The 72,089-nt window shown below is 37.5% G+C and overlaps 3 protein-coding genes across 9 annotated transcripts; 1 reads left to right on the forward strand and 2 right to left on the reverse strand.

Moving 5' to 3' along the window:
• Positions 1–1,933: 1,933 nt before the first annotated feature.
• LOC131021266 (pentatricopeptide repeat-containing protein At1g74750-like) lies at positions 1,934–6,159 on the reverse strand. Of its 2 annotated transcripts, none has more exons than XM_057950378.1 (2): positions 5,929–6,159; positions 1,934–4,798 (listed from the first exon to the last, which is right to left on the reverse strand). In XM_057950378.1, the coding sequence occupies exon 2, from the start codon at positions 4,793–4,795 to the stop codon at positions 2,219–2,221; it is 2,577 nt and encodes an 858-aa protein (XP_057806361.1). In that variant the 5' UTR covers positions 4,796–4,798; positions 5,929–6,159; the 3' UTR covers positions 1,934–2,218. The 2 variants fall into 2 exon arrangements, with proteins under 2 accessions (XP_057806361.1, XP_057806360.1); XM_057950377.1 differs by lacking the exon at positions 5,929–6,159 and adding an exon at positions 5,794–5,852.
• Positions 6,160–31,885: 25,726 nt separating this feature from the next.
• LOC131021267 (uncharacterized) lies at positions 31,886–40,938 on the forward strand. 6 transcript variants are annotated; one of them, XR_009100908.1, is made up of 3 exons: positions 31,886–34,419; positions 35,058–38,115; positions 39,941–40,938. XR_009100908.1 is itself a non-coding variant. In XM_057950380.1 (3 exons), exon 3 carries the CDS (start codon positions 36,120–36,122, stop codon positions 37,221–37,223), a length of 1,104 nt encoding a protein of 367 aa, XP_057806363.1. In that variant the 5' UTR covers positions 31,886–32,529; positions 34,355–34,419; positions 35,058–36,119; the 3' UTR covers positions 37,224–40,938. The 6 variants fall into 6 exon arrangements, 4 of the variants coding, with proteins under 4 accessions (XP_057806363.1, XP_057806365.1, XP_057806362.1 ...); XR_009100907.1 differs by having other exon boundaries at positions 35,058–38,057; XM_057950380.1 differs by having other exon boundaries at positions 31,886–32,529; positions 34,355–34,419; positions 35,058–40,938.
• Positions 40,939–48,999: 8,061 nt separating this feature from the next.
• Positions 49,000–60,353, reverse strand: LOC131021268 (endoribonuclease Dicer homolog 1-like). The gene is made up of 20 exons (XM_057950384.1): positions 58,775–60,353; positions 58,571–58,684; positions 57,685–57,895; positions 56,961–57,355; positions 56,093–56,321; positions 55,138–55,310; positions 54,935–55,057; positions 54,696–54,856; positions 54,371–54,604; positions 54,104–54,254; positions 53,838–54,020; positions 53,232–53,390; positions 53,062–53,157; positions 52,335–52,969; positions 51,594–51,694; positions 51,305–51,504; positions 50,315–51,229; positions 50,050–50,214; positions 49,534–49,910; positions 49,000–49,444 (listed from the first exon to the last, which is right to left on the reverse strand). Exons 1-20 carry the CDS (start codon positions 59,765–59,767, stop codon positions 49,267–49,269), a joined length of 5,793 nt encoding a protein of 1,930 aa, XP_057806367.1. The 5' UTR covers positions 59,768–60,353; the 3' UTR covers positions 49,000–49,266.
• Between the last annotated feature and the right edge of the window lie 11,736 nt (positions 60,354–72,089).

The raw sequence follows: 72,089 nt of genomic DNA on the forward strand, positions 1-72,089 counted from the left end.
ATTTCAATATTAATATTAAATTATATATATGGACATACTGATTATTAAATTCAAAATAATTAAAGTACATATATTTATATATAATATCCCTACTTTTGTATATAGTGACTCGCTTCACCATTTTGTATATATAATATATAAGCCTATATATGATAAATTACTAAAATATTCCTAAAATTACATAGAGTTAACTAACCAAAATAGAAAAAAAAAAATAGTAATAATTATTATGTAATTAAAATTTTAACATATGTTAAAAAAAATAATGAAATTAAAAGTCAAATATAGATGATTATGCATAAGTTACCACATAAAATTTAAAAATTAAGTCGAATTTGCAAATACTTTATATGCATAAGTTACCACATAAAATTTAAAAAACTTAAGTTGAATTTGCAAAATATGCGTAAGTTCGTGATTTATTTCACAATTAACTATTCTAATACCATTGATTTCTTCAGAATTACTTTTGTTAAATAAAATAATTTTATTTTCTAATGCATGTCTTTTAGTAGTATATCATAACAATTATCTTTACGGGTATAAAAATAAGTTTCTATATCTTTTGATTATTAATATTTCAAAATTATCTTGATTTATCTAACTAATTTTTTTAATCTATATAAGTTTATATTTTGTTATTTGCTATTATTTTATATCTATAAATATTAAATTTAAAATTCAATAGTATTATATTAATAATTATAAAGTGTTTCATATATATTGTGTGATGTATCGTGATAATCCCTATGCATTTTTATTTTTTTATAAAACTAAATGACATTTTGTATAAAAATAAATGATACATTACAAATTATATTTTTAATACATGCAAATGACACATCTAATTATAAAAAAGGATAATTTTCTTAGATGCAAATGATTCTTCGCATGTGATATTCTTTTGTAAAAGCAAATAATATTTTATATAAAAAATGATAATACATTAGAAATGATAATTTTAATGCATACATATAACACTTTTAAAAACAAAAAATGATACTGTGTCCGATTGGGGGGGGGGGGGAGTGGGAGGGTCGGGCCCAGTGCGGGCGCGAGTTTGCCAAAATTAAATATAAAGCTCCAAAAAATATATATATGATATTTTTAAATTTTTCACATTTTCATTATTATTTAATAAAAGTATTATATTTGAAAATCTTTGTATTTATTAATAAAATATTTAAGTTTACAACACATAATATTCTTCACGCATTGTACATGAGGTGTTTAACGGACGTTTGGGGGAGGGGTTTAATTGCAACGAAATTGGACATAGGGGGGCTTGATTGATGCATTGTCGAGTATAGAGGGCTAAACATCGTAGAGGTCTCATGTAAGATGTTTAATTGCTACTTTTCCCCAAAAATTACAACACTTTCCATTTTAAGACATGGTCCCACATCTTTTCTTTATCTTTTATCCTTACAAATATCATTTATTTACAAAAATATCATCCTTACTTTAATCTCAACCTTTTATTTCTTATAATGGTAGGATCCTTTTTTTATTTAAAATTGTGCCCATCAAAAGTGTCGTACTTACGGAGAGAGTATATTATATGTGTAACTCATCTGAGTCTAAAATTATAATCACCGCGAAATGCGCGGGTGATACACTAGTATATATAGATTACGTTTGGCAAATATCGCTAGAAGTTTGATGCGTATCATCAGAGTTGCATTCTGGTATTTCATTTTTTCTAATTTTGTTCGGGAACCCACGTAATTTCATGTATCCACGTCAGCATGATACATTGAAGCTCTCACGATCACATCAAACTATAGGTGCAAGAAATCTTTGGGAACAAAATAAAAAGCAATATTTGTCAATTATGTTTGCTGCTCCTCTGTCTCTCTCATGAGCATGATATTTGTTTCTGTGTGTGAGAGAGAGGGAAAACAGCTATGTGAACAGCCAGAAAGATGGCAACTGAGGATCAATCTAGATAAGATTTGAAGCTGAGGAAGAAAAGTTACAAGAAGTTGCAGCAATCAATCAAGACCTGAAAGAAAGCTAACCAAAAAGCAACACAGAAACAAGGATGAACAACAACGTAAATACAATATCAACACAAAGTTGGCAAAGATTCAGGTGTAACTAGGCCAAATAAAAACCATTCATTTCACCTACACATAGCAACGATCACTACACGCTAATGCCCGAGGACAACCTCGTCTCTCTCCGAACACCAAAAAATGCCGCAAGCCCTGCTGCGCTACAACAGATGCATTCGTTCGACATAAGACTGCAGCAGCCACCGGTTGAGAGGCTCTCCACACCCAACAAAGCACCCGGAGTTCCCATTTTCAGTAAAGAATGGAAACCTGAACATGTTGAGCAGTTCTTGAACCGCCTGCCTCACCATCGAGGTCCCGGTGACCCTGCTCCGTCTCCCCCAACCGGTCACAATATCAATCCGGCTGGGGCAGACCCCAGAGGCAAGCATCTCCTTGCGAAACCAAGCTAGGGTTCTCGATAGTGCAGTCACAGCAGTTCCATCAGACATCACATGGAGGTTTATGAGCCAATAACAAGAACTCTTCTGCCTTAGCGCATCTGGATAGACATTCTTCTGCGCTGCAACCTCCCACACGGAGCCAGCTTCCTCCTTTAGCCCCGTCTTGTGAAAGAAATCTATCACAGCATCCACAAGGCCCCGTTTACTCTCCCTGTCTTCACTATGCATCATGTCGAGGAAGTTGCTGACATGGTCACGGACATTCTGCCCATCCGGCCCCGGAGCAGGCAAGGAAAGCAAGAATGTGTGTGCCGGGTGGCCGGACGCGGTCATGAGGTCACAGCAGAACGCCATGTCGTATGGAGTTTGGGCATCCGTGCAACAACTGAGGAGCAGAGTGTAGGTCTGCAGAGAAGGATTCAGACCCAAACTCACCATGCTCTGGAGCAAGTCGTATGCATCGCGGAGGCGGTGTACCCTGAGGAAAGCACTGAGAAGAGAATTGCAAGTTGGAACATTAGGGCATAAGCCTGCAGTAAGCATGGCTCTGTACCACTCCCAAGCCTTCTCGACGTTGCCAGATTTTCCCCACAAGTCGACAAGAAGGCCGTAGACGGGCTCATCAGGGATCCAGTTCTTTCTTTTCATCTCTGCAAAAACTGCCTCAGCTTCATCCAGATGGCCACAATGGCCAAGAACCTCCATAATGATACTGTAAGTCACTTTGTCGGGCTCAAAGCCAGCACTCTGCATGTCGCGATAAAGCTGTAACGAACTCTGGTAATTCCTAGCTTTCGCGTGTAAAGCAATCATGATATTATAGGTCACCAGGTTAGGCACACAGCCCTGATTAACCATCTCACAGAATAGTTTGTGGGCGGCAGTCAAATGGCCAGCTTTCCCTAGGCAATTAATGATTACGCTGTAAGTAAATGTATCGGGAGAGAGTCCAGCTTCTTGCATCCGCTGGTACAAATTAATTGCAACATCGAGATAACCGGATTTTGCATGGATGTCGATGAGCGTACAATAAGTTACACGATCAGGTTCACAGCCCACCTTCTGCATCTGATTGAAAACACCCATGGCTTCATTCAAGTAATTAGCTCTGCCATAACTGTGAATGAGACGATTATATGTAACAATATTTGGCTTGCATCCGTCGCTGATCATCTGGCCAAGCAATTTGTTGATGGCACCAAACTCTCTGGCACGGCCAAGGATACCGACCATAGTGGTATATGTGTGCCCGTCGTGCTTGAATCCAGGTCTCTGTTTTAGCCAGTAGAAAAACCCAAGAGCCACTCTATAATCTTGAAGCTGCTTAAGTATTTGATTCGCCTGGTAAGGATCCACTGTACAGTTGAGCTTTTCGAGAGCGTCTTCTGTAGCAGGGCTCCATTTCGACTGGTGCAAAATGCGGCACACACTTTCAACAACAGAAAACTGCCTAGCGCCTGGTGCTGCTCCCATCATAACTTTTGTCTGTCTCATTGCCCTAGTGAACCCGTCCAAGTTGTTATCACCAAACTTCCCCTCTGACTGTTGAGTGTTTGGCGTGAATTGGCTTGAATAAGATCTTGATTTTTGAGGAATTGGCCTTTTCCTATCACGGGGGTCTGAGGAGAGTCCATGACTCGCTACAAAATTTCTGGATGCATTATTTGACTCATTGGCTACCCCCTCCTCTACTCCTGCTTTATCAGCTCGGCCTTTAGCACCATCAGGGACGCTTGTAAATTTCGAACCATACACTCGTGCAGCAGAGGGCTTTACGGATACTCTCTCTTTTCTGGAAGTTTTGATATTAGGAGGTCTGATACTAGAAACTTGCTTGGTGCGTTCAAACACAGAGTTAGAAGGTGGGGTGACTGTTGCACTCCCATCTGTCATCGGGATTCTATAGTTTACTATGTCGGATAGAAGACCTACGGCTGCCATACCTGCCTTAACAAACTGTTCAGCTATAGGAGGTGATGAATGGAGCATGTCATTTGCATCAATGTCGTCTGCATAACTAACAGAGATTTCTCTTTCAGATGCGTGGGACGCAGCAACTCCTTTCGACAGAGAGCCATTGTCCTTTTTTTTAGCATTCACTTCTTTTACTGAATCGACTGAAGTCAGTGAACCTACTGCTACTGAAGCTTTTGACAACAATGAGGATGGTGCTTGCAAGTGTTGCACATTTGCTCTCAGAGGCCTTCTAGAAATACAAGTCTCATCATCCGAGCAAGTGCATGAACTCCCATCTGCCGCACTACATCTTTGTCCACCTAGGAAAAGGGATCTGGCAGTCTGGGAAAAGTTACCGAGATGCTTTGCTCGGATCATTTTCTGCGGAATAAGGGCAAAATACACCATTAATCTCAAATCAAATACTCATAGGAAGAAACAAATATAAGTGAAAATGCATCAAAATCCTCCAGAAAATGTTTATCAAAAGCACTAAAATGAGAAGAGAAGCCCTGTAGATGACACAACAGAACCTCTACTACCAAGAGGAGGGTTAGGCAGAAAGTTAAATCTTGAAAGGAACTGAAATCACGTTAACCAACTCTTTGGTCAAAAATTAAACTAATTCAGAAGTTGTTAAACTTGCATTGCCTTCGTAGACAAGAAGCCAAGGAAAAGGATTGGCAGCTTTTACATGCTGTAAGATGATTCACTGTACTAATATGCATCCCATAATCAGATTACTTTGATATTAAAAAGTTTACAAATCAAGCAACTATAGAGAGAGCAAGTTGTGAAAACAACACACTTATTCTTGTAATCTCTTGCCTTTCATCTTAATCCAATCTCAAAACCACAATTAGACAGCCAAAGAAGATAAGAGCAGTATGGACAACTGAGACAGTAAATATTCCATGCTAAAATTTGAAGTTAATTATGAAATTTCCAGTTTGATTTAAACTGGTGTAAAAAACTCACTGAAAATAAATTGAATCATTCCCACCCAAGAAACAACAACCAAATAGGCCAAAGTGAAAGCTTTGGAAACTGGCACTTCACAAAATACAAACAATGCAAAAGAGCTAAATTTGAAGACGATTTAGCTACAGTAACCAGAAAAAAATGTTTGAACAAACCATCTTTCACACAAACCAATTCCAAAACCTCAAAAAAAAGACGCATTAGTAATCACACAAGTTACAATCTCTACCAAATCTACTCAAATAAAGAGTACACCTCATCCTAAATCACTAAAATCTAACAAAAATGGAAACTTCCAAAATCACAATGAGAAAAACATAATCACTGAATAACACAGGAGAACCCAAACCAACATAAACCCGCATTACACGACATCCAAAAGAACTAAGGAATACCTCACACCATGAGCAACCCACCATTAAAACCAAGAAACACCCACTTACAAACTCAGAGATGCAAAGTTTAACATTACAAAATACAAATAAAGCAAGAAAGTCAATGAATGAGAAAAAATAAAAATAAAAACTCACCTAACAACAGTGTTCTTTAGAGCCCAGAAGAATCAACCCACCACTCAACACTAATAGAGGAGGAGGGGAATAAATCAAGAATCAAACATTTTAATCAAGAAAAAGAATTAAAGAAAAGAAAGTATGAAACAGAAGAAGGGTTAAATAAGGCGGCTGCTTGAGTTTTTTCTCATGGCTTTTGTGACCTATTGAGTTTCCAAGCAACTTGGGAGCCTCTGTGACTGTCACCTTTTTATTTTGTTTTCATTTATTTATTCACCCCTTTTTACGAAGTAAAAAAAATAAGTATATAAAAAAAGAGAATTGAAAGGATACTCTTCATTTATTTGTCTATTTGATTTGGCAGATATTTTTAATGAGTTTGGAAAGAGTTCTATGATTTTCTATGGTGCCACGTCATCGCCTTCACGGTTTGTTCGCAGCAGGAGCGTTCTAGGCTATCAATTTTTTGCCCTTTAGTAATTCGGTTTCTATTTTATTTATTTTATTTTATTTTGGCTTAATTTTAGGATTTTGACTTTTGTAATCTATGGGGATTTTATAATGTGCGGTCGTTTGACTATGCTGTGCGCGTGAGATGCGGTTGACTGTGTATATGCTCGAATACATATTTTACCGAGATTCTAGATTTTTTTATCACTAATCCTAACAAAAATAAATTAATTAGAAGAAACAAATATTTTACAAAAATAGATTAACATTTGGTAATCCAAAAAGATAATTCAAAATTTTGATGCATATACACAATTCTAGTTACATTAGTAAAGATGCTACAATTAAATCGTAAATATGTGATTTGTTTATTTAGGAAAATAGATTTCTTGCAGGGCAATCCACCTCTTGAAATCCGAGAAATAAAAGATTCACGGATAGTTTTGATTCTTATAATTAATTGACCACTACGAGAATAAAAGTAAATAAATATACATACGTGAGGTATCGAAAATTCGAGTTTTTTTGAGAAATTTGCTAACTATTATCAAATCAAAATAATAGATGCAAGTGTTCATGCTAGCCACCATCTTGACATCACATCTTACATAATTACTTGTTATACTCTATTTCATTGATGTGGTTGCAAATAAGGGTCATAAAATAGTACTCCTTTGATATTCGATTAACTTGTAAATTGATCGGATATTGTTTGGTGTTTAAGTATTTATTAGTTGTATTTATCATTTAGTGGAAGGAGGTTTAATATTGAATTATCGAGTACTGTTAATCGAAAAGTATACTCATAATATTCGATTAATTATATAATATAGTATTAAGTTTTTATATATTAAGGGTTAATTGCCCCTAAATACATAAACTTTCACCAAATTCTATAATTGCACACCACCTTTAAAATCAGCCTGACAATACATAACCTTTGTATATTTTCTGATTTTTTCCATGACACCTAAAATCCAGTTTGAAAATGACGTGGACACCGGAACGCCCACGTGGACTCGCTGGTCGACCATTCAAAACGATCGTTTTTTCTAAAATTTCACCTTATTTTTCTGGTTTTTCTCTTTATCGTCGAATTTTGCCCTCTTCCTCATTTATTTGTTTGATTTTGCCTTCTTCTTCATCATTGAAACAACGAGTATTTGTTCTGCATAAATTGGAAGGAGGGAGCTACCATTTTAGGGGTTCACTTGGTTGAGCTAATTAGAAAGTAGAAGATGCGTACCGCTCTCTCATGTCTCTTCCCTCAACTTCAGATTAATATGGGGCTATGGTATAAATTCCAGTTATTGAAAAGAAGGAGACAAAATTGAAGTTCATTCAACAGCCTTGTGTACTACAGTCGACGAATTTTCCGGAGAGGATTCATTCATTTATTGCTCCTTCTGAATCATGGATTTCTTTTCATATTCTTTCCATTTGTTAATCGCGACGGTGCAAACAATTCCGGCGCCGACAAAGTAGAGAAGTCGAACGAGCTTGGGTGCCACTTCCTCGCCAGGCGGTAGTGGTATTGTACTCAACTGCTTTACTGATTGATTCAAGGAAGAAGATGGTGGAGGCCTTTGTTAGTCGGGATTTGAGAAGAAAAGGGAAAAGTTAGGGATTACAGCTGAAAAGGGAGAAATTTTGGAAAATTAAATTTGAGAAATTAAAGAAAACGACGCCGTTGTCCTTTAATAAAGGATGACGTCGAATTGAACCGAACTCAGGCGAGTATACATGTAATTCCGGCGTTCACGTCATTTTCAAATTTGGGGATTTTAGGTGTCATGGAAAAAATCAAAAAATATACAAAGATTATGTATTGTCAAGCTTATTTTAAAGGTGTTGTGCAATTCCAGAATTTGGTGAAAGTTTATGTATTTAGGGGCAATTACCCATATATTTAATTATCTATTTTAAAAAATTATGAGTTTAATTATATAGCATATATTGTTATGTTGATATATTATAAGTATAAGTGGTCATAGCCTAGTGGATCATAGTCTAAAATTTCAACCCAAAAAATAATGGGTTCTCGATTCTTTATTTTTATTTTATATTTTTTGCAGTATTTTGACTATTTGTGTAACTGCTAGAGTTCAAGTACTAGAAATTGGCTATATTCGATATGAATACTGGTATTTCGAGTTCGATTATCCTATACTTAATCCGTTCATCACCCTAATTACAAAATGTCGTCTAAATTTGTGTTTCAATTCAATAATTACTTTTGTTGTTGTCATTTGCCATTTTTCTGTTGCCATTTGCCAACAACTATTTGCTTTCCCAGGATGTATGCAATTTATATTCAACGTGTGCAATAAACGAAAAATTATTTAAACTAGATAAATTGTATCATACGAGTCTATGCTACAAATCCAAATTTAAACTTGTCCCCTTAGGTCACAAGTTCGCCCATTATCCGATTTCTCTTTCATGGAGATGTCTCATGCAAAATTGTGGTAAAATGTATGTTTATTTTTTATTTTTTTGATAAATTTATAATATTAAATAAAGAAATTAAAATGTATGTGTATTCTTGTTGTATGTATCAGTATCACATGAGTAAAACACACACACACACACACACACACACACACATATATATATATATATATATATATATATATATATATATTAATAGGCTTGGAAATTATGAATTGATCACTTAAGGCATGATCAAAGCTCATACAAATGCTATTAAACCTGATTTACAACCACAAATAAGTTGTTAAGGCTATGATTGGAACTAATGTTCAAAAGTATGCACACCACGGTTCATATAGACAGAAAATGGTATGGCATCACAAAGACCAACCACAGATTCAACTTGACTTCACAAGAAGCAGAGCCGCACAAGACTTGTAAGAGTAAAAAATTCATAACCAAAATTATGTTTATGTGTGCAGTGTGTATGCATTAATTTATTTTCCTCAGATGGGAGTGTGTGTTTTGATGGAAAAATAGGAATATTCCCTTTCACTGAACTGGTTCCAGCCAAGAGGTCAATTAAAATCAGACAACCAGAAACACTTGAGTAAAAATCAATGTCTATCATTAAAGAAGTGATTAAAGACCGCCTCAACACTAAAGTATGGATGGATTATGGATAGTCAATTATGTATGCAATGTAAAGCTAAGATGATAGACTTTCATATGTTGAATGTTATTGAAGAGTTTTAGGCATTCTAAATTTAATGTGTACTTCACTTAATGCATTTCTTTGTGTAAATTCAACACATATTATACCGGCAATTAAGGCTAAATGGCCTCCATTTGCTAGTAAAATTATATTGATTCACCAAGATAATGCAAAGCCTCATATAAAGAACAATGACCCATACTTTAGGGCTGCTGCAACATGAGATGGATTTAACATCAAGCTGATGTATCAACCACCAAACAGCCTAGACACCAACATCAATGACTTGGGTTAGTTTAGAGCCATTCAAAGTTTACAAATTCTATCAGTTAGTATAAATGTGGATATTTTAGATACTGCAATTCAGAATTCATTTAATGAACTCTCACCAACTACCCTAAATAATACTTTTTTAAGTTTACAAGGCTGCATGATGGAGATAACGAAGGTGAGATGACAGAATTACTACAAGCTCCTTCATATGGAAAAATAAATTTAAAATAAACAAGTTATAGCCGTTTAAAAGTTCAACACATTTATTTTAATGGGTTAAATAGCAAAAACAACCTCAAGGTTAACCCGCATTTTGCAATAACATCCCCAACGAATCATAAGTGTGGCATGGAACACCTTAATGTTACATTTTTTTAAAAATTTCGTCCAGTTTTGTAACGTCCGTTAATCGTTCCGTTAACCTTTTTTTTTTAAATTTTAAATTAAAATGGGCCCCACCTCCTCATTAACCTAATAGCACACATACTAAAACACACTCACTCACACACACTCAGCCACACACACTAACACGCAAACGCACTGCCTCTCTCTCTCAGCACTTTGTCGCCGTCGTCGATGGGGCGCCGACTCTCTCTCTTCTCTCCCTTAGTTCTCTTCTCTGATCTCTCTCTCATCTGTCCCGATATCTCTCTCCCTTTTAACCTATTTCTCTCTCTCGCTCGAAAAACAGGGCGGCACAGTGTAACACCCCGTACTTTTCCTTATGTTGGGAGATAGTGTTTTAACACTATTGAGAATACTGAGATGTCGAGATGCGAGATGATTTTCTTTCATGACCAGATAAGACAGGTTTTCTATTAAATAGAGTTATGAGTAGACAAACCAAGGATGGAGTTAGAGTGATGAGATTTGAGGAACGAGTCGAGTTAAAGATGCTGATTGAATTGAGTTGAGATTTTACTTTACTTCTGACTACCGGGAATAGAAATTACCGGATACCGAGTTATCAGAGATTGACTGTCCTATTAAGAAAATAGGAATAATGAGTTTGACATAGAGTCGAGGAAGAGAGGGAGAGAACCCTTGAGTCATCGATGGATGGTAAAATGAGTAAAATAAAGATGTTGATAGAATTGAGAATGATGTGAGAGTTGAGATGGAGATGAAAACTGATTTAGAGTTGAGATGAAAGATGAGAGATAGAGTCGAGGTAGTGATTGAGAATCACTATAAAGAGGATTAAGCTAGAGTGACAATTAGATTAATGACGAGTGTTGATCTGTTGTTAATGTGACAACTGTGTGAGCTTTTAATTGACGTTATGTGATTTATTTGATACATGTGCACTGTATTTGAGTAATTGTGGTAGTACATGATTTAAATTACTACCGCACACATTCCTACACTCACCACCAATTTTTATAATCTCTTTTCCCACATGGGGATAATTGGCGGATGAGACTTGCTGCTAAGGGGGAGACAAGATACTATTTGAGCATTTAATGCTTCTTATCTAAAAGGGGTAAGATCCTTGATTAAAACCAAAGAGTTTCTCTTTCTTTCCGTCATCACTTTCATTTCGGGCCTTCACTTTCTTCTCTCCCCCTCACGCCATTCTTTCTCTCCTCCATTGGAGACCAAGCTCAAGCTTTTAAAGATGTATCGATGGTGAAATCCTCCACTAAATCTAGTCCTTAAACACTTTCTACTCTTGATTCAAGAAGATTAGTGGAGTTTGATGCTTGAAGAATAGAGAGAATATTTCATTTTTCTTGAAACCGCTTGAGTAAGTGTTTAAATCTTTTGGATCTAGACTTTATTATGTGATATATGTGTATAGAAGGATGATTGAAGCATGAGAAACTCCCCCTCCACCTTTTTCGTCATTTTCGAAAATTAGGGTTCATGCCCTTTAAAAATCTTTCTGATTCTTTTCTAAAATTGGGGTGAGAAATATGTTATATGTGATGATTTGTACGTTATACGTGATGATTTGAAGTGATTAAGATGCGCTTTACAAAACTGAGTCTTGAGATATGAGTTTTTGAAAAACTTAGTTTGATTTATGAATTTGGGAAAAATCTGTAAGTTATGTCTTGAATGATGTTTGATGTTGAGTAAGAACGTATGAAAAGAGTTACGTGTTTTTGATGATTTTAGAGTTGAAGAGTTCGTGAGTGAGTTATGATGATGCATGATAAGTATTTTCGATGTTTGAGAGTGTCTGATGATTTTTGAGAATGAAAAAGTTGATGAGTTTTCGAGTTGCTCTTGACTGCGTCGTTCTGTCTTGAGTCTTGCTCTACTCAACCGAGAAGTCATTCCCCGGGTATGCCAGAGAAATCGTTTCCCCGCGGGCATGCCAGAGAGTTCTTTTCCCCGCTGCCCTACCAGCGAGTTCATTTCTCTGCTGACGATCGATTCCTCTGAGTTCGATTCCTCTGAGTTTGATTCCTCTGAGTTCGATTCCTCTGAGATCGATTCCTCTGAGTTCGATTTCTCTGACGATCGATTCCTCTGACGATCGATTCCTCTGATGTCTGATTCCTCTGATGTCGATTCCTCTGACGATCGATTCCTCTGATGTCTGATTCCTCTGACGTCGAATCCTCTGACGATCGAGTCCTCTGATGTTTGATTCCTCTGACGTTCGCCATTCCTCTGGCGACAGAGAGTTCGTCATTCCTCTGGCATTTCTCTGCTTCTATGCCAAAGAGTTCATGATTTCGCTGCCTTGGCAAGTTGATTCCTCTGCCCTGGCTAGTTTTTTTTTCGCAGTTCTGCCGAGCTGCTCCGCTCCGCTCTGCCGAGTTTTTTCCACCCTGACCACCGAGCATTTCTCTGCTCTGGTCTCCGAGTCAAACTTATGTTTGCTTGTTTGTGATATGTTTATGTGAAGTTGTATGCTTATGTGATTGTGCATGCCTATGTGCTTGCTTGCTATGAGTATGGTCCGAGTTGAGAGTTAAATCGAGAGTAAGACGTGTGAATCCTTAGAAGTTGAGTATACCTAGGGATTTAGTTTTACTGGGTAAATAGACGTTGAGTGAGAAGTTATTGTTGAGACGAGTTTGGATTTCAGTATTGAGTACTAACTAAGGTTTGTTTTATCACATGAACCTTCGTGATGATGTTGATGATTTATGAAGATCCGAGCGAGACGAAGAAGTAAGTCACCTATTCCTATCCGAGCTTAAGCGAAGGACTACAGGTGGGCAATATTTTGAGTATACGTTTATCGTATGAGCTTTCTAAAATGATTGATGATGATATTTATGAGTTTATCAAATGATTTGAGATAAATGATGTTTAAGAACTGTTTGACTTGCCAATTTTTGATGTTGAGCTTGTATGTTACCCTCTACTGATGAGATGAATTCGGTCCTGCCACAAGCGGGATTTTGTGCACAGAGGTGACTGTGAGCCGTCTTCGGGTCGGCCAGTCACGGTACTTGAGAGGGAGGCCTACTTCTCAGTATCGATAATGATGAGTTGTAGATGTGGTACATGCATGATGAATATTTTGATAGCGCTATCGTTTCTTTATGATGTTATGATTATGAAAACTGCATGCACAAATTCATTTATGATAACTTATTTCTGTGTATTGCTGATGATGTGGCAAGTTTCAAACATATAGCTCTAAGAGCGCCTTTGATGTTTTTCCGGCGTTTGCCCACTGAGTATTATTACTCACGCCCTGCATATATTTCTAAATGTGCAGGCTAAGCTTGGGAGCGAGATTGGACTGGTGCTGGTGGGAATTGTTTCATCGATGAAGTTCTTTGCAGCTTTCCTTTGATGTTAGAGTCAAAAGGATGAGATACTTTGCTTTCCTTCTGACATCGATAAAACCTCAGTGAAAAGATACTATGTTTTCTTTTGAATCAAGCAATATGCTCACGGTTATGTGTCTCCATACATATAATCGGTTCGCCTTTTGTTGCGATACTCTGCATGTTATGCTTCCTGATGAAAAATGAGCTATACCCGTTTTGTTTTTGTTCGGGAAATTCCTGATAATTAAAAAGTTATAACGACGTTGACGATTTTACCCTTGGGTTTATTTACGATGATTTTCTTAACACCTTTGATGCGAGCTTCCGCTTGATGTTTGGCCTATACATCTTATCTTCTATTCTTTTAAAAATAGTCGTATCGATACTCGTACCCCGCTATCACTATAGTTGGGAATCGGGCTGCGACACACAGCCACCACCGTGCCGTCTGCCACTCTTTCCCTGGTGGAACTGTTGGAGGCACCGCCACCGCCGCCTCGCCAGGTACGCCCTAACCACCTTCCTTCTCTTTTCTTTATTCATCCTCTTTCTTTTTCTTATTTTAAAATCTGAAAATCTTCGTTTTTCCTTTATTGAATTAGCTGAACAGAGAGAATGGCGGCTTCACCGCCGCCACGCCAATCGACTACGACGAGGATGAGCCACCACGGCTCCACTGTCAACTGCCGTCTATCTGCTCCAGGTAATGATAAGCCCATGTTTGTGCTCGTTTTTCGTGTCTGTTTTAGGTCTAGATAGAGTCTTTTTCCTTTATTTTGCTAGAGTTTGTCGCCTGGGAGGGCGTAGTTCCAGGGCAAGCCCGTTCCTTGGGCAGAAGGTGCTTTTAAGGCATAATGCTGCAGCATTCCGCGAAAGAAGCATGAGTTTGAAGCAGAGGAGTTTGGGACACTCAAAAGCTTGTTTTGAAGATCAAAAGTCCGAGAAGCAGGATGTTGGGCAAACCGACCCTTTGCCCATAAGTACCGCGCGGGATTCAGTTGCATCAGAAGAAGGTTCTGGGCATAATGCGACTTCGATTCTGGGAAGAAGTATGAGCACAGCTACAGAGCCATATGGAGATTGAAGCAGCATGTTACAAAAGCTTAGATGAAGTTTGGAGTTGCTCAAGGCAAACCGACCCTTTGCCCATAAGCACTGCATGGGACCCAGTTGCACCAGAAGAAGATCGTGGGCAGAAGGTACAGACGGGGCAGAGAAGAAGAGTGCAGGAGATGGAGTACATAAATTCGTGATGTGGGCAAAGGCACAATCTGATAAGAAGATGTAGATAAGGAAAGAAATCCAAAAACCTTATCCCTTGAGGTTTGGATAAGAACAAATCAGCCTCCAGATCAGGATGCAATCTCTGGCAGAAGAAGCCCTAATTCCAGCCCACTCCTTTTGGGCCCAGCCTGCGCAGCCCTAACTAATGCCTATAAATACCACATGGCTGTAAACCATTCAAGGGGAGGCAGAGGGGAGAATAGAGAAGGGAGGACGAATTTTGAGAGACCATTGCTGTAGTTTTACTTTCCATAGTTAGGTAGGAGTAGTCGCCCCTTATGGGCATAGCAGTTTAATTTTCTGTTCATGTTTTCTGCGGCACTTTTGGTCGTAAGTACCCTTTTGCCTTAAGTAAGTTTCTATTTCAGTTTTTACTTTATGTTTTCCTTTATGTCTTTTGCCTTTGTTATTTATTTTATGTTTGGCTAAGTTTTATATTCTGATTTGGGCAAGATGATCTAAGCATGAACACTTAACTCGAGAGGTCTAATTTGGGCATAACAACTGTATGAGCATATTCCCGATACACTAGGTTTGATTCCAAAAAGGTTGTAACAACTTGGTTAATTAATTGATCACTAGTTAACTAGGGAGTTCTGGCCACAGGTAATACTTTGGGCACAAGGCGAAACGCCATCGACCTCCAAAATAGTACAACGAGTGTTGGAGCCGTGACTGCTGTGAAATATCGGCGTAAGAGTCAAGTGGGTCTATCTAAATCCTAAAGCATTCTAGGCAAAGCCCAACTAGCGATAGGCCATCGCAGAGAGCGTGGATGTTGTCCGGGGTAGTTGATTTCCATTAGTTGAACCTTCTAAGGGATCATAAATTGAAAGGATAGATTGGGCAGGGGGTTTTTGCGTGCGTGACGAGTGACAATAGGGGCGCAACAATTCTTATGCCTATAACCACTGGTATGCGAGTATAGTGATTAATCTTTGCACCAATGATCGAGTGTCCAGTTCATGTTTAGTGATTCAAACCCAAGTCAGAATTGTTTTGTTATTTGATTTATCTACCTTTGTTATTTCAGTTTTAGTTGGAAACCCCGTTCTGCCCATAAGCATGTTGTGGTCAGAACACTGCAAAATACAATTCTCTTTTAGTGACACCCTTGCAGGAGGAGTTACTGCTCAGTTCCCTGTGGATTCGACTCTGGACTTACCACTAGCTAGTCTAGTTGTGGGCACAGGATATTTTATTTGCACAAAGCTCAAACGACAGCTTCGTCAGGTAACCCTAGTTCTTTTTTCCCTTTTTAATTCCGTAAATTATACACACACACACACACACACACACACATATATATATATATATATATATATACAATCATAACTCTCTCCTCCCTCTTTCTTTGATTCTCTGGTAGATCGGAGACAACGGCAAGTTCACTGTCGCCGCTCCGTTGCCGGCGACGAGCCATTGTGGCTGCCGCCATCTTGACCTCATTACTCACACACGAAACAGAACATAGGTCTCAACCCTGACCTAGTCAACAACATAGAAAGTGGGGGCCATTTTTATTTTAAAAAAAATTGGACGGACGTCACAAAACTGGTCGAATTTTTTTAAAAAAATTAACATTAAGGTGTTTCATGCCACTTACGATTCGTTGGGGATGTTATTGCAAAATTCAGTTCAACCTTGAGGTTGTATTTGCTATTTAAGCCTATTTTAATAAATTATATACTCACTTTGTCTCTTAAAAACATGAACTTTTTGCCATTTTGAGCAGTCTAACAAAAACATGTGCTTTCTATTTTTGGACATTACTCCACCATAATCTCTTTACTTTTTATCCCTACTTTTTATAAAGTGAGATTCATTTTCCACTCACAATACACTCTTATCTAATACTCCCTCCGTCCCACTATAAATGGATCAAAACTTTTCAGCACAGAAATTAAGAAGGTGTAAATTGGTTAAAAGTGGTAGGGGCTACACTTTTTAAGGGTTAAAATTTGTCATTTATGAAAACAAGTCACTTATGGTGGGACGGCCCAGAATGGAATACATACCACTTTTAGTGGGACGAATGGAGTAGTATTTCTTAAAACTCATGCCACCTGCCATTGTCGCATGCTTTTAAGAGATGGAGGGAATATTTTTTATCTTTTAAACAATTAAATCGAACAATACTTTGTTTACAAATATTAAACAACTTTAAAAAAAAGTCATACATATGTAGTGTGTGTGTGTCACGACCGCATTTTGCTAAGGATAGCAAATCCGGGAAATCATGACTATGGGAGGGGATTTAGGAGCGGGATTAGAAAGGGGGCGTGTTTAACTTCTTGATGACTCGACTTTATATAAAGGAATATAATTTAACTTGACTAATGTCAAAGAAGACCACGAGGGGCCTTGCAATATTATCCAAAGGGTACTCAACGAGTTTGAGTATATTGTTAATAATACATATCGGTTTGACATAATAACATAATATCCTTAAGCATAATCAGTGATCGCAGCGGAAAAATAGTAATTCGAGTATATGTATGAAGACATATACTCTACTCTGAGGTTTTCATTCTAGATTGACAAAAGCTCCGCTTGCACACTGCATCTCCGATCACGGCTCAACTTGCACATTTATAAATACATACAGGGCTAAGTACGGGAGTACTTAGTGGGCACTTGCCGAAATTTACATACATGCATATTATTTTATCGTCAAGCCTTTCATCAGAAGTAAGATACGAGGGTTTTCCTTTAAAGACTCGTATTTACTACAAATATCATTTCTTTCATAAATAACCCGCGCAGGAATTTTATATCATTAATAACCATATCAGTAACTCGTGCCGAGAGGGAGGTCTCCCTCTACGGACACTGTGATCGGCCAACCCGCTAGATGACTCACGATCACGAAGGTGTACACTAATTCCGAAGGGATTTGCAGTCCCATCCAGAATCCGAATTCGATTAACATCAGATAGGCAATTAATAATAAAATATAAAGCATTTAGGCATTGACAATATCATTTAAATTCATAAGCATAATGTCTTAGCAATTTTATAATATGGTTTTAATTTATACGTAAGAAAGCCCACCTGGTAGTAAAGGCTCGCGGCTAAGCTTTAACTCTTGCGTTTGACCTTGATTTGAGAAAAATAACGTAAGGTTTTAATTCGAGAAAAGTCCCCAAGTAATGAGGATGCGTGAAGTAATCATGCATGACTCATATTCCTTTCATTAAATTATGCTTAGATAATAATTAGGGAAACTTCTACTATTAGTCCAGGCTATCGGATTTAAACCATCTAGGTTTCGTCTCAAAAGGTCAAGTAATTAACTGTAATAATCCGTTCTCATTAGGGTGTTCTAATCTGCCAATTAAAAATAAATCCCACTTCTTGTAGTCGATAGAAAAGAAAATAACTATTTCGGCTCATTCGCTCTATGCTCTTCTCTGCTCTCTCGTGCTCTGCTTTCTCGCGCTCTGCTCTACTACGCTCTCTCTGCTCTGCTATATTCTGCTCTGCTCCTTCGCTCTCTGCTATGTTCTGTTCTGCTATGCTTCTTCGCTCTTTGCTCTGCTCTGCCATGTTCTCTGTTCTGCTCTGCTATATTCTGCTCTGCTCTGGGATGCTCTCCGCTCTGCTCTGCTATGTTCTGCTCTGCTCTGGGATGCTCTCCGCTCTGCTCTGGTATGTTCTGCTCTGCTCTGCCATGCTATCTGCTCTGCTCTGGTATGTTCTGCTCTGCTCTGCCCTACTCTGCTATGTTTTGCTCTGCTCTGCCATGCTCTCCGCTCTGCTCTGCTCTAGAAAGACGAAAAGGACTCCAGTTTCCAAAATCAGAACTCTCCACCCCCGTTTCCGCCGGCGTTGGCTACTGCCGCATTCTGTAAGTATGGCGATTTATAGTTGCTGTTCGGCCACGCCGTCGCCTGGTTTTGATAGGATAGGGCAGCGTCGCTCGTCGCCTAAAAGCTAAGTTCTTATCTCGCCTTGATTCTCACGCAGCGATATGGTAAAAAGCCTATGGACCTCTTCGCGTAAAAACACAGAACTTAATACTCTACCTATGTGAGCATGCTGTGGTTATTCACGTTCGTCTATTAGTGTTATGAGTTGGAGATTCTCGTAGTCTATGAAAGGTTATATGCTTGTTCGCTATTTTATTAACACGCCGCAAGTGTACGGGTGCAATTGTGTACAGTAGCAAGCAAGGTCGTATTCCACAGAGACTGAATTAACCAATTCCTATCCTAAATTATTCTACTCTATCTGGACAAACGAAATTAAGAGTTTTGTTTTTAAACTAAATAAATAAATAAACACTGGAAAGAAAATAAATCAAGCTGTGAAACAAAGAAACAGAGAATAGAAGAATTCCCAAGGCAAAGGTTTCAACAGATTCTCCTAACTAACATGTTCAATTCAATTAATAAGATGATTCCTAAGGCAATCTCAAGACTAGTCTATACCCACTCCCGTGGCATACAAACCGTTGATTACATGCAAGGCTACCGTCCCCGGATCGCACTTCTAACATGCAACTCCTAAAAGCTCATAGGATTAACGCCCTCACAAATATCAATTCCCTTTAGAATTAAATATATGTGTTCTGTGTTCTTAGTTCAGGTAATAATTATCATCTCCCGATCTCAAATTAAAACCTATGATTATGCTAAATTGGTGGCCAATCAATAAAGCAAACAATTAAAACAAGAACATAGAAATGAATAACAATCCAATTAATTGAATCAAACAGTCAGAAATTCAAACCATGTTTACTCCCTAAACCCTGGGAAAAAAAGGGATTCTAGCCACACATAGACATATGAACTAGAATACAATTCTCAATAAAACAAATAAACATCCACAAGAAAAACCGTAGTAGAATTGAGAATCTTCAGTTCTTGCTCTCGCTCCGTTCTCCGTCTCTCTCAGCTCTCAGGAAAAGTAAAATATGATAAAAGATGATAAAAGGTTGCAGAGAATAAGTTCTTGGGGAGTATTTATATGCCCTAGGTCTTGTAGCTCTCAAAAATACCCAAAATCGCTAAAAAAACGAATTTTGGGCGGAAATACGAAATCCTCACAACTAAGCATAAAAAATTACACACCAAGAAGTAAAAATGCATGTTTATCAACCCCCCAAACTTGAACTATTGTCCGTCCTCGGACAAAACAAAGATGAACCAAGAATGAATCAACAAGAGCGTAGAGAAAAGTGGATAACATTGTGGCTTCAGATTTGTCAACAAAATTACCAACATGTATTTGTATCTTCTATCATCAAGATATCACACTCATGACAAACTTCAAATTATGGTCTCAATGACTTGCAATCCTCACCAAAAAGATAAAGAATTTAAGAACTCTCAACTCTCAAGTGTCAATCAACATGGACGTGTATAAGCTCAGTTCAAGCAAAACAAGTACTCAACCATAAGCTTGTCAATCGTCTCACCTCTCCATCACTTAATGTGTGCTCCTATAACCAAGATCAAAAAGGTCTTTATTGAAGGTTGTAACGTAGGCTCTTTGGTAGGGTAGAATATATTTGGCTAAGTGACTAATAAATACTCTCAATGTAGCATAATCACCAACCTTATAGCATTCTTACTCAATTCTATCCTCCACCTTCCGCAAAACCAAATTTTTCAATACGAAAATCATCACAACTCAACAATTATTTCTCATAACATTATGTCTCTCTAATGCATCCTATGTACCCATTTTTTCCAATTCTTTTCATCTTTTTTTTTCTTTGTTTTTTTTTTTCTTTTCTCCACCATTCCTTTTCTTTTTCTTTTTTTTTTCTTTCAACAACTCTTGTAGGGTACTAGGATTTTCAATTTAAAACCACAAAACATAACTCATGATCATTTATCTCCACAACCCAATTATCTCCTATCAAATAATCTCAAATATAAGCTCAAATAGACCATCAAACACACAAAATCCTCACAACTAAGCATAAAAAATTACACACCAAGAAGTAAAAATGCATGTTTATCAACCCCCCAAACTTGAACTATTGTCCGTCCTCGGACAAAACAAAGATGAACCAAGAATGAATCAACAAGAGCGTAGAGAAAAGTGGATAACATTGTGGCTTCAGATTTGTCAACAAAATTACCAACATGTATTTGTATCTTCTATCATCAAGATATCACACTCATGACAAACTTCAAATTATGGTCTCAATGACTTGCAATCCTCACCAAAAAGATAAAGAATTTAAGAACTCTCAACTCTCAAGTGTCAATCAACATGGACGTGTATAAGCTCAGTTCAAGCAAAACAAGTACTCAACCATAAGCTTGTCAATCGTCTCACCTCTCCATCACTTAATGTGTGCTCCTATAACCAAGATCAAAAAGGTCTTTATTGAAGGTTGTAACGTAGGCTCTTTGGTAGGGTAGAATATATTTGGCTAAGTGACTAATAAATACTCTCAATGTAGCATAATCACCAACCTTATAGCATTCTTACTCAATTCTATCCTCCACCTTCCGCAAAACCAAATTTTTCAATACGAAAATCATCACAACTCAACAATTATTTCTCATAACATTATGTCTCTCTAATGCATCCTATGTACCCATGTTTTCCAATTCTTTTCATCTTTTTTTTTCTTTGTTTTTTTTTTTCTTTTCTCCACCATTCCTTTTTTTTTTTCTTTTTTTTTTCTTTCAACAACTCTTGTAGGGTACTAGGATTTTCAATTTAAAACCACAAAACATAACTCATGATCATTTATCTCCACAACCCAATTATCTCCTATCAAATAATCTCCAAGCTCCCACACATAGCTAAATCAAAGAATATGGAAAAATAAGGCTCAAAGGGGGCGAACTAGGATCATATAAAGATATAGGACAAATAAGGGATAAATAGGCTAGCAAAGATGGCCTTCTATCATCTCAAAGTTATTAAGCACACTACGTGACCTCGAGGGAGAAACCAAGACAAGTTCTAGTGAGACACATGCAAGCTCGAGCAATCACTCAAGAATAAGAAATAAGACTGTAAAAATAATGACACTCAAGGCTCAAATCTCACAGCTTATTTCATTGATTGCAAACACATAGAGACCATGCTTATCATTCATCAATCATGCTCAATCACAACAATATCAACACAAACGCATGCAATTTCACAAGTTTAAAGCAGAAATCATCATGAGCCAGTTATCTAACAAGACTCTACACAACTCGCATCATCATCATGGTACATCACGAAGAAACCACCAAAGCAAGACTAAGGGAACTCAACGACAAAACAAACAAGAACAACCAAAAAGAAAAGTGCACCCACAAAGACACATCCCCCCCAAACTTATTCACCACTAAGGAGAATAAGTTTGAAAAGGATTTGTGGGGCACAAAAACAACTAACAAACGAAAAGAAACGAACTAACCAAGATTGGGTTGCCTCCCAATAAGCGCTATTTTTAACGTCGTTAGCTCGACAGAACATCAAACTCATCAAGGAGGCTGGTACAAACAGTTCTGCGAACAGCTGCTCCCTGCTCCACTCTTGCTAGCCAAAATGCCTCCTTTCAACTTCCGATCACCTGGGTCCTGCCAAGAAAAAGGATCCGTATCAAAAATATTAAAAATATCAACACTTACCTTGCCCGGATCTTTAGCTTTCTTGGGCACTTCATCTTCTTGGATGTGGCATGGTTCATAGACATGAAACGTTTGGCTTTCCTCATGAACTCTCAACGTGAGCTCTCCTTTCTCCACATCAATCAAAGCTCTTCCCGTTGCAAGGAACGGGCGCCCCAAAATCAGCGGAATTTTATTGTCGTCCTCAATGTCTAGAACCACAAAATCTGCAGGGAAAATAAAATCCCCCACCTTCACAAGCACATTCTCCACAATTCCACGCGGATAGGTAACCGATCTGTCCGCTATCTGCAGCCTCATAGATGTCGGCTTCAACTCTTCAATCGCCAGCTGCTTGAAAACAGATAACGGCATGAGATTGATGCTTGCCCCCAAGTCGCAGAGTGACCTTCTGAATTGCTGGCCTCTAATAATGCAGGAAAGTGTGAAGCTACCCGGATCTTTGACCTTCGCCGGCAGCTTCCTCTGCAAGATTGCGCTGCATTCTTCATTGAGATTCACCGTCTCAAACTCTCCCAGCCTCCTCTTCCTCGAGATAATGTCCTTCAGGAATCTAGCATACTGCGGCATCTCCTGCAGTGCTTCCACCAATGGAATATTAATTTGTACTTTCCTGAAGATCTCTAAGAATTTGGAGAACTGCTCTTGTCCCTTCTCTTTCTTCTGGCGCTGAGGGAGAGGTATAGTCACAGTTGCTGGCGAAGTAGCTGTCTGCTTTTCATCATTCTTTCTGCCAGAAACCTCAACAGTGACCTCCTCAGCTCTTTCCTCAATCAGCCGTGTGCTCTCCTCTTTTGCCGTCATAGCCCCTTCCTGTGTAATCCCGCTCGGCAGATCAACCATCTTGAAATGACGCTGGGGAAACGGCATCCACCCAGGAGGACGCAGATGAGGTGGAAGTCGTCGGCCTTCCTCCCAGACTCTCCACGATAGCTCTGGTCTCTCCATCTCACGAGATCCATGGCTGCAATCTGAGGTGACTTCATTCTTCAACCCAATGGCCATGCACTGCTCCTTTGGGATCGCCTTGACATTGTTTATGAGCTTTCCCGACTGTTGGAACTTGTTGACGGCAGTGGCTATTTGACCCAATTGGGTCTCGAAGATCTTCATTTGAGTCCCCACAGCAACGGCATTGGACTCAAGCTTTTCCATCCTCTCGTCGGACTTGGAGATAAACTTCATCAGCAGCTCTTCCAAATTAGGCTTCTTTTCATCATTGATGACTCCATTGGTGACAGAGAATCCTGGTGGAGCCTGAAGCACGTTATTCGGATTCCCATAAGCCAAATTGGGATGTGGACGCCCTCCATGATGAAACTGTTGTCCACTAATGTATCCACCCTGTTGTCCATGCTGATAGTTCCCATAGTTTCTGCCATTGATGTAGTTGGCGTCTTCTACGCCTGTTGGGATCTCCACAGCCGGCTCAGGATTGCCAACAGTCATGGCATTGATCTTCGAGTTCATCTCTGCCAGCTGAGTCAAGATCAACGCCATAGGGTCCGAACTGGAGGTAGCAGCAACTTTCTTCAAGTGAACTCTCTCGGATGGCCATTGATAGCTCGTGGTGGCCATGCTTTCAATGATCTCCATAGCTTCAGAACTCCCCTTCTTGAGCAATGAGCCCCCTGCAGCTGTATCCATGAACATCCTGGTGCGCTCCCCACAAGCGTTATAGAACATGACCACCAGAGTCCCCTCATCGAAGCCATGGGACGGGCACTTCCTCAACTTCTCCTGGTATCTCTCCCATGTCTCTGCTAGTGTCTCTCCATCGAACTGTTGGAATTGGAGAATCTCCATCTTTAACTTCAATGTGAGCCCGGGAGGATGGAACTTCCACAGAAAACGATCCGCCAAATCCCCCCATACAGGATTAGCTCCCAGCTGCAAAGTTTGATACCATGACTTTGCCTTATCCCGGAGTGAGAATGGGAAAAGGCGAAGTCGTATGATGTCATCTGGGACTCCGTTTATCTTGACAGTGCTGCACAACTCCAAGAATTGCGCCAGATGCGCATTTGGGTCCTCCACGGCTTTACCTCCATATTGGTTTTGCTGCACCATGGTAATCAGCCCAGTCCTTAGCTCGAAGTTATTCGCGTTGACTCTGGGCGGCTCTTGGTACTGGTACAGTGGAGTAAATGCCTCAGCAATAGGCGGCTGTTTCTGCTCATTAACAGTTTTCTGAGCATCCAACACCGCCTGCAACTGCTCTCTCAACGCACGGACTTCTTCCGCAGTGGCCATCGTCTTGAGTGTGGCTTTAGATTTCTGGCGGAGTGAAGCTTCAAGTTCCGGATCAAAATCTACTAGAGGTAAATTTTTAGATCTTGTGTTCATGCACCACCTAAACACTTCACCAGAATCAATTTAGAACCGCAGGAAAAGAAAAAGAACAGAAATAAAAATCCAGAGTAGTATCAAACAATTAACAGAATAGTACTGATAAAAATCAGTCCCCGGCAACGGCGCCAAAAACTTGTTCGCTATTTTATTAACACGCCGCAAGTGTACGGGTGCAATTGTGTACAGTAGCAAGCAAGGTCGTATTCCACAGAGACTGAATTAACCAATTCCTATCCTAAATTATTCTACTCTATCTGGACAAACGAAATTAAGAGTTTTGTTTTTAAACTAAATAAATAAATAAACACTGGAAAGAAAATAAATCAAGCTGTGAAACAAAGAAACAGAGAATAGAAGAATTCCCAAGGCAAAGGTTTCAACAGATTCTCCTAACTAACATGTTCAATTCAATTAATAAGATGATTCCTAAGGCAATCTCAAGACTAGTCTATACCCACTCCCGTGGCATACAAACCGTTGATTACATGCAAGGCTACCGTCCCCGGATCGCACTTCTAACATGCAACTCCTAAAAGCTCATAGGATTAACGCCCTCACAAATATCAATTCCCTTTAGAATTAAATATATGTGTTCTGTGTTCTTAGTTCAGGTAATAATTATCATCTCCCGATCTCAAATTAAAACCTATGATTATGCTAAATTGGTGGCCAATCAATAAAGCAAACAATTAAAACAAGAACATAGAAATGAATAACAATCCAATTAATTGAATCAAACAGTCAGAAATTCAAACCATGTTTACTCCCTAAACCCTGGGAAAAAAGGGGATTCTAGTCACACATAGACATATGAACTAGAATACAATTCTCAATAAAACAAATAAACATCCACAAGAAAAACCGTAGTAGAATTGAGAATCTTCAGTTCTTGCTCTCGCTCCGTTCTCCGTCTCTCTCAGCTCTCAGGAAAAGTAAAATATGATAAAAGATGATAAAAGGTTGCAGAGAATAAGTTCTTGGGGAATATTTATATGCCCTAGGTCTTGTAGCTCTCAAAAATACCCAAAATCGCTAAAAAAACGAATTTTGGGCGGAAATACGGCCACGTCGCGCGGCCGCATGGCTGGCCCGCGTGACGAAACAGAACTCCTGACAGCTTTGCGCAGTAATTTTGTTTTGGCTCGTTCTCCCTCGTCCGAACTCCGATTTATGATCCGTTTGCGCTCACGAACTCCTATCGAGACGAACTACAACTTGTATTTCAGCCAAGTCTTCCAAATTCTGCTTCATTATTTCTGAAAATTCGTTCAAACACAAGCAAGTAACAAGTTCTTGACTATAAACGAATATAAGCTCAAATAGACCATCAAACACACAAAATCCTCACAACTAAGCATAAAAAATTACACACCAAGAAGTAAAAATGCATGTTTATCAATGCTGCTGGCTTTACATGGACGTGACTGACTATGCATTTATTCTCTCGTATAAAACATATGAACATGATTTATGTGAGTGTGATTCACGTCAATAGAAGTAGCAACTGAGGTCGAAGGCTAATGAACGAAATGCAGGTGCAGTTTCTTCTGCTCCTTGGTGGGTTTTTCACTTCAAGGGTGGGAGAGAATGAAGCTCTTGCTTGCTGCAATAAGACTATCAAGGGAGGGTTTGTTGGCTGCAAGGTTAGAGTGTGTCAGGCTTAGCATGGTTGTAGTGTGGCTGATTGACAGCCTAATTGTACTTAGGTATGGCTGGAGCTGCTGGAGTCGTGAAAAGGGTGCAGCAGGTGGGAGAAGGTGGGCGCCTGTTGCAGCTGCTCTATTCTCCCCTCTCTCTTCATTTCCCTTGTGCAGGTGGTAGGTAGTAGAGGTGTAAGGTTGATTGTAAGGGATAAAAAGGTGTGATGTGATTTAAATAAAATCCTTCAGTGTTGGTCGTCCTGTATTTGAAATACTGATTTCGTGTTTTGCTAATATTCATTCGCAGTCGAAAATGATTGTTCTAATAATTAAATTAAATCCATAGATTTAATTTACTTAATAAGTCGGAAAATAATACACGACTTACGTAACTATGTAAATAAATAGATTAGAAATCCATCTCGATCACATAAATAACATGACTTCGCTAAGTCAGTTATAACTTTAAATAATAAATATTCATCGACTAAAAGATTCACGTCGCGGTCTTAAATCACGCGAAATTAAATGCATAAGCTCATATAATAACCTTGCCTCCAATAATATATAATTCAGAGTCATAACTGAATTCATATAGCAATAAAAAGTGTTTCATTCACTAAAAAGAGATTAATAATCACTCATTACTGGATTTAAACTATAATAAAGGAGTGAGTCACTACAGTGTGTGTGTGTGTGTGTGTGTGTGTGTGTGTGTGTGTGTGTGTAGGTAAGGATTTTCGTGAGAATAGAAAATCATGAACAAATACATAAAATACATGAACAATAGAGAGTAAGATCGTGAACAGTCAAATATAGAGTGAAAATTTAAAATGCCCTATTCCTTAAGTTATATGTAAAAAATGCCCTCTTTTATAAACATAAGCATTTTATGTCCTATTTTTTAAATACCCTTTGATTTGATGGATTTGCTTGGTTTTTTGTGCAAGTCTTACACATTTGACTGATTTGTTGACCGATTTAACAGCTATCAGTCATAAAAGTCAACGATTTGACAGCTATCAGTTAAGAGTACATATGACCAGTGAATGGCTAGATCATGTGTCCGTCCGGGCGGACACATAATTTCACCGGGCGGGCACATGATTTTACCGACCGGACACATGATTTGGGTGATAAAATCATGTGTCCGCCAGGTGAAATCATGTATCCGCCCGGGCGGACACATGATCTAGCCACTCACCGGTCATATGTACTCTTGACTGATAGCTGTCAAATCAGTCAACAAATCGGTCAAATGTGTAAGACTTGCACAAAAACCAAGCAAACCCATCAACATCAAAGGATAAAATAGGTACTTCACATAATTAGGGCATAAAATATTTAAGTTTATAAAGTAGGGCATTTTTCATATACAACATAAGGAATATGGCATTTTTGCCTATTAACACGTCAGATATAACATGCACACATGATCCGACCATCTCTTATTCATATATTTTATGTATTTGTCAGTGGTTCTCCGTTCTACAAAAAGATGTAATTTTCAATTGATACTAACCACACACACGCACGCGCGTGCTCACACACACACACACACACACATATAAGGGTTGGTTATAGTGAAAACCGCAATTTAAAATGAGAACTGAGAACACTGCATTGTGGTGTAAAGTTACTGCATTCGCTATACAATTAACTGCATTGGGAAAAACAAATCGCTCCCTCTAGGATTCGAACCCAGGTCGTGTGGTGAAACAAAAACCTTTACCATATTTTACAGCGAGTTAATAGAGAAATGAGAACCTGAATAGTCAAAACCCATAAGCATAAGATGATTCAGGAACCCAAGAACTCTGAAGAACACGCAGAACACTTATACTTTATATTTCTCCAAAAAATTTCTCCCTATTACAATGTACTACAAGGGGTATTTATAGAGTTTTCAAGGAAGAAGGGTACAATGGTCTTTTTGATATCTCACGTACTTCTCATGTAGAAAAGTTGATGGTCGGCGTTATCTCTTGCAATTCGTCCTTTCGCTAACGGATTTACAGCTTTTTCAACTACCAGCAGGTCCTTATTGACCTGTGCAGGCTTTCATTGAATAACGTCTGCGCAGGCAGAAGCCTCTTGATACCAACTAAATCTGCGCGGGAATGAGCCTCTTGGCACCAGCCAAGTCTGCGCAGGACGAAGCGTCTTGGCACCAACCAAGTCTGCGCTGGAAGATGCCTCATGATACCGGCTAAATCTGTGCGGGAATGAGCTTCTTGGTACCAGCTAAGTCTGCGCAGGCCTTCTTGGTTCTATGCAATAAAGAAATGTTAAAAAATAGATAAATGGAGATGTAAGATAATAACCTGCACTGATAAGTATTTACTCCTCATCATCGTGCATTCATCCATCAAAATGATGCATCCACCGTTGATCTTCATGATCCAAAGATTGAGAATGGTTCTCCGTTCTCATTTTAAATCTATGTTCTCATTTGAACCTCTTTCTATATATATATATATGGTTGCATTCTACAGAAGCAGAAGTATTAAATGCAAAATAGAAACATTGAACATGACAATTAATGTTGTTGAACGTACAAAATGATTTGTTGAACTTTTGGGGGCTGGGAGATTCGATGGTTGCTCATATTCAACACAAATTCGCGTTGAACATTGAACGAACGAACGTTGTCCGTTAGATTAGATAAGATCAACGACTGAGATGTCGTCTCCTTTCTCTATTTATATTTGCGTTTCTATAGAACTTTGCCATATATATATATATATATATATATACACACATTCCAATGAGATCCTCTATATGTGATGAGATCTTACATTGATTTGTAAGTGTTGATTTAATGTATCATATGCCTGATATTTATATGGAGGGTCTGGAGGGGGAAAATTTTTACTTAGGTTCGAATCTTGGAGGGAACGAAAATTTTACTAATTTTTTTAATATCGTTATTCAACACTATATTCTATCATATTCAACACTACTAGCATTTGCATCCCGTGCAATGCACGAGAAAGATTTTTATAGTTTTAAATTTATATTAAACTGATATCAACTCAATATCATATTTATAAATATAATAAAAATTAATTTTAATTAATTAGATATATTTTATTTGAATATTGAAAAATGAAAAAATAAAAAAGAATTCATAATATTAAAAATTGATATAATGTAAAGGCAAAAAAAATAAGTTAAAAATAAAAAATAATTAAAAAATAGGTTTATTCTAAAAAAGATGAGAGATGAGAGATTTTTTTTAATTTTAATCTTTTAATAAATATAACTTTTATATTTCAAATAAAATATTTACATAAAATATATCAAATTAAAGCTCTTATCGTGATATTTAATTTGATATACATATTAAAAATATTATAATTAAGCGAATTCCATAATTTTAAAAAGAAATAAAAAGTTAAAGAAAAAGAAAATAAACCTTTTTATAGAGTATAGAATTGTAAATAAATTAACCTTTCGTGAGTTAGTGGGCTTAAATACTTTAATTAGATATGCGAGAATGCGAGTGAGAGATAGTAGGGTCATGAATGGATCATTTAATTCATAACCTTCATATTAAAAATATTTTCAAATTGCCATTGAAAATCAATTTGAAATTGATAACTCCCTTTTTTAATATAGTACGATATATTTCCTTATTCATTAGGCTCACAATCTCACGAAAAATAGCAATCTCCCTAGAACCTATCCCTATATATATATAAGAGATCATATAGAACCCTTCCCTTAGGTAGTATATATAGATCTCAATCTCATCCATCTATTTCTTTGATTAAGTGGCTGAGATTCACCCCGTCTTTTTAATCCTTTTCAGTTAAGAATCTTATGGTAAGTGTATAATGGTCAGCGGATTTTGTTTCCTGAGTTCACGTGTGATGAGGAGTAGAATAAGTAAATAGACGAGATCTGTACACGCGTGTATAGATTAAGAGAGCAACAAGTTGAGCGCGTGGGAGACCGTCCGCAGAGTAGCCGGTTTGCAGCTCTGAATAGAAGAGGTACACAGAAGACATCAACAGCTCTGGAGTATAGACTGAGTAAAGCGTTCCAGAAGTGATAAGAGACAGAGACCGAAGAAGAATTCCGCTCGGATATAGGAACATCTCTACTCATGTATCCTGTTGTCATCCTGATATACGGAATAACGGACTCTGACACATCGGCCTCAACTCTGCTGATATAGGAACATCTCTACTCATGTATCCTGCTGTCATCCTGATATACGGAATAACGGACTCTGACACATCGGCCTCAACTCTGCTTTCAAGTTACACGTATATTGTGTGATCCGAAGAGGAAATTACCATTGTACCCCGACACTCATGTATCTAGGGCTGGTAAACCGGTTCGGTTAAAACCACCGGACCGTAAACCGGTTCGGTTTTTGGTTACTCCATAGGGCCTAATTCGGTTCCGGCAAACCGGACCGATTATTCGGTTAACCGGACAAACCGATTAATTCAGTGATTTCGATTTCGGCCAGGATTAACCGGTTAATCGGTTAACCGAATTAATCCCAAAAAATTCGAAATTAATGAATTTGTAGGAAGTGGGGTTCGAACCTCAGCCTTTCAAAGAAAGGATAAGGTCCTATCCACTCCACCAACTAATGTTTTATGCTTATTACGAACACAAAAACATTTTATGAAGACTTATAAGGTTATATTAAAAAAAAAGAACAATTCTAATTCTAATAAATAAATTCCCAACCTAAGCCAACAATTTAACCACAAATCAATGCTATAAAATACTGAACTGGAGTGGACACAAAATGCAGTGAAACAGAGGTGGCAAAAAGTCATATTTATAGTTTTATATTTTCTTTCGTTTGAAGGATGGTAATCCAATCTCACTTATGAGAATTAAAGGAATAAAGTGGTGACTATATTCTGTTACACAATAAAGCTAAACTCTACAATGAGCCAATGAGAGGCATTTTCTGTTACAAATATAATTTTGCACATGCAAGCATAAATCCATGCAATGCTTTTGGACACACTAGCATACGAAATTGAATAGATTTACATAATGGTCAAAATTTGCAGGAGCAACATTTATTCTACCTTTTGAAGGCACTCTCGAAACTGCCAAACTGGTATCTGTCTATGGCAAATTGGACAGACGGGATGGTGAAGTAAGCGATGGCAGTCGGGATGGCGGGCGGAAGTAGGCGATGGCAAATGCAGCGGCGGATGGGAGAAAGGGGCTGGGAGAGCGGTTGCGTCCTGCCGCCTACTTGCTGACCAGGGGGGGAGCGGTGCCGGTGCCGGTGGGAAGACACGCCGGTGCTGGTGGGAAGATGCGCCGGACGTCGGAAGAGGAAGGGAGGCGCCGCAAAGTGTGAAGTGCAGAACAGCAGAAGAGGGCTGGGAGAGCGGGTGCGTTGTAGTAGCCCGCTCTTTTATTTATGATAAAAACTAGTAAATGCAATTTTTATAAATGAATCCAGTTTATGGTCCTGATTTTTTTTTTATCAGAGACGGAGTTGTTATTTTAGCTTTATACTTTTATAACGTATAAGAAAAACGCGACGAGGATTATTGAGCCATTCAATAATTTATTATCCAGTTTGATAACTGACTTAGCAAAGTCAAGTTATTAATTTATATGCGATAGAAATAGTATTTCTATTATTTACTTGAAGTCGTGATTAATTTTCGACTTATAAAACGAATTATAAAATATGTAATTCGTAGAGAGTTATAACGAAGCGTCGTTATTTAGTAGAACCCAATATTAGTTTTACAAATACTTGTAACTTCAATACTTTACAAATCATTATTTTTCCACTCCCTAATGTTTCCTACACTATATACGCATCCACTCCACCAAATTACATCATACCTACCTCCCCACCACTACTTTACTTTTCCCCCACCACATTAGTGCACCACCATCTCCACTACCTATGCTCCCCACCAACTTCAAAAAAACTTCACCCATTCCTTCCATTTCGCACCAGCAATCATAAAGAAAAGGAAGACTTGGCTTAACTATTTTGCCAAGATTTCAAGCTGCTCCAGTCCAGTAGTACCCCAACACTCCGGCAGTGTTTTGCAAGGCGATTTCAGCAATCCAAACGGTTCCCAAAAATTCTCAAATTAATTGTGTATCATCTTTCATATGTTTTCTATACTTTGGTAAAATTTCAGAAGGTTTGAAGCTCTTATGATTTATTTATGAATTTGTAAACATCACTGCCCATCTGGAATACATTTTTGGTAAACAATCTTTGGGAGGCCATAAGTAAAGTTTCAATCGGTGAAAACCTTTGAAACTTGAATATGTCACTCTAGACTCCCGTATCTTTCTTTTGAAATCGGCCTCACCATTTTTGAGTAAGGGAAACAACCGGTATAAATTCTTGAAATCTAGTTCTTATTCCTTGTACCATCCAGTAGATTTTACAAACCTACGACTTTGAGGTGGCAAATACCGACTTAAATCTTTGATTCTCAAGCCTATCTTTCTACTGAATATTCACTGACATGTTGGGAACTTACTTGTTCAGTTTTAGAATTTTTGGTGAAGCCTAAAGTGGTTTTTCCGATTTATGTTCTGAATCTGCCAAACTTGAACTCTTTTTGTGCATTGAACTTTAGATAGTCATATCTTCTAAACCATGAATGTTCTTAGAGTAAATCCAACTGGAGAGTGTTATGATCTCTCCCTAGTTTCCAGATTGACCCTTGGGGTTCCCAGTGGAGTTTTGTAAAGGGAGATATGAATTTTTAAAGAAAGCCCACTGACTTGGTTGTAATCTGGAAATCTGAAATTTTCAGATTTTTGCTTGTTAAATACCCATCTTTGAGAGGGCATATCTTGCTCGTTTGAATTGTTTTTCATTCGATTCAAATTGAAGAATGATCCTTGAAATGTCTAGTTTCCAGAATGTCTTTTGGAGCCTCATTTGGAGATCCGAGGCAGATTTGGTGTCTGTTGCAAAATAACCCCTTAAGAGCTCAAGTTGTTGAATTATTTTCTATGTATCAAAGTTTATTTTAAAGGATGTTTCATGAAAGATTTAGTATATGTGCGTAACAAGTTTGGGACTATTTATTTTAAATGAGGTCCGTTCTTTATTTAAATTATGATGGACTTTTAATGAATATTTTTGGGATTAAATTCTTATTTCTGGATTTATATAAATTATTATTTTTAAGGACTTATAAATATGAATTTCGTAGGCCTACTGACCTACTGTGATCGACGGTTTGTCGATGTCTAATAGCTTTGAAAAGTTTATAGCAAGTCCCGACATGAGTCTTGAGTACCCTGGTAAAATTTCAAGCCATTCCAACTTCGTTTGATACTTCTTTAAAATGCAAAACCTAAACTGCACATTACTACCGAGAATTTCAGAGAACAGATGAAAGAGTCATTTATTTCAGTAGCTTCCTGTGTGATCTAGCTTTCCAAATTTTTATGGTATTCACCTTATTGTGTTAGCTAGATATCCACCAAAGTTGAGCCCAGTTTGACAACGTTTACTATTTTTAAAAAATCCAAGTTTTCGATTGTTCAAAACTGCCGAACATGGTAGATCGTGGTAAAAACGTCATATCTCTCAAACCACTTGGAGTTTTCGACTCTACTTTTTTTATATGAAACTAGATTCGAAGATCTTTCTTTCAGTATGAGTCTCGAGTCCAGGAGATGTCGGAGTCAGAACAGATTAAATTTTGAAGTTGAGTCAGTGTAAAAACAGAGCATGTTTTAATGATGTTTTTGGACTTCGGACTTTAAAGCGAACTATTATCATTTATTTCTTTAAAGCCACTGGTTTATTTAATTAATTGGCTACTCTCTTTTGAGCCTATTAATTATTTGAGGTTACGCTAGTAATGATGTAACGAATTATGGATGCTAGAACCCTAAAACACTAAAAGATACCATAGGCACGTAGAATTAGACTTTGTCTTATGACAATTACTTCACGAACTTATCGACTCTTCATCAATGAAGGTCCGGGCGACAGAAAGTGAAGCCGAAGAAGAAACGACTCCACGCCAGCTTTAAGAACAATTGAGGTGGGCAATTTCTTACGCGTAAATAAAATGCTATGCAAGTGTTATGCTTTAAAATGCAAATTGGATCTTCAAGTATGGTATGCTTTATTACGCTTAAATGAGTTAAGCTTTATTATGATGCACGTTAAATGATTACGCTTATTTACGCTTGAATGCTTTACGCTGATAAGTTTATGCTTATGTTTGATGCTTGCGTCTGTTGGGGGAGGCCTCCCTCAACAGTACGATGCCGTGTCCGCTGAGGAGGGCCTTCCTCACGGCGCGATGCCCGTGTCCGCTGAGAGAGGCCTCTCTCGCGGCGCGATGCCAATATGCCAGTGTTACAGCGTCTATTGGGGGAGGCCTCCCTCAATAGTACGATGCCGTGACCGCTGAGGGAGGCTCCCCCTCACGGCGTGATGCCCGTGTTCGTTGGGGAAGGCCTTCTCCACGACACGATGTTTGTTAATGAAGATTGATGATGAAGAATGCCCTTATGCTATTTAAGAATTTGGAAATGTTTAATGAGAAAAGGATATGAAAGAAACTCATGCCTCTTATGCGATATTGTGAAATTGTTAATAATGTTATGTTATATGCTTGGCAACTGCCCACTAAGTACTCTTGTACTTAGCCTTTCGATGTTTATGTTTGTGCAGGTTGAGCTGTGATGGGCGATGAAGTGTTGTTGCTGAGTAGAGCTTTTGTCGAACTTAAAGTAGGCTCAGAAAGGATACATGTCTTCATACATGTATCTCAGTTATGCTTTCCGCTGTAAACACTGATTTTTTTTTAGTTACACCTTCCGTTGCAAACTCTGATAATGTTTTAGCCAAGCCCCTAACGATGCCTTTTTCCTTTTAAGGAATATAACGCGTATACAAGTTCTTTGAGTACCCTTTTTATGCGACCTATGCCTTTTTCCTTTTTAAGGAATATTTCACGCGTATTCAAGTCCTTTGAGTATTCTTTTATGCGCCCCTTTCTCAACCCGCTTCTTAATTTCCCTTCCCCAGTCATGGTTTTCCCGGATTAATTATCCTTAATTAAGGCCGGTCGTGACAGAGTGGTATCAGAGCAGTTCGTTTGCTCTGAGCCTAAGAGTTTATTTAAGCCAAACTTAGAATGGATCACTAAAGTGTCTAGAGTTCAATCGACAAAGCTCAGCACTTCATCGTATCACACTCAACGAAGCAGAATGGTATGCTCTTCCAAGTTTTGAGTTAATGTTTACAAAAAGTGAAAATTATCGTAATAGCAAAGTGAGTAACTGTTAATAACTATATTATGTTGTTATTGAATGAAATGATTTACGCAAGCGCGATTAAGTATGCCTATGGAATGAATCCCTATGAACATAGAGCTATTAAGATATGAGATCACACTACGACAGAACATAGAAGCAAACATAGAAAAAAATTAGATTGTATCTTTTGGTGGCTATAGTGAAGGAAGCAAGATAAGTGATACGTATAGAAAAAAATTTTCTTAAGCTGATGATATTATAGCCACTATAAATCTCCATGACTTATGCTTAAGTATCCAGTTTAGATGATGTGATAATATATGCTTAAGGATTGTTATGACTCATAGATTTGAGATGCTAAGGACCCTTAAAGCTTACTACATCAATGATCAATGATGTCATTGGAGTCATGACTTGTTTACAAGTTATATTAAGTTGACATTTACAAGAATTCTTTTGAGGCTTGTATTAGATTATGCTAGAGTGTACTAATTGGCACATCTTTGCTATCAGAATGCCGCCTAAGAGAGGACGCCCTGCGAAAAACAATAACAATCGCAGAAACCGTAACGCTGTACCCGAAGAACCACAAGATGCTCGAGGACATAACCCATCCCCTCCGCCTCCGACTAGGAGAGTCGAAGAACTCTTTTTAAGGCAAAATCCACCTACATTTGACGGAACGAGTGAACCGGCTGAAGCTGAGATTTGGGTGCGTGCAATAGAACGCATTTTCAACTTTCTACGTTGTACTGATGAGGAGCGCCTATCTTGCGTCTCTTTCCAACTAACAGGGTCGGCTGACTTCTGGTGGGAAGCACGACGAAAAATTCTGACACCTGAACAATGGGCAAGTTATACTTGGGAAGATTTTAAGACAGGATTATATGATAAATATATTCCGAAAAGCTATAGGAAGAAAAAAGAAGCTGAGTTCTACGAGTTAAAGCAAGGAAAGAAATCTGTGGTTGAATACGACAAGGAATTCTGCAACCTGTCTAGGTTTGCTCCGCAACAAGTGGACACAGATGAGAAGATGGCAGAGAAATTTTGTGCCGGTCTGCGACACGAAATTAGGATGACTCTAGCGAGCCACGGAGGACTCTCATATACGGAGTCTCTGAACAGGGCACTTGACATTGAAGCTGCAATGCCGTCAGACAAGTCAGCCCCACCATTGATCTCAACGCCAAACGACTTACTAGGAGCCTCACATACTCTCAAAAGGAAGCGCAAGTGGGACAGCAACGAAGACAATATCAATCAGACTAGTAAGAAAGTGTGGCAAGAAAAGGAACGGGCTGAACAGTTTATTCAACCAAGGTACGAGGCACAGACTAACCTCGAGCCAACTAGAGGTAACCAAGGTCAGAAAGGAATTTCACCTTGCCCAAATTGCGGTAAGATGCATAGGAGTGTTTGTCGAGCTGGGACTAACGGTTGTTACAATTGTGGCCAAAAAGGTCACTACTCCACGCAATGCCCCAACAGACAACGAGGTTCAGCAATTGGGAACATCCATACCCCCTTGCCAGCAATACGTGGACACTTGCGAAATCAGTTTCAATCACATCAGTGAAAATCTTATGGAGGCACCGCAGATATAAAAAAAAAATTACGTGGGAGTTTGAAGACAAAATGAAAGAGAAGTACCCGGATTGTTTTAACAGAGATATGCAAATTTCGGGACGAAATTTTTGTTAAGAGGGGTAGTATGTAGTAGCCCGCTCTTTTATTTATGATAAAAACTAGTAAATGCAATTTTTATAAATGAATCCAGTTTATGGTCCTGATTTTTTTTTTATCAGAGACGGAGTTATTATTTTAGCTTTATACTTTTATAACGTATAAGAAAAACGCGACGAGGATTATTGAGCCATTCAATAATTTATTATCCAGTTTGATAACTGACTTAGCAAAGTCAAGTTATTAATTTATATGCGATAGAAATAGTATTTCTATTATTTACTTGAAGTCGTGATTAATTTTCGACTTATAAAACGAATTATAAAATATGTAATTCGTAGAGAGTTATAACGAAGCGTCGTTATTTAGTAGAACCCAATATTAGTTTTACAAATACTTGTAACTTCAATACTTTACAAATCATTATTTTTCCACTCCCTAATGTTTCCTACACTATATACGCATCCACTCCACCAAATTACATCATACCTACCTCCCCACCACTACTTTACTTTTCCCCCACCACATTAGTGCACCACCATCTCCACTACCTATGCTCCCCACCAACTTCAAAAAAACTTCACCCATTCCTTCCATTTCGCACCAGCAATCATAAAGAAAAGGAAGACTTGGCTTAACTATTTTGCCAAGATTTCAAGCTGCTCCAGTCCAGTAGTACCCCAACACTCCGGCAGTGTTTTGCAAGGCGATTTCAGCAATCCAAACGGTTCCCAAAAATTCTCAAATTAATTGTGTATCATCTTTCATATGTTTTCTATACTTTGGTAAAATTTCAGAAGGTTTGAAGCTCTTATGATTTATTTATGAATTTGTAAACATCACTGCCCATCTGGAATACATTTTTGGTAAACAATCTTTGGGAGGCCATAAGTAAAGTTTCAATCGGTGAAAACCTTTGAAACTTGAATATGTCACTCTAGACTCCCGTATCTTTCTTTTGAAATCGGCCTCACCATTTTTGAGTAAGGGAAACAACCGGTATAAATTCTTGAAATCTAGTTCTTATTCCTTGTACCATCCAGTAGATTTTACAAACCTACGACTTTGAGGTGGCAAATACCGACTTAAATCTTTGATTCTCAAGCCTATCTTTCTACTGAATATTCACTGACATGTTGGGAACTTACTTGTTCAGTTTTAGAATTTTTGGTGAAGCCTAAAGTGGTTTTTCCGATTTATGTTCTGAATCTGCCAAACTTGAACTCTTTTTGTGCATTGAACTTTAGATAGTCATATCTTCTAAACCATGAATGTTCTTAGAGTAAATCCAACTGGAGAGTGTTATGATCTCTCCCTAGTTTCCAGATTGACCCTTGGGGTTCCCAGTGGAGTTTTGTAAAGGGAGATATGAATTTTTAAAGAAAGCCCACTGACTTGGTTGTAATCTGGAAATCTGAAATTTTCAGATTTTTGCTTGTTAAATACCCATCTTTGAGAGGGCATATCTTGCTCGTTTGAATTGTTTTTCATTCGATTCAAATTGAAGAATGATCCTTGAAATGTCTAGTTTCCAGAATGTCTTTTGGAGCCTCATTTGGAGATCCGAGGCAGATTTGGTGTCTGTTGCAAAATAACCCCTTAAGAGCTCAAGTTGTTGAATTATTTTCTATGTATCAAAGTTTATTTTAAAGGATGTTTCATGAAAGATTTAGTATATGTGCGTAACAAGTTTGGGACTATTTATTTTAAATGAGGTCCGTTCTTTATTTAAATTATGATGGACTTTTAATGAATATTTTTGGGATTAAACTCTTATTTCTGGATTTATATAAATTATTATTTTTAAGGACTTATAAATATGAATTTCGTAGGCCTACTGACCTACTGTGATCGACGGTTTGTCGATGTCTAATAGCTTTGAAAAGTTTATAGCAAGTCCCGACATGAGTCTTGAGTACCCTGGTAAAATTTCAAGCCATTCCAACTTCGTTTGATACTTCTTTAAAATGCAAAACCTAAACTGCACATTACTACCGAGAATTTCAGAGAACAGATGAAAGAGTCATTTATTTCAGTAGCTTCCTGTGTGATCTAGCTTTCCAAATTTTTATGGTATTCACCTTATTGTGTTAGCTAGATATCCACCAAAGTTGAGCCCAGTTTGACAACGTTTACTATTTTTAAAAAATCCAAGTTTTCGATTGTTCAAAACTGCCGAACATGGTAGATCGTGGTAAAAACGTCATATCTCTCAAACCACTTGGAGTTTTCGACTCTACTTTTTTTATATGAAACTAGATTCGAAGATCTTTCTTTCAGTATGAGTCTCGAGTCCAGGAGATGTCGGAGTCAGAACAGATTAAATTTTGAAGTTGAGTCAGTGTAAAAACAGAGCATGTTTTAATGATGTTTTTGGACTTCGGACTTTAAAGCGAACTATTATCATTTATTTCTTTAAAGCCACTGGTTTATTTAATTAATTGGCTACTCTCTTTTGAGCCTATTAATTATTTGAGGTTACGCTAGTAATGATGTAACGAATTATGGATGCTAGAACCCTAAAACACTAAAAGATACCATAGGCACGTAGAATTAGACTTTGTCTTATGACAATTACTTCACGAACTTATCGACTCTTCATCAATGAAGGTCCGGGCGACAGAAAGTGAAGCCGAAGAAGAAACGACTCCACGCCAGCTTTAAGAACAATTGAGGTGGGCAATTTCTTACGCGTAAATAAAATGCTATGCAAGTGTTATGCTTTAAAATGCAAATTGGATCTTCAAGTATGGTATGCTTTATTACGCTTAAATGAGTTAAGCTTTATTATGATGCACGTTAAATGATTACGCTTATTTACGCTTGAATGCTTTACGCTGATAAGTTTATGCTTATGTTTGATGCTTGCGTCTGTTGGGGGAGGCCTCCCTCAACAGTACGATGCCGTGTCCGCTGAGGAGGGCCTTCCTCACGGCGCGATGCCCGTGTCCGCTGAGAGAGGCCTCTCTCGCGGCGCGATGCCAATATGCCAGTGTTACAGCGTCTATTGGGGGAGGCCTCCCTCAATAGTACGATGCCGTGACCGCTGAGGGAGGCTCCCCCTCACGGCGTGATGCCCGTGTTCGTTGGGGAAGGCCTTCTCCACGACACGATGTTTGTTAATGAAGATTGATGATGAAGAATGCCCTTATGCTATTTAAGAATTTGGAAATGTTTAATGAGAAAAGGATATGAAAGAAACTCATGCCTCTTATGCGATATTGTGAAATTGTTAATAATGTTATGTTATATGCTTGGCAACTGCCCACTAAGTACTCTTGTACTTAGCCTTTCGATGTTTATGTTTGTGCAAGTTGAGCTGTGATGGGCGATGAAGTGTTGTTGCTGAGTAGAGCTTTTGTCGAACTTAAAGTAGGCTCAGAAAGGATACATGTCTTCATACATGTATCTCAGTTATGCTTTCCGCTGTAAACACTGATTTTTTTTTAGTTACACCTTCCGTTGCAAACTCTGATAATGTTTTAGCCAAGCCCCTAACGATGCCTTTTTCCTTTTAAGGAATATAACGCGTATACAAGTTCTTTGAGTACCCTTTTTATGCGACCTATGCCTTTTTCCTTTTTAAGGAATATTTCACGCGTATTCAAGTCCTTTGAGTATTCTTTTATGCGCCCCTTTCTCAACCCGCTTCTTAATTTCCCTTCCCCAGTCATGGTTTTCCCGGATTAATTATCCTTAATTAAGGCCGGTCGTGACATGCGTCCTGCCGCCTGCAGGCTGAGCACGGGGGGGAGGGGGAAAGAGCGGCGCTGGTGCCGGTGGGAAGACACGCCGGTCGGACGTCGGAAGAAGAAGTGAGGCGCCGCCCGCAAAGCGTGAAGTGCAGAACAGGCGTGAATTGAGAAGAGAAGTGAGACGCGAGAACCCTAACTAATTTGATATAAAATAAAATATAAAACAATTAATTTAATAATTTAAGTAAACCGGTTAATCGGTTTAACCGGTTAACCGACCGGTTAAACCGATTAACCGGTTAACAGAGATATAACTAACCGATAACCGAACCGAACCGGTAAAAACCGGTTATCAGTTAACCGATAACCGGTTTTTCCGGTTCGGTTACGGTTTTAACTGAAAAACCGATACCGAATTACCAGCCCTACATGTATCCTATAAATAGTGTCCATCGTCATTTGTAATGGATACGCTTTCATAATACAATTGAGTACCATTCTTCCTCTCATATTTCACAAACTATTTTTCGTCATCTCTCACACTTACGCAAGTAATCCACCGTTCATATTAAAATCTCACGTTATAATTCAACAACGTGATTTATTCTTCTTCTTCTTTTTCTTCTTCTTCTTTTCCTCATCATCCTCCAAAGTTGCATGATGCGCAGCGGCGTGGTGGCAGACGATGGTGGTTTATGCACAGCGGCGGCAGCAGCAACAACAACCAACTACGATTTCTCACATAATGATTCGAAGATGTATTGTGATTATGGTATGGTGGATAATGAAATTTTGATAGAATATTGATGGATCGATAGATATGGAGGCTATGGTGGTGGTTTAAGGCGGAGTTTGCCGAAAATCGGAGAATGAGGGGGTGGATTACAGTCTACAGAGAAGTTCGTTGGAAACACGAAGAAGAAGGTTGCAAAATTGGTGGAGGAAAATTGGAAAAGATTTTACTGTCAGAATTAAATCATGCATATTGTGTCAATAAATCCTGCATATTGTGTCACTGAAGCCTGCATCTCGAATCAATGAACCATGCATCATTTTTTCTGAAATCTGCTATATTTAAATAGTATGAGAGATTTAGTTTTATATGATTATTCAATCACTTTAATTTATAATGACAAAATTGTCAATCACTTTTAAATAATGAAGACTCGTCGAAAAATCGGAGAATCGCCGGAAATCGAAGAAGGAGGCGGTGGGTTACAGAGGAGTTCGCCAGAAACACGAAGAATAATGTTGCAAAATTGGTGGAGGGAAAATTGAAAAGGATTTTGCTGTCAAAATTAAACCATGCATATTGTGTCAACGAACCTTGCATCTCGTGTCAATGAACCATGCATTATTTTTCCTGAAATCTGATATATATTTAAACTGAAATCTGCTATATTTAAATAGTATGAGAGATTTAGTTTTATATGATTATTCAGTTAATTTCTAATGACAAATTTGTCGATCACTTTCAAATAATGAAGACACGTCGAAAAATAAATTAGATATTTATATATTTTTCTTTTGTATTTTTGAAATATATAACTTTAAAATTTAACAATGTTTCGAAATGTATTGCCTTTAACATTAAATATTTTTACGTTCATGATTATGTAATTATTTGTCGCACCCCAAATTCAAAATCCTAGATCCGCTACTGGTCATACGCATGGTTCTTGCAATTAGTCATGTATTGTTCTATTTATATTTTCTTGCAATTAGTCGTGCATGGTTCTGTTTTATAATATGCATTATTCTATTGTGCAATATGCAGTGTTCTGCTTCGTCAAATACATGATTTTCGCAAGAAACAGAAAAATGATTGTTTTGCCCCTTCGTATTTTTTAAGAATGGAATCTTTTAGTGTCAGCGTCACATGTCGTTCATTTGTGCAGTCCACTTTTTTCAATTAATAATATAAATTTGGATCTATATACTACCCAAGGGGAGGGTTTTACCAGAATGCAACCCTATATATATAACTTGCGGAAATGTATATCAAATTCCTAGGTTTTACGTTAGATGGGATTTACTCTTTTATTAAAATTAGACATTTGTCTCCCATGAACCAATAAATTAATGAAAATATCATCACTGCCATATCACACAATAAAAAATAAAATCATAATATCTTCATGATAAATTCTACATAAATTAACTCCCTTAATTCCAAAACCAATGATTTTGCTAGGTGACAAAGAGAGAAAAAGACAGAAACGCGACGTGGCGACGCCGCGACAGGAACTTGAATAATGAGATACAATATGCAAGAAAATGAAATATTATAAACTCTTATATACTTATTTTAATTTTTTGTTTGTATAAAATTTAGCTCAAACCAAAGCATTCTAGAACGTATAACGTGAATTCTACATTTGCCATGGAAAGACTGAATAAACGTGGACCCACAAAGACCACACACACACACATGACTGCGCAAAATTCCGCCACACCATCAAGAAACATCTGATTTAAATCCCATGGACTCTGCTCCGATTTCGAAATTTTATTTCAGTAGTTATATTGAAAATATGGGACGTATTAATAAGTGATGTGGGAAAATTAAACTGTATGGGCGTCTACAAATTTACAGTAAGAAAAGTGATGAAATTGGAGGCAACTTGAATCGAAAGATTTTCTTTGATATGAGTTGTTAACCGTTGGGAAATGAGACCACCTGTTTCTTTTGTACATTATGTAACTAATTCAAATCTGTCATGGAACAAATAGAGTATTTTCATGAGTCACATATACCCGATCAATGAATGTTCACCATTTTTCGAAAATTCTTTCGATATACCACATGAATAGCCAAAAATATAAGAGGTAATATATAGAAGTGTCCACTTTCATATTGTAAAATTAAAAATTAGTCTATCAAATAAAAAATAAAAAATTGATCAATTTTTGTGTAAAAATACAAATTTACCCCTAAAATAAAAACATAAAAAATGGCCACTTTTCTCTATCTCTCTTAAGGCTTCGACACTCTTCTCACAGCTTCCTCTTTCTCTCTCTCTCTCTCTCCTCTCTCTCTCTCCACCATCTTCTTCTTCGTTGTCCCGTCGCGCTGCCTCCTCCGGTTGCGAATTGCCGTCGCACACTGCCGCCGTCTGGTAAGATTTCTGGTGTCGCCGCTGCAAGTCGTCGATGAATCTAATTGTGGTGCAACATCGTCGTCAACAGCAGGAGCTCATGTTGTCTAGTGGATTATTTTTCAACAACAATGGAGCCGCAATCACCCTGTCAGTATCGAAGCCAAAAAGAGGGATCTTGATCAATTGGTATTCATCTATGCCACGAATTAGGGAAAAATTAGGTGATATGGTATCAAAAGAAAGGAATTACGAGAATTCACTTATAATTATATTCATGTGTTACAGTAGGTGACTTGATCAATATTCACGTTTCCAAATTCACTTATAATTATATTTATTTATTTATATTAATATTTATATATTGATTAATGTTTTTTGAACCTCTTCCTTCTTCTCCGGAATTACGAGAACTGATTTCATGGTGTAGAAAGAAATTAAGTGGCTGATTTACGAATTTCATTTGAGAGATTTAATTGATTGAAAGAGAAAAATAGTTTTTGGATAATTGATTAATGATGTTGAATTCACAATTAGATCTATGAATTCATATTTTAATGTTTTTCAATTCACAACCAGATTTATGAATTCACAACTTAATATTCTCGAATTCACAACTTAATATTCTTGAATTCACAATTAACTCGATGAATTCACAACTTAATATTCTTGAATTATCAACCAGATCTATGAATTCACAACTAAAACATGAATTCAACAACTAAAATAAATTCTATTTTTAGTTGTGAATTCACAATCGGCTCGATAAATTCACAACCAAAAAATTCTGATTATGAATTAAATTTTGGTTGTGAATTCGACTGGTTGTGAGTTCACAACCAAAAAATTATGGTTGTGAATTAAATTCTAGTTGTGAATTCGACTGGTTATGAATTCACAACAAAAAAAATCTGGTTTAGGGTTTAGGTTTGAGGGTTTAGGGTTTAGGGTTTAGAGTGGGTTTAGGGTTGTGGGTTTAGAGTGGATTTAGGATTTAGTGTTTAGGTTTTAAGATTTAGGGTTTAGAGTGGGTTTACGGTTTAGGGTTTAGGTTTTAGGGTTTAAGGTTTAGAGTGGATTTAGGGTTTAGGGTTTAGGGTTTAGAGTGGGCTTAGGCTTGTGAATTCACAATCAAAAAATTCTTGTTGTGAGTTCGACTGTTTAAGGTTCATGGTTTAGGGTTTAGGGTTTAGGGTTTAGATAGGGTTTAGGGTTTACGGTTGTGAATTAAATTTTCATTGTGAATTCGACTGGTTTTGAATTCACAACCAAAAAATTCTTATTGTGAATTAAATTTAGGTTGTGAATTCACAACCAAAAAAATCTGGTTGTGAATTAAATTTTAATTGTGAATTCGACTGGTTGTGAATTCACAAACAAAAAATTCTAGTTGTGAATTCGATTGGTTGTGAATTCACAATTCACAACCAGTGTGAATTCACAACCAAAAATTTTTGGTTGTGAATTGCAGGATTTTTTAAAGGGGTGATGTAAAGTGGACATTTTTTTAATTTTTAATGTGAAGGATATTTTGGTAACACTGGCCATTTTTTAATATTTTTATCTTAGTGGACAATTTTTAATTTTACAATATGAAAGTGGCCATTTTAAAAATCCACTCAAAATATAATTATTAAAACTTATAAAGTCATATACTTATAAATCTATAATAAAAGTAGCTATTTTTGAATGAAATGACAATTTTATTCACATAATGTTGACATAAAGTAATATGATAGTATTAAAATAAAATAAAAAATATTCTAAAAAAATTAAAAGAAATGAAAAATACTTACATTTCTTTTATTCTTTGGCTAAGCTTATTTTAAAGAGTTTATAAGCTGCAAAAGCTTATAAGATATTTTAAGAGCTTATAAGATGTAGCTTTTTAAGAACTTATAAGTTGTCAAAATGTTTGGATAATTGAGCTTATAAGTTAGAAAGAGATTTTTGCTAGAGAGAGAAAATATTTTTTTAGAGAGAGAAAATCGAAGAGAAATAAACTTGAATGATATATGATAAAAATAATAAATTATAGTTGAAAAATATTTGTAAAATAATTGTTGCATATAAGATTAAAAAAAATAAGTTGGAGGTATAAGAACTTATTTTTTGGGAGCTTATAAGCTCTTGAAACTTATTTCTTGAACTTATAAACTGTTTAGGAGCTCATTTTGCCAAACACTTTAAATGAGCTTATAAAGTTGTTTTGAAGAGCTTATAAGATCAGCCAAACACCCTCTTAGCCTTTAATTTATTTATTTTTCTTTCTTCTGCCATTTAATGACATTAAATAGTGAGCTGTTCTCTTTAATTTTATTTTATATTTACTTTTTCATTTGTTCCATTCGTTCTTTTCTCATTCAATAGTATTTCATCCGTCTCACAAAAATATGAACATTTTGTCATTTTGTGATGTCTCACAAAAATATGAACATTTTTATTTTGGTACACTACCCCACCACAATCCATTTACTTTTCATCTCTACTTTTCATAAAGTGAGATCCTTTTTTCACTCACAATACTCTTTTACCTAATATTTCTTAAAACCCGTGTCACTTACAAATGTTCATGTTTTTGTGAGACGGATGGAGTATTAATTTCTGTTTTTTTTTTATATATATAAATGATTGAATTCATTTTAATCTTTTTTTTTCATTTAATAATGATAGCTTTTTTTCTTTTTTCCGGTTGTTTTAATTTTTTTATTTTTAATTTCCAATTTTTCTATTTAATTATCTTTTTGAGGAATTTTTTGTATTTAATTATCACTTTTATAGTTATTTTCCTAAAGATGTGTTAGTAACCATTAATTAGAATCAAGTTTTTTAATTAGAATTAAAAATCTATACACACTCATTTGTAATTTGACATTCCATTTTTCCATTTTATTATTTTTTTTTTTTTTCAGTTGTTTGCATTCATTTGGTTCTTTTCGGATTTTTTTTTAATTTAATAGCATTCTTTTTTTTCTTTTTTCTTCAACTGTTTTCATTTTGTTAGTTTTTTTTTTTTTTTTGCTTTTTTGCATTAAATTAATTTAATTTATTTTATGTCTTTTTTGTCGATAAACATTAATTAAAATATGTAAATATTCATTTGTAATTTGACATTTTAAAAAATATATATTTTGGAGCTAGAGGTCCAGTCCCATTTCGATTAAGGTACGCAATCATTTTTTTTTTAAAATGCATGTTCTTGAGTACACAAAATTATACATGAAATTGTACACGAATGCTCTTTATACTCAAACATAATTTTTTGGTTGATTTGTTGCTAATACAATGTGTAATTTAATATTTTTGGCTACATACATTTATTTCAGTCATAGTAAGACACAAAATTCTTACTTTAAATGTTCTTGAATATACGACTAGAATTTTGTTAACGAGACAACGCCTGAAAGATGCAATTGGGCGATTCCACTCATTTAAAATTGTGATTAAATAGAGTTGTTTAGGGTTTCATAGACGTCTTCATGTCATGTCTCGTGCACAAATCCGTGCATATGCCATCAAACTACGTCTTTTCCTCTTGCAGTTGGGCTTCGCTCAATTGAGAACGATGAGTCATAGATATAATTTTTCCTCCAATTTAGAACGAGGAGATAGAGAATGGGGTCTGACCCTCGATGATTCTAATCAAGTTGGATTTCTCGGTAACAAGACAAGTTTCGAAATGAATCTGAGTCCTCATCAGGTCAACGAATTGATTATATTTCGGAGGACGGGGCGGCAGCGCAACTACAAAGGGGGTGGAAGACGGAGGTTTCATTTGGACAGGGTTTCAATTGGAAACAGCTGCGATGGCAGAGGAGCTAAAGCGGCAGCACGAAGCAACGACTGAGGGTGGCAGTAGTAGGCAGCCTTACGTCGTGGCCACTTAAAACCCTACACGAAGGGGGCACGACGAGAGAATAAAAGAAGAGAGAAGGGAAATTCATATTTTATTGATCCAAGAAAAGTTTTAAAAAATTTAAAAATGTTCTGATAGAAAAAAATTTATTATTTATAGGACTCATTGAGGGTGTTGTTGTCTTTTTAAGTTAAAATGGTAGTTATATTATCCTCCATCAGTTCCACTCTATTTTTTTTTTTTTTTTTGAGACGTCTCACAATAATAGGCTCGTTTTTCATTTTGTGTAAAAAAATATACTTAATTATTGTGAACCACACCACTTTTCTCCTAAAAAATAAATTTCTTAATTTTCCTGCTCAAAAAAACTAAGTCTATTAAAGTGAGACGGGTGAGGATATTTTTATGACTATGGCTTTATAAGTTTTAGTACTTCTTTTCATGGCTATATATATATATATATATATATATTTCTCCCTTTTATAAATATGTATGAATCCTTAAAACTACTCACCAAACCTCAAGTATCTTTTGACATTCCCAAAAAAATGCAATTTCAAATAATTATAATAATAACAATAAAAAATCCATAGCCCATCTCCCAAATATAAAAAATTGCTATAATATTGAATAAATAGGAGTGAGATAGATTCAAAAGATTAGATACACATGAAGCGAGATAAATTCAAAAGATTGTATTTAGGTATGAGTGTTATAATTATAATGTTCAAATTAAGTTTAATATATTCTTACATAAATTTGATTAATTAAAAATGTCAATTATTTTGAAAATTCAAAACTTCATTAAAATGAAGCATTTACAATATACATGAACCACTAATGAAAATTATAGTTCCCAAGGGGACACCACGCAACATGTGCATATAAATCATAATATTGTATACACATTGTGTGTTAGAACAGAAAATAAAAAACTAGACGAACCCAAATTCATATTGGGAGAGAAGGATAATACAGCACATAAGAAATCCAGGTAAAGAATTAAGTGAAGAAACAATATGACGGCTCTCCAAATGAAAATAATTCAGTGATTAATCAATGGAAATGAAACAAAATATGAACTTCTATGTTTATCTCCTCTTCTCATCATATCAACATTCTAGCCGGAGTTTCTCTAACCTCTCGTAGTGTTAGGTAAAATAATAAGCAGCAGAAATAATGATTAAATAAAACTGCTGCCATGTCAAAATAAATGATAATTGAAGTTCCTATGTTTTCTCTTGGAAGGTAAGTTTATGATATACCAATGGTTGTGTTAAAGAATCATTATGCGTACCATTTATTCAGAAGTTCCAGAAGAAGAACTGCAGCAGAGTCCTTCGCCTTTTTGACACTTGGCATTGGATCACCAATGCATTCATCGGTCCATCCTCTATCAGACGTATTAACACGTACAGAAAATGTGAATCTTTTTGCATGTGCAGGTCCGCCCTCGTTTATACACCTACAGAAAAGAAATTAGGTTAGGCAATTTCCCCACATGTGACCTGTTCGAATAAAAAAGTAGACTAATTACAGTGAGATGTTTTTTACTTGTAGAGGGGCATTGGCCAATTTCTGCGTAAACAGATATCATTCAGGGTCTGTCTCGTAAAAGTCTGGCTCCCATTTTTCTTCTCTTTACCATCATCCTCCTCTGCGCTCTTTTTGGCATCGGCCATCTCCTTCTCCTTCAATGTCTCAAGAGCATTTCGAGCAGCTAATTTCTGCGCCATTTTCTTTTGGGCATTGTGAGCAACCCCGACCTGAACACCATCAACGTATACTTCCACAGTAGCCAGGTTACCACTTCGGGTGGCTTTATATTCCAGACCTTCGGCTTGTTGTTGGCATCTTTCTTGTAATTCTCGAACAGGATGCATGGGGAGTGTTTCCGGGGTAACCATTGGGTCCAACAAGGGTTGAAAAACCTATTCAACAATCCAAAAAACTTCAAGTTAAATAGGCGAACTTTGAAACAGATTATGACTCCACTTTTACTTAGCAGTTCATTTTGGAGATCTTATGAAGAAGCTTAGAGCTCCAGCAAAGGAAGATAAAGAATCTAACCTTCCAGACAAGTGCAGTATTACATCCAGCATCAAGGAAGATAGCCCCAGCAATCGATTCTACAATGTCTCCGAGAACTTTAGGAGCTTTGCAGTCCCCTAAGCCAAAAGAGTTGAATCCAGGTTTTGAAAGTTCAACCTGGACCTCTTTCACGAAATCTCGAATCTGAAAATGCGACAAAATAAGACAATGGATGTTTAGAAGATGATGCAAAGTGCATAACTTAAACCAGTAAGTAAACAGCAATGCAGAGGAAACGGTATACCTGTTTCTCAAGGGCACTTGATCCATGACGAAGATGTAAGTGAAGGTTATGTTTAACAGCTACACGAGCAAAATTCTCATTATTAACAGCAGCAGCTCGCAAGTCGGTGAGGCGTCCAGGGGGCAAATCTGTGTATGTGAAGAAAAGATGCCTTGTGATGAGATGATCCAGTACTGCATCACCAACAAATTCTAATCGTTGATAACAAGAGACTCCCGAAGATGGACGTGATGCGTGGGTTATTGCTTCTACCAACAAGCCCTTATCACTGAACTGCATATTCAAGACCTTTTCCAGTGCATCAAAATCAACAGTTCTCAGTATATTGTCGGGAACAGAATTTGGCACAATTGAGTAATTTATCTCTTTCAAATCAAAATCTATATCAATTCCGGTCCATCTCATAAGGTGGTTAGCGGCATGCTTTCCACCTTCCACATAATATACACCAATTAGTGCTTCCACGACATCTGCCAGTGTTTTTCCAGACAGCACACGGTATGAGCTAGAGTCACTCTCAAGTTCCCCATCTTCCATTTCATCTTCTTCATATTCATCTTCGTGCTTTCTCCTGAAACTCCCATCAGAATTAACTTCTTGATCAAAAAACAATGATGAATCTTCCTTGGTGTCCTCATCAAAAACAGGAAGTACTCCAGGCGCAGCCCATCTAGATGGAGCAAAGCGATCTGCCTGGATGTACGACTGAAGCCCCTTCACCAGTGCATACTGATACAGCACGATGTTGCTTACCATTTGCTGCCTCATCCTAGTAAGCTGACCTTCGTGTTTCTGAGGATATTTTAGGAAAAGAAACCTACTAACTACCCATTTTAAATAAGCATCTCCCAAGAGCTCTGCTCGTTCATAGCAGAAAGTCTCTTGACATGATGCTGCAGTCAAAGCCTCCAGGATCTGAAAACAGAAAGCATACACATCAGCTATAATGCAAAAGAAACGCTAAAAGATATTACAGATGATAGATAGAACCTTTGTCGCGGGAACAGGATAATTAATAATATCCTTAAGCTGTACCGCAAGCAGCATGCTTTCAATCCTTCTCATAATTGATGGCAATCTTTGAGCACCCCTAACTAGTGATCCAGGAAGTGGATGCACAAAACAAAGCTCAGGAGGGAGAAAAACATAATATATCTTCTCATGGATATCTTCAGATTTACCGTCAGGACCTATAACACAAACTTATGATTAATCAGATATCACAACAGAATTATCAAGCCTAACAAGATACTATAGAACTTAATTACGAAGAGCATACCCTCTGAGTGTTCAAATCGTGGAGACAAAAGATTCTTGCAATAGGAAACACCGCGGGCTCTTACTAGAGGTTGCTGCTTATACCTCAAATCTACTCCATACCTACAGTTTGATTTGGTGTTAATAACCATGTGCACCATTATTGCAAGTGCAGAAGAGAAGCTAGCAAAACCATCCAAGAATTCTAGTAGTTGACGAGAATACATATAAAACAAGCCCAGAGACTCTCTACACATCACTATTAATAGTAACTCATGTATACAAGAAATTCTGCAGGTAAGAAAAGAAAATACACATGATAAATAGAACCTTCAGCATTAGAAATACACTAAGCGGGCGTTTACTTTTTATGATTGATAAAATGTATGATTGGGTATTTTTATCTTCATTACTAGGACATCTTCAATCTCACCCTTTCAATGAGATATGAATCAAGCAAAATTAGCTCAAATGATAGAAATTATCAAGGGCTTTGTGATATCTCAAAGTTCCAATCCATCTTACTAGTAAACAAGGGATTAATCTATCTATTTTTATCCATCAAGACTAATCCTCAAAAGCAAATGCCCCTAAGTAACATGAAGAAAAAGGTTTCTTCTCTTCTTATTGACAAGAGAGAAAAGAATCCTTTCATCCCTCAACCCAATCAATCCCATCAAGGACCCACCAGAATGAGAACCATGAGAGTTTGCACGGACGAAAGAATGTATACAAGCAAATTTACATCAGGAAGAGGACATACTTTTGCTTATAATAATCAGCATAAGAGCTGTACTCCAAAGGACCAAGGTAGCCTTCTTTCCTTGGGAATGAATTCTCTGCAGTCATATCATAGCGTACAGAATCCACATAGAACCTCTTTCCGGAGTGAGCAGCAGTCACAATTTTTCCAACCAGATCTTCTGCTTTAATATAGAAATCTGCCATCATCAACTTGCCTTCTCCTAAAACAACTTGGTGTGGCAAATCAGTACCATCTCTTTTAGGTGCTAACCCAGATGCTTTTACCACATCAAACTGGGCAACAGCTCCTCGAATCCCGTAGGTAGGATGACATTTCTGCTCGAAAGTCATGCCATTTCTTAATTTTCCAAAACCATATTCCCTTCGATCCCCACCTAGAGTTCGTTCATTGGTGCCAAGATAAACATCTGGCCTAGCTCTCTGAAGGGGGTTATTCCATGCTTCAGTTTTTGTAACATTCTGAATTAGATCCCAGTCGATCTCATTCATTGCATCTACAGATCTACTTCCACTTCCAGTTAAGGGAACAAATAAATATGCCTTTGATGTGTCCCATGGAGTATTTGAGGGATCAACATCCACATCCAATACAATGCTCATCAATCGTACATGAAAGCTCTTGAGCGATTCCAGCTAAATAGAAATGAAAATCAATGTTTCTGACAAGCTCTACTTTCATAAATAAATGAAAAGCAAGTTGAATTGAAATGAAATTATTAATGCACCTGAGTTTCTCTGATATCTATAAGCCCTTTAAAATCAAGTGAAGCCTTTGTTATTAAAGACCGAGCTATAAATAAATCCATTGACATTGATAATACCTGTTAAGAATAAGCTAACATATTAAGAACCTTATTTTGCAACTCAGCAATGATTTAAAAGCAAAGTAAAATACCTCTGAATCTAATTTATGGCCAAACAATATTGCAAAGTCAGAAACCAGAGTTAATAGTGGATCTTTTGAGAAGCCAATGTTTTCGCATTTGACAGAATACATGTAAAGATGAAACAACTTGGAATTGTCACAGCTCCTCCCTGACAATACCCATTCCCCCTGTAGAGAAGAAGGTTTAACATGTTATTGTAACAGCCTAGCTAATTGTCGAGTATTAATTGCAAAAATAAGTACACAATATGAGTATATAAACAAAATATGGAGCCGGAACTCCAGAAAACCTCAACTTTATACGATACCCTAACTGAAATCTTCCAATATTCTGTCGGAAGACTACACATCATATTTCACAAATGGCTTTTTTTCCATTACTTTGAATTTTGCATGAACTTATGCTAATTTAAGTAAGTAAAGGACTGCCAAATGTGTCCAGGTGGAATTATGCATTTAGCCAGAAAGAAAAAGTAGTACCAATATTAGTCATCTTTGACCCTAATACACAAGAGACACAGAAAGCATGTATAAAGTTCACAATAGTCTTGAATTCATATTAAGCTACAAAATGTAAGGCAATTGCATATCAGAAAGAAAGATCAAGGAACTAACCCTGAGAATGTCAGCTACTCCTTCAGGATAAAATTCTCTATGCCTAGCAGTTCCAGGAAGAGGATCCCCATCATCATTTTGTTCATCTTTATCAGCTTCGCCCTTGACTCCCTTGTCTGGCAATAGCATATCAGTGAATGCTCCCATCTCATGGAGTTTCTTGCAAGCAGCTAAACAAACAGCCTGAAAATTTCGCAATTTATGATTTAGATATTTCTTATACACTTTAGACAAAGTTATAGATGATAGTAATGCATGAAAAATACCTGTTGTGCAAGGCGCATTGATTTGCATGGAGGTCCCTCCAGTTTCTCAAACGGTGCATTACAGGGAAGCTGGAGCTTGCAAGAGTACTCGGTAGGGCTTCCAGGTTTGTCATGGCGCTCCATAATAAACTCTGGATGGAGAATTGAATACCTGCATTAAAAAAAAAAAAAAAAAGGAAGTTAAAGAGCAGTGTTTAAAAAGCAACTGATAAAAAAGGAGAAAACAAAGATATGCATGCACCAGAACAATGAGAGAGAGAAAGAGACCTGTCACTGGGCAGCTGAGAGCAGTAGAAGTGGATGAGCCCTACGGCAGAATTTAAGCTCACGACAGCACCAGTGGACTCCACTTGGTATACTGCACCAGCTATATCTTCAGCAGAATTTATGCTGCCGTTATCCTTGAGATGACTGATATCAGTCCTCTCAATGGCTTCTTTGCGCAAAGTCTCCTCACTATTCCTAGCATTCTTTAGAAAGGCCATATGGGATAGATTTCCCCTACAAATGGATTAGCAAAATAAACTAAGCAACTTAAATTGTTTCTTAAAGTATGTCAGCGGGCACCAAAATCACATATCAACCATGTTACCTCTCAACCATTAAGATGTAGTCAGAACCAGGTTTTCTGGCACGACCTCTAGACTGAATGTATGCCAATACAGTTTTGGCAAGATCAAAGCGAATGACAACATTGCACTGCCGAATATCAAGTCCCTCCTCAGCAACACTAGTGGCAACTAAAACAGTCACCTGAATAAAATTCACATAACAAACAAATTAATGAGACAAGCTGAAGGCATCTGAGCGGATCACGTGAGTCCAACATACCCGGCCATCTCTGAATCGGGCAATAGTATCTTGCATCTGGCTGGTTCGCATTTCTTGACTGTTGTTGTGCCCGATCAAACTTGCAGATTTGACAAAACTCAATGATGGAAGCTCTTGAAAAACCTATATGCACAAACAGACTAATGATTACATGAAGACAACTGCAAGCAAAAACCTAGGAAGTGAATTCTATACTTGGTTACCTTAGGAAGAACCAAGGCAGTCACAACTCGTTCGACAAAGATTATAGCACGAAAATCCTCTGTATGCTGATACTTGAGAAGTATTTTGATCAATGACTGCACCTTTGGAGTCACTTTTCCATCAGCGACAGCAGCTCCAATAATCACATCAACATGCTCTCCACCAGAGACAACTACCATGTAGACATACTAGACATTACATCCAACTAAAATTCAGGAGAGCAAGAGGATATAAGGAGCATATAATATGAACCAACAATAACAAGCATATAGCCATGCTTCTGATGATATCTTAGCACCATCAAAAGCTGAGAAAATAAGCAAATCAAACTGAGTGTTGCTTGACATGTATATGTCGTGAATAAAAACCTAGCTAAAAGTATTGAGGCACTAAAAAGAATAACATCTGCTGCATAACGAAGCACTGCTATCTTCGGTCTGACTAATTATCAATGTCCTACTCTCCTAGAAATTGACAAAGAATACCCATCATTGACAAGTCATGTAACTTTTATAGATTTCATTCAGCAACACTAGATACCCGAAAAGAAACAATCTTGTTTGATTTACTAGATATAGAGACAAACATGGCAAGAAAGACTTTAGTAGGACTACTAACTAAATCTTTATTGTTGACCATATTGATTACTTAAACAAAGAGGACTAACAAGAAACTTAAAGTAGGGAAGGTAAGCATGTAAGATTCTTTTTCCAACATACAACTGCCTCTCAATAATGCAACTAAGTATGATGAAGGCCATCAATGGATAAGTATAACTCTAAGCCAGTCTTGCAGTCAGATCTGGGTTTAGTTGAGACTCTGAGATAAAGTAGTATGTATCATGTACCCCATGCACAATTATAAGTGCCATTTCTTTTTGCAGTGTTATGCTTAATGCAGTGAAGCATGAAAGAGTGAGACAGCTATGTATGACCACAAAGTAGAACCACTTACCACTATTGTTGGTAAGTTCTCCTTCCTCTAGCTCTTCAGGTCCATTTTCTTCTGAAGGGCTATTATTTGTTTCAGCATCTCTAGTATCACTCTCCAAAATAGCTCCTTCAGACAAATGACATTGTAAAAGAGAAACAACTTTGTCTAGATACAATTCTTGGAATTTGACATCAAGTTGATAATTCGCCCTCTCATCATTCTGCAAAGCAGTTAAAAATCCTTGCGCAACCTGCAAAAGAGGCAAGCATCACTGATATATTTATTGCGGAATTTGTTCATTTAATGTCCCACATCGAGTGGATAATGGAAGTTCAACAGTTAGTATACGGGTCCGATGGACTCTTCATGCAACTTGGGTTACTATTTTGGCAAAGCGAGGACGAATGCCAAGTAGCTGTTGGCAGAGCCCATTGTGCTGCAGTAGTGCTACGGGCACCACCCTCGTGGACCCAGGGTGTTACCATTCCTTACCCATACAATATATTTCTCACTATCAGCAGCTAACATCTTAAACTCGTGCTTCAGCAATCAACAAAAACTAAACCATCTTCAAACATTCCTGCCACCTCAACCTCAAACCCAAAGGAATAAACATCTCAAAAAATACTATGGAGACAACATGAATAAGAAGAACTCCTATAAAAACCACAAGGTACTCAAGAAAACACGAATAAAATCTCCTAGAAAAAGCACAAGGTACTAACATGTGTTTATCAAAAAAGATACTTTTAACATTTTTGGAGTCGCAAAGAAAGCTATTGGAAGTTTGAAACCAAATGCATTTTCTAAACTCATAACATATAAACCAGAAAATGTTGTAATTCCTCAAAAAGGCAATAGAAGAATCGAATCATGAGTAGTCATCTACCTTGTAAGCACACCACTGTCCAAGTTCACCAAGTGCATAGTTGATGGCCCTCAACTTTTGTATTAAATTAGCAGCACCATCACTTTCAGTCCTTTCAGAGACACCATAAACTTGGCGCAGCTCGTCCTTAGCTCCAGCATCCCTGGCTCCCATAAACTGCCATTTACTTCTTCTAGAGCTTGAACGAGCTGCTTCTTCGACAGTTTGTTCCATTTGTTTTATTTGCTCATGGAGTGACCATAAACTAGCAGCCTTATCATACTCCACAACCACTTCTGAAGGCATTGGCACATGTTTCGCCAGCTCCTCACGGTCCTTAATCGTACAAACAACGGCATCTAGCTTAGTTTCCAGATTCCGAATCTTTACTGCACAATCAACTTGGCTAGAAACACCTGAATTATACATAATGAATACTTTGTAAGCACACCACTGAAGCTATTGACTCATGTTTCCCCACTGATAATATTTATGTCTCAAGCTATTTTGAGTTATTATTCACATTACAAAGCCGAAAGTTCCTCAAAAACCAAATCTATTGAGAAAATGGATTTAATTTTATAAAAATAAAGATCAAAATGGCCCCCCAAGACCCCCCATAAGGCCTGCCTGGCACCCAACAAGGCTTGCTACAGCCCAGGAAGCTCCACCTAAGCCAATTTCTGTTGTGCACAGTAGTAGAAAAATAACATAATCAATCATAATAAACACACCAGAAAATTACCCTTCAAGTTTACAGGAGATGCAGTCATCCCAAAAACTGATGGCCTCTTCTCCTTTTGTGTTGTATGATAGAATTCTGACATCACTAAAGAGTAAGGATGTTTCTTCACAGCATGATGACACTCATCCAAAATAAGGAGATTGATGGCTTCCATTTTCACTATACTGTGTCGTAGAATGTTCAGAAGAATTTGAGCTGTCATCACTAAGACCTGTGTTGAGCAACAGCAAGTATGAATTTTTTTTAAGATTGTCCGTCTTTCCAAAGTAATTCACATACATATTTTACAGGAAAGGAAATATACTAATAAGGAATTTCAAATAACATGCAAGAGCTAAGCTCTTACAGGCACCCCAATGACTAATATTATCAAACACGAGAAAGGCCCTGAAAGGATTGTGACCTGACACAACCGAGCAACCCTAAATTTGATCCTCTCCTAAAACTCATCATGTAGAATTCCAAGTTTTCGAAAATTCTACTATTCCTTTCTAAACAAATAGACCTATTCAAAATTGGGATAATGGTTCCCCAAAACACTTGAGCACTTTGGATGATGAAGTTAACAAGGTTTATGGGTATCGCATAATCCCAAATACTGCAATGTAAGGATCAGAAAGTATTTATAGTATGCATGACTCTTATGTTCCTTCCCAAGTAGCTCTTTATTTGTTAATTGTTATTCCTCTACCATATTCACTCCAACTGCAATGACATGAGGAGCCAACACTATACTGTCATTAAAATAAGCTCACCACATAGTCCACACCTTCCAATATTATTCTTACAAGCACACTTGAAATAACTTCATAAGGAAGACTCTTGAAATGAACATTATCATAATTTGTTCAAGTTACATTAGAATGGTTGTTAAACTCGAAAGTACCTGTTTGCTTTCAAATTCGCGCAGCCATCTTCTTGCATCCCAGAAATCTTGACCCATTTCACCACAGTAATGGCCGACTTGAAAACCTGTACGCTCACGGATTACCTCAGCTTGCTGCATTTAATCAAACAAAGACTTAATTTACGTGGAAATTAACAAATGAAAATGGTTTAAATTCTCAAATGATGGCCCATAAAATTATACCTGATAAACAAGAGGGACTTTAGGCACCAAAAAAACAGCTAGCATTTTCTTATTTTGTTTTTGCAATTCAGCACTGATGCTTTTCATAAGGAGGACAGCAATCAATGTTTTTCCGGCACCTGTTTCAAGGAAGGCGATTGTATTTCTCTTCTTTGCCTGGTCCAGAACATCCAACTGGTATTGGCGAGCTTGCTCCTCAGGAAGTTTCTCCATCGGCTGCTCTGGTTTTGTCTCTTCTGCACACCCCGAATATTTGTTGTTTTTATGAGCATTTGCTTTCTCGTCTCTATTTTTGCATGCTTCCCAAGAACCAGTTCGGAAAACCAGTTCATTAGTTTCTTTTTCTCGCTCCCAGTAACCCCTTGCTTCCCTGTGGTCTCTGTCCTTCCAGTTACCTGTACCATGGCGTTCTCTTCTCCTCACTTGGTCTCTTCGCTGCCCATCAGTCTCCATATCATCCCAACCACGTAGTCTCTTCCTACTGGGAGCCCTATCCCAAATTTTCCTCTCCTTTGGATCCCTTCCACGAGCTCTTTTGTCACGTCTTTGCTCAACATCATTAACTTCATGAGACCTTTTACCAAGGTTAGTTTTTTCATTCTTGCAGCTGTTGCTGCTTACTGCCAGCCTTTGGCCATTGCCATTAATAACAGCACTCTTAGACGGTGAGTGTTGATCCTGGACACAGGCTTGCTGAGCAGAGGAATTATGAGTTCCATTGACACTGCCATTCGTGCAATTATGGTTAGGCATGTCTGTGCCACCGTTCTTTATGCTGTCAAGAATCTGATCGATTCCGCCAAAGAAACAAGGATCATTGCAGCCTCCCTGGGAGTGTGGTTCCGGGTCTGGAACTGAATTGGCTGTGACAGGTCCAAAATCAACAAAGTAATCATCACACGACACATCCTCACAAGCATCTAACCAGTACGAAGGTCTGCCATTAGCATCGAGATTACAAGCATTAGCTGGACTCCCAGCTTCCTCTCCCATTCTTTCCACCAAACTGCTTATAACTTACTAAATAATCAACTATAACCAATACAGAAGTAGTGTTACCGCTTGCTTATGCTAATTTCTTTTTATTTTCTTATATGAAATACAGCAAATAATTGTAATAAAAAAAACCCTTAAATTCACTAAATCACACACTATTAAAGCAGGCACAACGATTAAACAGTATAAACAACTTAAATAAAAAAGCAGGGAAACCACGAAAGCTGATAGTCCAAAACAGTAACAAGCAACGCCTCCGAGCTTCCTTGGGAACTAAAACGGGGTGAAAGAGCGAGCGAGAGAGAGAGAGGGGTCAGAGAGTTTCAGAGAGAGAAAGAGCGAGTTAGAGAGAGGGGAGAAAGCAGATAAGCGTGAAATAGACCGTATGAAGCACGCGAAGATAGAGCAAGTAGCAACCAAAGCAAATTGTGTGATTCGAAGATTCCTTCCCCCACCGGTCTATCTTACGCCACTCTGCTCTCTCTTCTCTTCTCTTCTCTTCTTCCATCCAACAGCTCAAATCCCTAATTCTCTTCGCGCCCCCGATTCTTCGATTCCGAATTGGTTCCGACAACTAATATACGTATTTATATGCTCTCGTGTACTTCTATTAATATAACGTATATTCCGAGCGTTGACCTAGTTTGAGAATTTGGTAATACGATTTGTGGACACGTAAATATAGTTTATAGCTAACTTATAGTTTTGAACCCGTGCGATGCATGATCTGTAAATATTGATATATAAATATATAAAAAAGTATAATAAATATAAAATGACAAGTATAATGTATTTAAATATATAAAATAAAATAATTTCTCCGTTCACCAAATTATAGTAGGGTTTATGATACAAGTTTTAATAAATAGATTGCGAGATATGTTTTAAGTAACGCTCACTTGACCGTTATGAATAGCAAAATTGATGCTATGTCCACATCAAAGTCGGAGCCTATGGTGGAGGAACGAACCAACATTGAGGATGTGAACTACATCAATAATAATCGAGGCTTTGGGAACTTCCATCCTCAACACCAAGGAGGGTATCAACTATCAAGGGCAATACAATTAATGATTTCAAACAAATCGCCACCCAAATCTTGTCTTTGGTAATCCCAACAACTTCTTGCAACCATAACTCGAATTTGCGGTGAGTGATGGTATGATCAAGGAAGAGAAGAAGCTCAACCTTGAAGAGATCTTAATGAAATTCATGACGGCCACTCAAGTTCACATGACGATAACCGATGAAAGGTTGGAGGCTCAAGCAACCCAATTGAAAATGTTTGAGATGAAAGTGGGGCAAATTGCCGAATCCTTAAGCAACCAACATCAAAAAGGGCAATTTCCGAGTAACTCTGTTGTGAATCCAACAAAAGAGCTATCGGATTCGAGCTTGTTGTAGCCGCCACTTTCTTCAAAATAGTCATCTCCACCGGAAATTGGTAGCTATTTGAGGCTAAATTCTCAATGATGTAGGTGGCCTCCTCGTGGCTTTTATCCAACAATGCTCCATTGGCCGATGCATTCATGCCTCTTTGCATCTCACCACTACACCCGGTGTAGAATACACAAATGATTGTGTTTTGATTTAAGCCATGGTTAGGGCACTTCCTTAGCATGTCTTGGAATTTTTCTCAAGCTTCATAGAAGGATTCTCCATCAAATTGGTGAAATTGGACTATGTCCTTCTTCATCTTCATGATTTTACCCGGAGGCTAGAAATTGTTGAGGAACTTTTGAGCCATCTTTTCCCATGTAGTGATAGAACCACCCTCTAAAGATTGATATCATGTCTTGGTGATCACTAATTTCTTAACAACAAGAATGACTGCAACTAACACAGGTAATTGTAGCAAGCAACAAGTAATCGAGTATCGTATCACAGGGACTGAAAAACCGAAATCACTCTAGTTATCTCCCAAACAAACTAAAATAGTAGACAGGCAAACGATTTTTTTTTTTTTAACTAGAATTAAACTCAAACTGTAGCAAATAAAATCACGTAGAAAAATCAAATAATAAAGACAACTGATCATAGGGTAGTAAATTCATTAACTAAATCCACATAATAAATCTATTAATCCTATTAACCAATTTAATCCAGTTATGATGAGAGATCACTTAATTAATCAATCACTCTCGCTAGAGCAGCAACGATCGTAGATTAGTAAATTCTCTACTAACTCCCAATAGCTCATAAGAATAGCTCTCTATGATCCACCTATCTCCGCTAGGTCTCAAGGTTAAAATCATATCATACATTCCTGAATCCGCTAAACAGTTATCTCCGCTAGGTCTCAAACCGAATAGCTACACATGCAAATTATTGGCCAGATAATCCACAAGAAATCAAGCACCAGGAATTATGGATCATAAACTGGAAGGTAAATAGGTACTAACAAATAAATCATATGAATCTAATTAACTATTTACAAACCCTAGAATCAGATAAGAAAAACTAGTCAGACATATTAAAATAAAACTTAAACATAATTAAAAAGAACGCAATTGTAAAATTTGTATTGTATAAAAACTGAAAGAATGATCTCGAATCTTCAATCCTGTGGAAATCCAATTCAAGCTCTAAAAACTGGAAAGCAATGAAAATCTAAAGCTATAAAACTGAAAAACTAAAGTTGGGAGCTGAAAAATAAAGTTGGGAACCCAAAATAGGTCAAAAGAAGACCTATTTATGGTACTAGGGTAAAATACAGAGTTTGAGCTCGAAAAGAACTTGACAAACGCATAAAAAACGTAAAAATACGGAGGCGCGGCGGTCTGGCAGCGGTCGGACGGCGCCGCCGCGTGGTCGCCGCTCGCACCGAAAACTCGGCGGGCTGCCCGGCGGTCACCGGCTTCTTCCCAAAATTCCTTCTATAGGCGGCGGTCGCCGCGGGGTCGCTGCCGTTTCGCTGCTGCGCACGATTTTCTTGTTGTAGTCATAACTTTCTCGACCGAACTTCGATTTATGATCCGTTTACGCTCACGAACTCGTATCGAGACGATCTACAACTTCTATTTCAGACAAGTTTTCCAAATTCGAACTCAATAAACCTGCAATTTCCTTCAAAGTTTGAGTAAGAATCATGTTTCACAAGATAAAGTAAATTAAGCACAAAACAATCATCCAACACTCAATTTCCTATAAAATTAACATCATATGAACACTAAAAACCATGGAAACATGAGTGTATCACTTGGCCATGCCCCTTAGTGAGAAGGGGAAGAGTTGAAGTCGAACGGCATCCTCCGGGACTTCATTTATCTTGATGGTGCCGCATATCTCCAAGAAGTTTCCAAGATGTCCATTCGGGTCATCTTGAGAAAGACCGGCGAATTGGTTTTGTTGCACCATATTTATAGGGGCCGGCTTGAGCTCAAAATTATTGACATTGATCTTTGAAGCATGCACTCCTCCTCGTTGGGCCATGGGCTGGAACATCTCGCTAATGGGTGGTGGTGGTGGTAGTGCATTCCTTTGAGCCTCTTGCTCATTAATTCGCCCTTGCATAGCCTCCAATTGTCTTTGAAGTTGGAGGATCAATTCTTGATTTTTCGCCATGTTTCCCTTCAATTCTTTCTCTCTTCTTGCTCTTGCTTTGTTGTATCGGCAAAAAGCTTCAACTTCAAGGTCAATGGGTATAAGAGGAGCACCCTTAGCCCTTGTGTTCATGCACTACCTACCAACCAACAAGAAACAACAAGTCAAGACACAATCTTAAAATTAAAATAAAAAATAAATCAAGTAAAATGTCTAAACTAGTTAAGCACAATGATTCAAAATATCACAAGTAATCAAACTAAACTAATCCCTGGCAACGGCGCCAAAAACTTGTTCGTTATTATTTTTACTACGCCGCAAGTATACGGTGTAGTTGCAATATAGGGAAGCAAGGTCGTATTCCACAAGGGTTAGTAGTCAAATTTTAGTGATTACCTTAAGTCATTATGCTAGAGCTATTTAGACTAAACAATGGGGTGATTGGTTTGATTATCTAACTAATTACTTAACAAGTTCAAAGACAAAGTAAATCAAGCAAATAATGAGAATTAATAAGGTGGTTAAGGTGATTTAGGGACTAGGCATCAATGGACAAGCAATAGACTTCGATTAAGCTCAATATTAATCTCGATGTTCCTAATTATCTAGAGTGATCTCCCAACTAGTTCTAGTCCCCTCCCGGACGACTAAAACGGTAGATTACGGGTCATAGTTGCCGTCCCTGATCAACTTCTAACCTATAACTCCCAAAAGCACACAAAGATCGATAAACTCTTACCCAACTCTCAACCTCCCGGTTTACTGAGTCGATATGTTTCAAGCTCTTAATCTATTATGATATCCTCTCCCGATTCAAATCACAAATTAGAAATGCATAGAAAGTGGCCAACAATCCATAGAAGATATAAACCCAGGGCTTGAAAAGAAAATAGCAATAGAAACAAATAAGATAAATATTGAGCATAATATTCAATCCATTACAACATCCAAATAGCCTAATCCCCAAATCAAAGGGGGATTTTAGCCTACCATGTTCTCAAACAATATACTTAAATCAAAGAAATACATATATGAAATATAGAGTAATGGTGACAAATCATATTAATGGTTTTTCTTCAATCTTCTCTCCTCTTCAATGCCTTCTTCAAATGGTAGGTGTGAGTATTAATGGAGGTTAGGGTTTTTTTTGGAGGTAGGAGAGTGTATTGAATGTTAGGGGAGATGATAGATGTGAAGAATGGGGGGAAAAAATGAGTTTTAGGGCTCAAATTCGCGACTGGGGCCCACTTGGGGGAGCCCCGCCTTTTTCCCGCGGTCCCACCCCGTGGCCGTGGGTGGTGACCGCGGGGGTCCTCTGGCGTCGATGGCGAGTTTGCCGCGGTCCCACCCCGCGGCCGCAGGTGGTGACCGCGGGCTACTGGGCTCTTTGCGCAGTCTGCTCGTTTTGCTCTGTTCTCTCTCGTCCAGACTCGGATTTGGTCGTCGTTTGCGCTCACGGATTCCTCTCGAGACGTACTTCAATATCATGTCTTCAAAATCCTCCAATTAGTCCTTGACTTTTCCTGAAAACACTCCAAAAACTATGTCAAGCATTAAATCTCAACAAAGCATAACATTAAGGTACAAACAAGCACTCACAAGCAAACACATGAAGGAAAATGACAACAATTCATACGAAAATGAGGTACGAAAACTATGTTTGTCAACTATTCTTGTGGGTAAATTGAGATGTAGTGGTTCTTTTATATTTAAATTTCTTTTTTATTTTTTTGCTTTTTTCCTTACTTTTTATTTGAATATACACATTTTTTCTCATTTTTGTGTAATTTTGTTCACCATTATTAAATTAAGATTTTATAAAAGGAGAAAAGAGAAAGAAAGCAAAACCAAGAACCTTTGAGAGCACAAATGAGCAAACTAAGGGCCAAGCCTCATTAAAACCCTTTTAAGGCAAACTCGAGAGGGAAAATCCTTAAAAGGGATAATTTTAATTTGTGATTGTGAAAAAACTTTTAATTTGACATGTTATATGTAAGAAATGAATATCAAATAAATAAATTATGATTGTTTAACTATTTTAGATATTTTTTCTAGAAAATCAAATATTAAGTGTTTTTATTGTTCTAATGATTTTTTTCTTTTCCTCGAGAGTCAAGAGTCTGAATACATTGTCAACGTCTCTTTAAAAAAAAAAACTTTTTTCCTCTCTCTTTCTCTATAATTATGATATTTTAATTTTCAAATTATGTATTTATATTTATGTTACAGTATTAATTTATTTTTAATAGAACCCAATGTAACTAATATAAAAATATACTAATAGATTATTTTGTGAAATTTATTTAAAAAATTATAAAAGTGTCACATTGTAAATTAAAAGATATTCGTTGATGCTTTTCAAAATAGTAATGGCGGTTACATTTAATTTTTAAATAATTAATCATTAGTTTGAACTAAAAGAATATTTAATAAGTACAAGTTAATCATAAAACAAGAAATTAAATATTTACTAGAAATTCGGTTTTCATAATGACGATGCTTAGTTAATAATTAAATATTAAACTATTATCTTATCACAATAAGTTAGAATATGAAATTCAAAGCAGAATAGAAAAGATCATGCATGAATCGTATAAAATTTCTTAAATTATATTTATTGAATAATATTTATTAAAATTAATAATATAAACTGTTACATTACCTTTTACTGTGATAAAACTAAAATTTAATATTTTGTTGCTAATTTTGGTATAATGATATTTAGAATAATGATAAATTAATAAATATTAAGTATGCAAAAATAGTGTTTATATATAAAAATGGAAGAGTGTGTAAATAAATTCAATTAAAAGGATATAATTGAAAGTTTATAATTAAATTATTCAAATACTCCCTCCGTCCCGCCCAAGATGCTACATATTCCTTTTTGGGCCGTCCCAACGAAGATGCTACGTTTCTATATTTGGCAAAAATAAGGAATTTTAAACACTTAATTAACACTAATTAAGTATTTCTTTATTACATTCTCTCTCCTACTTTATCACTTTATTACATTCTCTTTCTTACTTTATCACTTTCTCTTTCCTACTTTATCACTTTATTATTACACACTTAAAACATTAATCTACAACTCCTTAAATTCCGTACCGAAAGGTAAATGTAGCGTCTTGGCCGGGACGGAGGGAGTATAAATTATCAACAATTTTATATCATCACACACGTAATATAAATACTCCAACTATCTAATGCTCAAACTAAATTCATGTTTATTTCGAATATGAAAAAGAACAAATGACCAATCAACAGTTAGGACGTGATAACTTATGATTTTCTTCTTTTTCATAGATTATTTTCTTTTTTGCATGTAAATGTGTTTTAAATGAAATATCAATATGTATATTACATAGTACTCCCTCCGTCCATGAAATTTATGCTACAATTTTCTTTTTCGTCCGTCCAAAAAAATTATGTCACATCCATTTTTAGTAGTAGGGTCCACACCATTTCACTCACATTTAAAGTGGGACCCTTATTCCACTACCAACAATTTATGAAAATAGGTTTAATTAGATATACAATGTTTATGAATTGAATTCAAATTGAATAGCTAGGTTATGATAATTTAAAATTTCAACATATTTTTTTTATCGGATAAAGTAATGTTAGATGTTAACAGTTAGTACCTCAAACACTCCAAGAATTCACCAAGCCCACCTAATCATCACCAAGCCCACCTTATCTCTCCAATCACCAAATTCGCTCCCAAAGGGGATTGAACCCAAGTCTCATCACTTAAGTGAGGACCCGGTGGCCAAATTTTCAACATGTTATTTGAATCAAATAGCTTTTTATTTTTTATATTTTCCTTATAAATCTGGTCTATATAATCTGTTATATAATTAGCAGTTGTTAGGTCCGGAGGGTCTCAAATAGGTGTATGGGGGGGGGGAATACACCTATAGGCTATTTTTCTTCAAAACAGAGGGATCTCAAGATAGGGATCAAAATGAAACTTTACACGCAAACTTAGACGCTTGTTAACTGAAATGAGTTTTGACCAAACAGGGTTGACGACTGATACTGAAATACTCTTCAGTAAAGAGTTATCAGTTAAGTCACTGGAACTTAACTGATGCACGTTAAGGCTTCAGTCGAGTTTGCTAAAACAGAGATGTTACAAGTCTTCCTGACTATCAGAGGATAGATCAGTCAGACTGATAACATACGCAGCGAAAATAACTATGTTTCGTAATAGGTAATCGAGTCCGCTGAATCCACGTGGCACGCATTAAGTAATCAGTTCCGGACTGATTCTTCAACTGATACTTCAGTTGGTAACTTCAGTCTTCAATCCTTCGTCGTCCTTCAGTCTTCAGTCTTCAGAACAACAAACTAAACTAGAAAATAACTCTAACACTTGAGTTCGAACAGTTCTAGTATGTTACAATTAAGGCCTATGGATTTTGGTATCATCAAAACAAGGATTAGGATATTTCAATAATTTCTCAATAATTTCCCCCTTTTTGATGATGCCAAAACCACACAATAGTTCTAGACTAACAAAAGACTGAACTCGGAGCACAAGTTCTAAACCAAGGTGAATACTATTCCCCCTTAACAATAAAACCTAAAAACTTGTACTAAGAGAAAGAACACAACAGTTCAAACACAGGACGAGGAGAAAACATAAAAACATTAATGAGAGCCTGGACAAAGAGTCATTGTCTTCAGGTTGAGGTCAAAAGAAGTTCTTTTCATTAAAAGTAAGACTGATGAGACATCAGTCAAGGTACAGAGCAAGACTTACAAGGGAGTAAAAACAAAACAAAAACACATGGGAAACCCATGGACTCCAGCAGTCTGCTTGGCTGCGCCTTTGAATTTCTTGATCTTCATCTTCAGTCTTCATGTTCCTAAGTTTGTTCCATTCACACTTGTTTTCCTTTGACTTGAGGTTTTTACTGGAACGTCCTCCTTACAACTTCTAGTGATCCTTTTGCTTTACCATCTTCAGTCAAGAAAAAAGATACAGGAAAAACCTTCGAGAAGGTTTCGCTCTGACTTCCTACTTTCCATTTTTTTGGCAACATTAAAAAGAGAGCTGATGATGGAAGCTATGATCGGATGGCACTTCAACTCCGACTCTCAAGCACTTGTGGGAGGACTTTATAAGAGGATGAGTCCAGAGATGCAGAAGAGGAAGACGCCAGTGGGGAGGTAGAGAGATGAGAAGGGAGACGGAGAAGTGAAGGAGACAGAGAGATGGAGAATAGCAGTGTGAAGGAAAGGAAAGTATGCATAACATCTTGGAGATATCCATGTAATGCGGCTATGCATACGAACCTGAGGGAGAGGGAGAGAGACAAGGAATGGTGGGGAAGAGGAGTGACAGAAGTGAGGAGGGAAATGAAAGAAATGATTGGAAATTTTTCTCCTTTTGTCGGAACAAAATTTTTTTCTGCAACTTTGAAAAGATTGGAAATTTTTCTCACAATGAAGGCTGTGGAGAGTTGTTAGTTGATGCAGAAAATAAGTGAAGACATCAAGGTATAAATACACAAATTTTACCAAGAGGAAGATGAAAGAGTTTTTCGAAAACTATGCCTAAAATGTTTTTGAAGTAAAAATTCACGTCCGCCGTCACTGCAGAGGACAGAAGCTTCAAAAGGTGAGAAGTATCATTGCATTATGTCATGTCAATGAGATTCTCAAGAAGTTTGATTACAGAGGCAAAAGGTTGGAAAGATTTTTAGAAAAGATCAGTTAAATCAGATACGAATTTTCCCTTTTGAAAAGTACTTGTCCTTCTCGGATATTTTATTTTCAAACAATCAGTTAAAGATTTTGTAATAAACTGATCAGTCAGAGAAAACTTTTGAATTCAAACAAAAGACTCTTAACTAAAATAACTGATTTTCAAGAGTAAGTTGAAAATACTTACTACTCGACTGATCATTGTAGTCAGTCGATACCACTTGATCCTGGTTGACTTATCAGGATGAGTTTCCTTCAGATGAGGACTTGTCTTCATTGTTTTCCACGTCAGCGGTCGTAGAACAACAATTGTTTGACCACCAGTCAGCATGACTGTTTAAGAAGATCTACAAACACAACATCACTCTTCTGGGTTGATGAGGCCGATCCTTCCACACAGATCGTTGAACCTTTCTTCTGGAAGAGCTTTGGTCAGCAAGTCTGCTCTCTGAACTGCGGTCGAAATCCATTCAACAGAGATATCCTTCTTTTCGACGTGATCACGAATGAAGTGATGTCGAATGGCAATATGCTTGACTCTGGTGTGATGAACTGGATTCTGGGAGATTGCAATAGCACTGGAGCTGTCGCAATAGATTGGGACTTCCTTTTTTTCGATCCCAAAGTCCTTCAATTGTTGGACTAACCATAGGAGTTGTGAACAGCAACTTCCCGCAGCAACATATTAAGCTTCAGTTGTGGAGGTGGCGACTGAAGTCTACTTCTTTGAAAACCATAAGATGAGGTTGTTGCATAGGAATTGACAAGTTTTCGAAGTCGATTTGCGATCAATTTTGCATCCTGCAAAATCTGAGTCTGAATATCCGGTGAGCTTGAAGTCATCGTCAGCTGGGTACCACAATCCTAAGTTGGGTGTGCCTTTGAGATATCGCAAGATTCGTTTTGCTGCATCCATATGAGCTTCCTTTGGATCTGACTGATATCTCGCACAAACCCCGACTCCATATGCGATATCTGGTCTGCTCGCAGTCAAATACAGCAATGATCCAATGATTTCTCTGTATTTGGTTGAAGATACAGATTTTCCTTCTGACCCTGGATCAACTTTCCAGTTTGTATTCATTAGGATCTTGACTGATTTCATGTGCTAAATACCGAACTTGGCGATTAGTTCTTTGGCGTACTTTGACTGATTGATCAATATTCATTCGCTGGTCTGTTTGACTTAATCCAAGAAAGAAATTCATTTCTCCCATCATGGACATATGGAACTTGTTGGTCATGATATCAGCGAACTTCTTGCACATGCGTTCGGATTTGGATCCGAAAATTATGTCATCGACATAAATCTGAACAAGTAGGAGATCTTCTCCTTCTTTGAGAGTGAACAACGTTCTGTCCAGAGATCCTTTCTTGAAACCTTGTTCAACAAGATACACAGAGAGAGTATCATACCATGCTCTTGAAGCTTGTTTCAAGCCATAGAGCGCTTTCTTCAGCTTGTACACCTTTTCTGGTCCTACAACCTCAAAACCTGGAGGTTGTTCCACATAGACTTCTTCGGTGAGCATTCCATTGAGAAATGCACACTTTACATCCATTTGGTGTACCTTGAATCCTTTGTGAGCTGCGAAGGCTAAGAAGAGTCTGACTGCTTCCAATCTGGCAACTGGGGCAAACGTCTCATCGTAGTCGATTCCTTCTTCTTGACTGTAACCTTTTGCTACAAGCCTTGCTTTGTTTCTCACAACATTTCTTTCTTCGTCTTTCTTGTTTTTGAAAATCCATTTCAAACCAATTACCTTTGCATCGTCTGGTCTATCCACAAGCTCCCAAACTGAATTCCGATTGAATTCATTGAGTTCTTCTTGCATTGTGATGACCCATTGAGTGGACTTCAGAGCTTCTTCGACATCCTTGGGCTCTGTAGATGATAAGAAACAGCTAAAATTCTTATCTTCGTTGATGCAGTTCTGGTTGATATCAAAGACGAGGTTGCACATTGATCTTCGAGTCTTGACACCGTCTGATGGTTCTCCAAGGATGTTCTCCTTTGAATGGAGTTCAAACCATCTTCGATACTTCTTGATCTCTTCTGGAGATGGTGGAGGTTCTTCAGTCAGAATGGTTCTGAGACGTTGAGCATCTTCTGGAGCAGGGGAGGGTTGAACTGGAGCGGCTTCGGCATGTTCAACTCATTCTTCGGTAACTGGAGTTCTCCCTTGACTGATGCCATCTGCAGTGGCTCCAGTCTGAGCTTCAGACCTTTGACTGATCTTCTGATACTGAAGCTTTTCAGTATCTTCATCTTTTCCTGATCCCCACACCAAGACAGTAGAAGGCTCGGTGTTATCGATTTCAGTCCTAGAAACTTCAGTGTTCTCAACACTTCTTCCTGTTTCCTGAAATCATCAGTAGACTCATCAAAAATAACATGTGGTGTTTCTTCAATACAAAGAGTTTGAGAGTTAAACACTCGATAGGCTTTGTTGGATCGTTCAGTTCCAGAGTATCCAAGAAAGATTCCTGGATCAGCCTTGCTATCAGATGTGTTTAACCTCCTCTTATCATTGTTGTGGATGAAACACCTAGAACCGAAAGCATGAAAATATGAGATTGAAGGCTTCCTGTTCTTCCATAGCTCGTATAGAGTTTTCCCGTGTCTTTGAGTGAGGAAGGAGCGATTTTGCGTGTAGCATGCGTTGTTGACTGCTTCGGCCCAAAACTTCAAGGGGATTTTTGATTCGGCTAGCATCGTCCTTGCTGCTTCCTTCAAATACATGTTTCTTCTTTCTGCTACTCCGTTTTGTTGAAGAGTCCTTGCTGCAAAAGTTTGATGACTGATCCCTTATTCCTCACAATACTCACGAATGATAGTATTGAGGAATTCAGTCCCACGATCTGATCTGATGCTGATGATGTTGACTTCCTTTTCAACGCTTAGTCTTCTCAGCAGCTTTGGCAATTCCAACAGTGTCTCTCTCTTGGTGTATAGAAATATAACCCAAGTATATCGTGAATAATCATCCACAACAACTAAAGTATACTTCCTACCATTGTAGCTTCTGGGAGAGATTGGGCCAAACAGATCCATGTGAAG

Source organism: Salvia miltiorrhiza, chromosome 4 (genome assembly GCF_028751815.1).
Source record: "Salvia miltiorrhiza cultivar Shanhuang (shh) chromosome 4, IMPLAD_Smil_shh, whole genome shotgun sequence".
Lineage (NCBI taxonomy): Eukaryota > Viridiplantae > Streptophyta > Magnoliopsida > Lamiales > Lamiaceae > Salvia > Salvia miltiorrhiza.

What these genes read in the sequence shown, in the direction of transcription:
- LOC131021266 (XM_057950377.1), bottom strand. Translation starts at nt 5,817, where the DNA reads ATGGTGGGTTGCTCATGGTGTGAG. An exon ending in TGGGTTGCTCATGGTGTGAG is followed by an intron (nt 4,799 to 5,793) that starts GTATTCCTTAGT and finishes CTTATTCCGCAG; the next exon opens with AAAATGATCCGAGCAAAGCA.
- LOC131021267 (XM_057950380.1), top strand. Translation starts at nt 36,120, where the DNA reads ATGCTAGAGTGTACTAATTGGCACATCTTTGCTATCAGAATGCCGCCT.
- LOC131021268 (XM_057950384.1), bottom strand. Translation starts at nt 59,767, where the DNA reads ATGGGAGAGGAAGCTGGGAGTCCAGCTAATGCTTGTAATCTCGATGCT. An exon ending in GAGTAGCTGACATTCTCAGG is followed by an intron (nt 53,391 to 53,837) that starts GTTAGTTCCTTG and finishes TCTTCTCTACAG; the next exon opens with GGGGAATGGGTATTGTCAGG. An exon ending in CAAGTGCCCTTGAGAAACAG is followed by an intron (nt 50,215 to 50,314) that starts GTATACCGTTTC and finishes TCGCATTTTCAG; the next exon opens with ATTCGAGATTTCGTGAAAGA.